General features: G+C 31.5%; 6 protein-coding genes across 8 annotated transcripts; 2 read left to right on the top strand and 4 right to left on the bottom strand.

Moving 5' to 3' along the window:
- Window positions 1–4,023: 4,023 nt before the first annotated feature.
- On the bottom strand, window positions 4,024–5,185 carry LOC7470086 (cucumber peeling cupredoxin). Its single transcript, XM_002325175.4, has 2 exons — window positions 4,882–5,185; window positions 4,024–4,769 (listed from the first exon to the last, which is right to left on the bottom strand). Exons 1-2 carry the CDS (start codon window positions 5,063–5,065, stop codon window positions 4,201–4,203), a joined length of 753 nt encoding a protein of 250 aa, XP_002325211.2. The 5' UTR covers window positions 5,066–5,185; the 3' UTR covers window positions 4,024–4,200.
- Window positions 5,186–11,426: 6,241 nt separating this feature from the next.
- LOC7470088 (umecyanin) lies at window positions 11,427–12,683 on the bottom strand. The gene is made up of 2 exons (XM_002325177.4): window positions 12,360–12,683; window positions 11,427–11,938 (listed from the first exon to the last, which is right to left on the bottom strand). The coding sequence occupies exons 1-2, from the start codon at window positions 12,532–12,534 to the stop codon at window positions 11,562–11,564; spliced, it is 552 nt and encodes a 183-aa protein (XP_002325213.4). The 5' UTR covers window positions 12,535–12,683; the 3' UTR covers window positions 11,427–11,561.
- Window positions 12,684–15,442: 2,759 nt separating this feature from the next.
- On the bottom strand, window positions 15,443–19,748 carry LOC7470089 (glucan endo-1,3-beta-glucosidase 14). 3 transcript variants are annotated; one of them, XR_008058069.1, is made up of 4 exons: window positions 19,271–19,742; window positions 17,322–18,355; window positions 16,280–16,425; window positions 15,443–15,865 (listed from the first exon to the last, which is right to left on the bottom strand). XR_008058069.1 is itself a non-coding variant. In XM_024590388.2 (3 exons), the coding sequence occupies exons 1-3, from the start codon at window positions 19,329–19,331 to the stop codon at window positions 15,818–15,820; spliced, it is 1,143 nt and encodes a 380-aa protein (XP_024446156.1). In that variant the 5' UTR covers window positions 19,332–19,744; the 3' UTR covers window positions 15,443–15,817. The 3 variants fall into 3 exon arrangements, 2 of the variants coding, with proteins under 2 accessions (XP_024446156.1, XP_002325214.2); XM_024590388.2 differs by lacking the exon at window positions 16,280–16,425 and having other exon boundaries at window positions 19,271–19,744; XM_002325178.4 differs by lacking the exon at window positions 15,443–15,865 and having other exon boundaries at window positions 16,078–16,425; window positions 19,271–19,748.
- Window positions 19,749–28,798: 9,050 nt separating this feature from the next.
- LOC7470090 (thylakoid lumenal 16.5 kDa protein, chloroplastic) lies at window positions 28,799–30,947 on the top strand. The gene is made up of 4 exons (XM_002324611.4): window positions 28,799–29,251; window positions 29,924–30,063; window positions 30,381–30,453; window positions 30,601–30,947. Exons 1-4 carry the CDS (start codon window positions 28,867–28,869, stop codon window positions 30,708–30,710), a joined length of 708 nt encoding a protein of 235 aa, XP_002324647.1. The 5' UTR covers window positions 28,799–28,866; the 3' UTR covers window positions 30,711–30,947.
- Window positions 30,948–31,373: 426 nt separating this feature from the next.
- LOC7459888 (methyl-CpG-binding domain-containing protein 11) lies at window positions 31,374–36,163 on the bottom strand. The gene is made up of 3 exons (XM_024589881.2): window positions 36,013–36,163; window positions 35,795–35,903; window positions 31,374–32,427 (listed from the first exon to the last, which is right to left on the bottom strand). Exons 2-3 carry the CDS (start codon window positions 35,876–35,878, stop codon window positions 31,660–31,662), a joined length of 852 nt encoding a protein of 283 aa, XP_024445649.1. The 5' UTR covers window positions 35,879–35,903; window positions 36,013–36,163; the 3' UTR covers window positions 31,374–31,659.
- A 22,870-nt stretch (window positions 36,164–59,033) lies between these two features.
- LOC7470091 (axial regulator YABBY 5) lies at window positions 59,034–62,779 on the top strand. The gene is made up of 7 exons (XM_002324612.4): window positions 59,034–59,177; window positions 60,315–60,437; window positions 61,088–61,211; window positions 61,411–61,459; window positions 61,600–61,675; window positions 61,792–61,860; window positions 62,511–62,779. The coding sequence occupies exons 1-7, from the start codon at window positions 59,100–59,102 to the stop codon at window positions 62,556–62,558; spliced, it is 567 nt and encodes a 188-aa protein (XP_002324648.2). The 5' UTR covers window positions 59,034–59,099; the 3' UTR covers window positions 62,559–62,779.
- Window positions 62,780–69,041: the final 6,262 nt, after the last annotated feature.

A 69,041-nucleotide genomic window follows, 5' to 3' on the forward strand; every position in this document is an offset into this window, starting at 1 on the left:
CATGATAACTTTATAGAAATAAAAGATAAAAAAACAAAGAATATTAATTTTAAAAAACAATAATTAAGAAACAAAATTCATTCAGGTATTTTCTCAAATTAAATGATAGGATAAAATCAATAAATTTAATTTAATTAAAAATTTTAAAATTTTAAAAAAAATTAATAAAGATGAAAAAAAAAACACTCAAGAATACCCTTGTTATTTAAAAAAAAAGAAGATAAATCATATATACAGAAAGAAAGAGAAACCAAATTGCAAGGGAGGAGGCTCTTGTTCTGTGCTGGAATCTCAGTTAATAAGTATGGGCTTCATGCCCATGTTATTGGGCTAAAAACTATTTTGAGAGAATAATTAAGTGAACGGTAGAAATTATGTTTTAAAATATATTTTTGTTTGAAATGTTATAAAATAATAATTTTTAAAAGTTATTTTTTATAGTAATATATTAAAATGATAAAAAAATAATTTAAAAATAAAGGATAGGTGCAATATCACCTCATATTAATGTTAGTGTTGAATTCATATATATGATTAAGAGTTGAATTTAAGAATTATATTATAATATTAAAAGAGTTAAAGGTTAGAGTGAAAAGAGCTTAAGATTTGAGGGACCATTGTGTAAAGAAATGGAAGTAACTTCTCATTTCAAAAAACGAACATGTTGTTTTAACTTCGAACACCCGGTTTGGTATTCCGGGCGTGTTTCTCAATCGGATCTGTGTCCCAAAATGATGTTTTTCCATGATTTTTGAGATCTAATTCATGATTTTTCATATAATTTATATTTATATTTTAAGATGTAACCTCTCCATTTAAGTTAGTTTCTAGATAGATATTTGTTTATCAAGTATTATAAGTTCGAATTTTTTTATCATTATTTTATTTGATAAAATTAAGTATAGAATAAGTATTTGTTAAAAAATAATGTAAATTAAATCTTAAGATTGCATAAATTGTTTTTTTGACTGAAATAATTATTTTAAATTATTAAAGTAACGATTATAAGACTGATGTCTTGTGTAACCACACTCCATAGTCAAACATGAAAGGGGTTGTTAAGAAATTTAATTTTTTTAAAAAAAAATTATTTTCCAACAATAATTATGTGCTAAGTGTTATAAAAGAAATTAGTGATGTAGAACCTGTATGATACTGATATTTAAATTAGAATAAGATTAGAGTATAAATCTAGTCTAATTAATCACATTTGTTTACAACATATATAGACCACAGAGCTCAGAGTTTGAAATTATTGCCTGCATTTCCAGTCTGCTCTTGACAAACTATCGTCACAGATTCTTGGGGATCCACATGATCGGGTGACAAGAGCCACATACCATGATATTGTTAATCGAGTTCATGAGAGAAACCTTATTCTGCCTGCTTTGAATAGCGTGGGCCTTCCTTGCCGCGGATTATGATCTTTTGATCGGGCCCTTTTTTTTATTTTCTTTGCCGAGTGGATCCAGGTATTTAAGTCCCTTTTACCAAATTAAATGCAGATTTTGGACAATAAATTATATCATAAGGCATGGATATTAAACCCGGGCTGAAATTTGACCCGGTCAAGAAACCGGCCAAGGATCACCCGGGTCAATAAAACTCTTTTTACTAATTTGTCAGCAAGGAAATGCTTTGAGTTGGGAAAGAATTGACTACGTCAAACTTAGTTCTAGATCATATGAATTGACCCATGTTAACCTTGAAAAAAATATATTTAAGTTCTTAATAACTCATATATATCAAACATGTCATGTGAATGAATGCTATATATTATGTATATAGTTATTTCATATAAAAAATTAAAAATCATTTCATATAAAGGTGTAAAAAAATATATTTGATATCAAGTATATAAAAATTAGTTTTATTATTTTTGGGTTTATTAATAAAATATTAAAAAAGAGGTCATGACTTATTCGGGTTTTGAGTTAATCTAACCAATCATTTTATTTTTATTAGACTAATTATAAAAATGAGTTTAAACCATTTAAAATCTGATTAAAATCTCAAGTTACTCGATCTTGTATCAATATACTGGGCCGACCGAGTTTTATATCTATGGTAACCAACTAACCACAATAAAATGTTGAAATCACATGATGTTTTTTTTTTTAGTTTAACGTGGGTGTCCGGGCCAGCTTGCTCGTACCTCGACTAATCCCTCGGGCCCTGAAGTTAACGACCATGTAAGCCTCCAGTGGCCATCATATGAGCAATCATAGGACTCAAACCTGAGACCACATAGAAAACAAATTTTTTAATCTCAAGTTTTTATTATTAGATCACTTTCTAGATAGTTATCTCATGATGTTTTTTATTCTACTTTAAGTGAGCCCAATAAATCCATAAATACAATAATCAATTTTTAATTTTTTGTTCTTAAAGCTTCCCACCTGGCCACCTCTTCCCCCCTAGAGCCTTCCCCGCCTTGACCTCCCCTAGCTTAGGTCCTACCTTTCCTTTCATCTCGTCCTACCCCCGCTTCTCTCTCTGTCAATCAACCACTTCCACATCTACCTTCTCTTCTTCTACCCATGTTTGATCTTGGCGACAAGCTTACAGTAGAAGGCTATAGAATTCCCTGGTTGATATGGATCCAAATATTGGTCTTCTTCCTCCTCATCTTTCTCCTTTTCCGTTTCCTTCAGATCTCTCAGACACCACCGCGTCTTCTTCCTCGGCTTCACCATCCGCTCTTGGTGTCTTCATGCCTCTTAATTCCCATTTAGACAAGCAAACACTCAAGCATAAGAACAGGGGAAGAAGAAGAAGAAGGGAAGGTCGGGATTTCTACCCCAAAAACAAAACAGCATCGTTTTGTAAAGAGTGTGTGTATATATATATGTCGGGTCTCACCCAGTTATGCCGGGTCATTCGGGCTTATCTGGGTCAAAGAGACCCAGGTTATACCGGGTCTTTCGGGTTTATCTAGTCAAATGCAACTCCAGTTTTTATCCATGTAAAACCCGGCTAAAATCCCGGGTCAACTGGATCTTGGGTCAATCTGACAGGCTGGCCGGTTATTATTACTATGCCATACGAAGACGAACTACTTATATTTCACAGGTTAATTAATTAATTGCTGAAAACTTATTATAATGACTTCATACACAGACAAGAAACAGGTCAAGCATGATTCTGCATAGTTTTACGAACTAGTTTGAAAAACTCGGTAGCTCTTGTTTCGGGATTTGTCTCAGATAAGTTAAAACAATATTTTCTTAATTTTTTTTAAAAAAACTTGTGATTCAAACTGATCAAATTCTAAATCAAGTCTCCTAACAATATGATTAGTGTATAAACATGCTTGTCAATTTTTTTAAATTCATTTGAAAGCTTTTTCCCTAGGGCAAAGCAAGAGCTTTATATATATGTAGATGATTTGTTTCTTAGCGTCTTGGAGTCTTTCGATATGTTTTATTTACTTGTTCTTTCTTCGGAAATGGACACTTACTATCATTCTTTTTCTGGAAGTTGATTAAATTTCCGTATACGGACAAGTGGAAAAAGTCGATCCATTATGATAAATTTCAAACCCCTTGTCGGTGCGAAGATCTATGCTTATCAGTAAAATCAAAACTGTAAGAAGGGCAGATATGATGAAATGAAGACGTGATCACATGATCATGAAAGAGAAGCAGAGCATGCCAATGCCCTATTTATTAGTCACTGGGCAACTTGATAAATAGGATAAGATTTCCCCTCTGTTAGCTGACCAACAATTTGCGCTCCGCCACCAAATCACCCTCACTTTGTTCAAGCCAATTACCGACAGACACCAAGAATGAAGAAAAGGAGATAAGAACACTAAATGGTCTTGAATAATTCCAAGTCGTTCATTTTAAAAGCAATCTTTTCATGTTGGTTTTTCTTCTCTTTGTTTCCTTTTTTTTTCTCATGTGTAATCCAGCTATGTAGAATTCAAAAGCTGATAGTGAAATGGGTTGACAGATTGACATCATGTTATTCCCCCCTTCTCATATCTTAAATAAATTACAGGAAAAATCGGCTGTAATGTGACCATGATGTATAAGCTCTTGAAATAAAATAAAAAGAAATTGTAAATATTACATAGCAATGACAAATTGAGCTGAAAATGTGAAAACCAGCTTCACTGTATGTCGGAACAATATCTATAGCAATAACCTTACATAGAAATGAATCACACTAATCAAACTCTCAACCTCGTCTAATCTAATAGCACAACGCTACAAAAATGGACAAGAAAGTGGTAAAGCCAGCGAGACCAAGAGATGTAGCAGAGTTTGGTGGAGGAGGAGAAGTTGGTGGTGTGGTAGTTGGGGGTGATGGTGGTGATGAACTAGGAGGTGTGGTAGGTGGTGGTGATGGGCTAGAAGCTGGGGTTGGTGGTGATGGGCTAGAAGCTGGGGTAGGGCTAGAAGCTGGGGTAGGAGTGGAAGGTTGAGGAGCAGGAGAAGACTGAGGAGTTGGAGTGGAAGGTTGAGGAGCTGGTGTAGAAGGTTGAGGAGCTGGAGTAGAGGGTTGAGGAGTAGGAGAAGATGTTTGAGGAGCTGGAGAAGGAGAAGGAGAAGAAGATGCAGCACTAACATTGATCATCAACTTTTGACCACCAGAGCAATGGCCAGTAAAATTGCAAAGGAAATAGTGCTCTCCTGAAGCATTAATGGTGATTCTTACTTGGGGGGTGGCGAACAAAGAAATGGGACTAGTTGTGGTGCAGGCATCGTAATCTGCCTTTGTCACCTTGGCAACATCATGAGTATTGGCCGCAAAATTAAAAACTGCAAAAAATGACCCAAAAAATCAATATTTGAAAGAAATCTAGCCTTATGTCGCTCCGATTTATACCTCAAAAAATAGTTAAAACAAAAATTAAACCATTATGGTATTTACCTAGAATGTCATCAACACTGAAGTTTTGGCTTGCAGCCCACGTTGAGTAGAAAGCAGAACCAGTAGGAGGAATGGCCCAACCTGTGGTATCACCTACCGTATGGGTTGATTGTGCTGCTGAGCCGTGTATCAAAGCAGCTACAGCAATTGCTGCAAGGAACGCCATGTCGAGTCCTCTTGCCATTGATAATGTGTTTGCTGAAGAAGAGATCGCCCCTGTTTTTGCTCTGCTTTTTCTCTGTTTAAGTGGGACTCTGTTTTTCCTTGCAATAAAAGTGATGTGATGAATATGAAAATGTGCCTCCCTGTTCCATACTTATAGAGAGAGCCCAGGTCTTGACTTGAACCTGTGAGTAATCTTGGGCCATTTAATGGAGAACACGTGTGCTATTCTTGGCCCTTGATCAGGCAACTCTGATTCTTCAAAGGTGGGCTTGTTGAAAGTGGGACGTGGCAGAAATTCTTGAGATTTTGCCGCGTGAGAAGCAAGAACTCACCAAACCGAGTGACTTTAGGGGCGTTGACTAGTCAACGATTTTTGTTTGCAACGTGAATTAGGGGAAGCCCATTAATGGAAAAATGGAAAAAATTATATTGAATGGACCATAATGCGGGAAGAATTTGGTGAAATAGAAGTTCCATGAAAGAAAAAGAAAGAGAGGTGGAGGCATGAAAAGCTGGGGATTTGTTAAGGGAAGACTTTTTTTATCCAATTATTTTTTCAGGGGATCCATTTATTTCATCGCAAGACAAAGTTAGGAATGATTCACTCTATTTATTTTTCCGTTTGAAAATATATTTATGTACATTTAAAAAAATACATTTAACTTAGAAAAAATATCAAATTGATGTTTTTTAATATTTTTTTGATAATTTTAATGTGTAAATATTAAAAATATAAAAAGTATTTTAATATATTTCTAAACAAAAAATATCTTACATCATAATACCAAACACATATTAAAAACAATATCATTTAGTTAAATAATTTATTTTTTTGAGAAATTTATTTTCCATGAAATTTATAGCCTGTTACAGTTCTGTGTTGTGAAAAATTGTAAATTGACTTGAACCAATCCCTTATGGTCATGAATTTTGGAATTCTCCCTTCTTGGCATAGTTGAAAATTGTAAATTAAACCTATTTTTATGAGTCTACTTTCCAAAAGTATGATGATGAAAATCTAATATGAACAAGAAAGAGGCATTTTAGTGTTTAATATATTCATGTCAATATTTCAATTTTTAGAGCTCAGAAAGTAGAGGTTAGTGGTAAAAAAAAAATTAAATTTTTTAGAAACACAAATCACGTTTTCCATCACTGTTTTTATATATATATATATATATATATATATATATATATATAATACACGTTCTAAACTTTACTTTTAGAAAAGTAAAAGATTGTTTTCCAAACGGTGGGAGGTTGTGAAGCTTCCATCCTTTTCTCTCTGTTGGGCCTACTTCCTCACTTGGATCCCATCAAACTGGGATCTTCTTTATTATTCTCCGTTGCCCCATTTAGAGCCAGTCCAATTTGATTTCTTTTTTTAATTTCCACTTGCCTGCTACCCAATTGCAATGTTACACGTGGAATAATGCCTGTGGTCTCATTCATTATAAAAGAAGTTTCACTTTAAAATTAAAGTTAGTTTTGAATATTATAAGCGTGAGGAAGACGAGGACAATTTGACCAGGTTCAATAAATATCAAACATATAATTGACTGAAATGGATGATTCTATAGATATTTATCTTATTGAATATTATTTCATTCAATCCATGATCCAATTCAAATATATATTTGAACTTAATATAATATATTGATATTTCAGTATTAATATTTTCTTCATTTAATTTTTATATATTTTATTTTATATTGAATAATAAATACTATTCAATAGAGAATATCTAAATAGATAACTAAAACTTGATGAACATGGTATAGATATTTATATTTTTTACGTTAGTGGTGTTAACGGGTTTAAACCCCGTTTGGTATTACGTTCCAAACGATGGTTGACTAAGATTTTAAATTTTTTTTTATTTAATTTTTTTATGTTTTTGAATTATTTTGATGTGCTGATATCATTGATTTTTAAAAAATAAAAAAAATTATTTTAATGTATTTTCGAGTGAAATATACTTTAAAAAATAATCATTATTACACTTTCAAATACTCTTTTAGTGATGAAGATAAGATTTTTCAAGTAGGTATCGAACTGAGGTTAGTAAACTTTTGATGTCAAGAATCCTGAATTTTAAATGCCTATTCTATCTAAATGTTTTCTTTCAAGAAATTATGAAAACATCACAATAATTTGTTTTTTATCAGGCGGATGCATTAATTAAATATTTTCTCTTTATAGTTTTAATCGGAAGCATTGGAAGCCATATTACTTGATCCAGCAACTGTGATTATAAAACAACAATGATATTGATGAAAAGAATCGATGAGTTGATTATATTTTGTATATTGATCTTCTTCTTTTTTGTCAAGACTTTCTAGCTTGAACTCTTGCTCTAGTTTTTTCTCTTTTTCTTTGTTGGAGTTTACTATATGTTGTAGCATTTTCTTGTATGAAATGAAATGTGCTTAACCCAATTATATGTTGTAGCATTATCTTGTATTCCTAACCTTCCTATAAGTCGATGCCATCCAAAGATCTTGCTAGCAATGGGAAATATGATTGTAAACACGGTTCACATTGATCTCAACAAGGAGAATTTGCAGGAGTTGCTGTGGACATATGGATTCAGCACGACCAGTCAAGGGAAGCCGCTCATGGTGGTGGATGGTGTTTTATCAGACGGTGGTTTATGAGAGTCCTCGACAAGTTTGCTACACTTGTGGAAGGGTTGGCATAGCAGTCTTTTTTGTCCATCAAAAACTGTTACTGGCCAAGGAAATACCGATGGTGAGAAGGAGGCAGGCACATATCAGGATCAAGTTCAGAAGATGGAATCATCACACAGCCATAGTTCTACAGATGACAGTGGTGGGTACTGTTCGTGGTTACATGTTAAGCTTAATCCACACCGTAAGCAAAGAAGAGATGCTGGTGTTACTCCTAAAAGTTTAAAACTAGCAGCTGGAGATGAGGGTGGTTCCTGTTTTTAAGTGTTAGCAGACATGGAATCTCTGGATGCATCTCTTTCTACTTCTAAATTTATCCGAAATCAACAAGGCTGTGTTCTAGTCAAGCCCATTTCTCACAGGTCCACAACAAGGCCATTTCCACTAGCACAAAGCTCAATTCGATAGGAAAAACCTGCTCTCAGATGTCCAATCCTGTTTATATGAATAACCCCTGCTTTACAAGTTTCGAAGACTCCAATAGCTAAATAAATCTCCTCTAATGTTTGCCTTATTATTAAGATACCGGACTCTGCTGAAGCACCAAGTGATAAAACGGGCAAACTCATCTTTGTCGTTGTTGCTAATGATACAGAAACTAAGCTTCCAATAGCTCCAAACGACGAGGGTAGAGGCTTCATTAGTGATAAAGAGGATGGGGATAAAGAGATGATTCCATGAGCCAAAAACGCAGGAGTTTTTGGATTCTGGCATGACGGTCAGACCTAGTCAGACTTGATTTGGGTTTATTCATGAAATGATTTGATTTTTAAATTAATTCAAATCTATTATTTTTTTAAAAAATTTTGTTATTTTAGTTATCTAGAATTGACTCAGTTAGGTTAGCTATGTTTGATTAGGCCAATATCAAATTCAATTCAATTTATTCTCAACCCATATTAAACTCTAAATCACAATCATGGATTTTTTTCAAAATATTAGGCCGGATTTAACAACATTATTCTAAACTACAAAAAACATGTAACATTACAAGAGAACTAATATAGTAAGACGAGTTCCTTATCATCATAATGCTAACTTTTAATGTTAATATCAAATTATGATGTAAGATCTAAAATTTTGGCTCAAACTCAAATCCAAGTCAGCTCAAGCCCAACCTAAATTAACATAGATATATAAAGAAAAGTTTCAAGATAATTTTTTTTCTCTCTTCTAATTCTTGTGGTTGTCGTGACCCTTCACTTATCAAATCAAGAATTTTAGTTTTTGATATTGAGTTTTTTGGTTCGAGAAAGATGAAAGTAACAAGTAAGTGGTTCCCTCTCATATTACTTTTGATTATGGTTTATTTATGAAATGATTAAAGAAGAAATTAAGGTTTATAAAGATTTGAAGTTTATGTTGTTAAAAATTGATTCATAACTATTATGGGTTTAAGATTAAATGATTGATTTTGAGTGTGTTATTTGAAATAAGAATTTGTGAATTGATTTGTTATGGGTTAAGAAATTTGTTTTATGCTGAAAAATCTAGACAAAATGGTCTAAAGGTTGAAGATGATGAAATTTTATTTTGATCATTAATTTATGAAAATTACAGTTTTTTTCCTAAAATTTGAAAAATTATAATTTAACCACTGAAATATATTTTGGAATTCTGGAAAGTATTATTATGAGATTAAGAATGACGAATCTAAATTTGATAATTGATCTGGAATATTTTCAGTTTGGTCCCTCAATTTTAAGAATTTACATTTTAGTCTCTGAACTTTAAAAAAATTACAGTTCGACCCCTGGTTCGTTTCTAGAAATAATTAAGGATGGTTTATGGGTGGAATTTCATTATGTTTATGTATTTACAGTTCAGTCCTCCAATTTTGATAAAATTATGTTTTGGTCCCTGTTTTTAGAAAAATATTGTTTTAGTCCCTAAACTTTGGAGACTAAACATGGTTTTCTTTTATGCATTGGAATCTTTTATTTGTGCTGTTTTGGGTTTTTTTAGTACATTCCTTATATTTATTATAGGTTTTTTTTAATTATCCTTAATAGAATTTTCAGGTCTTTCATCTGATATTCTTTTTACTTCTATATTTTTTAAGTGAGTGAAATAATCTTTAATATGCATGTGATATTAATGAATTCAAATCATTGATTATATGAGGAGTACAACTAGTTAATTTCTTGAATATTTATATTTGTTATTTTATTTTTCGAGTACTCATCTATTCCTAAATTTATACTCATATTTTGTTGATCCAAATTATATTTGATATGACATACATTACTTTGATAATTATGTTAATATCTATTATGTCTTGATATAGGATTTATCGGTAACTTCATACTAGTGGATGGTAGTTAGTCAATATGCATATATTATTCTGTATGCCTAGTTGATGAGAGAAGCACCAACCTGTGGCGATTGATCCTTCCACAACGATCAGCTTCAGATGTCATCTGATCTCTTACATGCATTCCACTACTTTATGATAACATGATTAATATGTGTATGTATATCAAGATAAATTAACTTGCAAACTATTAATAACATGCATTCCACTACTTTATGATAACATGGTTAGTATGTATATGTATATCAAGATAAATTGACTTACAAACTATTAATATATAAAATGTATATTTAAATATTATTTTCTTACTGAATTAGTTGAATTCACCTTTTATTTTTTAATATTATTTCATGTCCTTTCATTTTTCCTTGAGAAAAATCCAAATTCCCAATAATATGTATGAATGGAGAGAGGATTATAATCCAAAATCTTGGATTTTTTTCAAGGATTGAATTGGTAAGAAATGAACGAAACGTGAAAGCTCAACAATGTTATAATTGTGGAGATTAAGAATTAATCAACAATTAGCAACTTTCCTCCGGCCAACGTATCACCTACCACGTGCCTAACTAGCATCTTGTCTTAATCCCATCATATTTTAATTAAAGCCAACAAAGTCCACACGGGATTAATTCATAACATGATAATGATTAAATAACCGAAATTAAATACTTCATTTTATTAAAGAAAAGAGAATATCAAGGCTAGAAGTAATTACGACTGCATTTAGTAAAGAAGACTTTGCTTCAAAACCTGAAAATCTCCGCAGAATCCTTCTTGCTAGGAGAGTTCTCATTTTCACGCGTTTTCACAAGAGAACTTGATTTATAACACAAAATTAAATATATTAAACCTTCCATTGCTTAGCATAATCTATTATCAGAAATGGGATACATGCGATAAATACACACACACACCAATATCATCTTCACATGTTTATGTTCTTGTTGTAATCACACATCGAACCAAGCCTTGTGGGAAACAACAAGATATGTATTTGAAATGTTCAATCCAATGAGAATGGAAGGGAGTTGCTCAAGCTTTGCTTCAATGGAGAAAATGAAGGAAAATCTTCAAAATAATTCAGAGGTAAGTCTAGGAAGCTTCGTGCCTCTTTCATTTTTTAGGTTAGGATTAGCACCAATGTACAGTATAAAAAAGTTGTTGCAGGAAGTCAATGCAATGCAACTTGTTGCCATACAAGGTTAGGTGAGCCTTGCAGGTTAGTTATTGTAATAATATAATGGGGCGGCATCATGTTCATAATACCAGTGGCATGGCAAAATACTTAAATAATATTTGAGATATTAAAACAAACACAAAGACACGCATACAAATTAAGTCTTTGTCAACAAAACTAAAAAACAAAATTCCTGTTGATCCATAAAATCAAACAATTTTATTCAAATAGAAAATAATAAAAGCCAACCAATATATCATCAAATGAATGATCAAGTACATAGAAGCTGTATGACACAACACTAGAAAATTGCTACTACAATATGGGCTAGCTAGAAGTAATACATGAAACTTATGGCAATGGACATGAACACCAAAGCAAAGGTAGCAACGAGACTTGAGGAAGCTGAGGGCGGCGGAGGTGGTGATGGCGTTGATGATGATGGCGGTGGCGGCGAAGAAGATGGAGTTGTAGGCGGTGTCCCTGGTGGTGAGGGGGTGCTGCTGGCAGCTACGGTAATGGCTAGTTTTTGACCTCTAGTGCAGTGGTTAGACAATGTGCAAAAATAGTACTGATTACCAGTAGCATTGAGAGTGATTGTTGCTGGTCCAACTGTCAAAACGTTGCTTTGACTTGCTATGTTGCAATTATCATAGTCACTCTTGGACACTGTGGCCACATCGTGCACAGTTGTACTGAATGTGAACGCTGCCAAGGCAATAATTTTCTCACATAAATTGAAGCAATCCAACTAGAGAAAATTAAAGTATGAATGTTCCAAGTAATTCAGTGTTTCAGAATAAAAAAGTAAAAGAGATAAATATAAAAAGAAGTGTATATGATTAGAAATATAAATAAATTTATTTTTAAAATGAAAAATATAACAAAATAATGTTTCTTCACTGTCTCCATTTCTTTTATCTTAAAACAATAACCATCTCGATCAATTTTAGTATCGAGATTAAGAACTTGAAAATTTATATTATGTTATACTATAGTTCACATACTAATCATCTTAGAATTCTTGGATTTAATCTTAAAAGATCAAGACAGGAACTGACAACAAGGATCACAGGTAAAGAAACTGATCAGTGTTGCAATATTAGCGTTCTGCATGTGCCCAACTTACTCAAAACGTCACCAACAGTGAAGCTTTTGTCTGAAGCCCAGGTAGAGTAGAAAGAGGAGTCAGAAGGGGCTTTCCAACCGGTGCTGTCTCCAACCTCATAAACTGCTGCCTTTGAGCTATGCAACAGTAGCGATGCAGCTCCTAAAACCACAAAAGCAACGAGAGTACTTCCCATATTGGCTGGTATAGCTAGTAATGTGTGTTCTCAAAAGTTAGGCCACCCCTTCTGCACTGCTTGTTTGAGTGTGAGCTTCTCTAGCTAATCTCCTCCTGTATATATAGAGGGAGCTGGGATGTTGTCTTTAGAGAAAATTGGTCCTTTGGGCAATGGACTGTTGCCATTTGGAAGGAGAAGTTTGCAAATTAATTGACTAGTAATTTTTCCCTTCTTTCTTTTTTATTATGGGGGTAGTTGTTGAATGGCATCAGCATCAAGAAGTAAAAAGGTGAAAATGACTCGATAACACCATGAATAAAACTCATCAAGAATCGGTATTTGTAGTCATGATGTGGGACTCGTGCAGAGAAGGTTACACGGTGATTAATTTAGTGTAGTGCAATGCTAATTAATTGTGAATTTTGATTAAGGTATTAAAAAAAGAATGCATTCAAGATTGTCACTAATTCTCATTATAAAATGCTGTCACTAAATCATTCAAAATGTTATCTGAAAATTTAACAACGCTTATGAACACCACTAAACACCTAATAATGATGCTAAAAGTCAATTTTTTTGTATTCAATATGTTTTTTTAAAAAAAAAATCAAAGAAAACGAAGGAGTAATTTGAACCATATTCGATTTTATTATGAGCAATATGCATGCATGTTACTTTAAAAAGAAGATCTCAGCTATGAATATTGTCCCTAGCTCTTCAAAATGTCTGACTCCATTTGGAATGAATCAACTTTAAACTAAATTATTCATGTTTGAATTATATATCATATGATCCAGTTCGATTTAAGATCTGAGTCATGAGTTGAGTGGATTAACCGAGTTAACTCAGGTAAATTTAAAATGATATTGTTTTAAAACTTTTATTTAAAAAGAAACATAGTTCAAGTAACATGATAATATATAGAAAAAAATTAATTTTTTAAAAGTCAAATTGGATTTCACACGAATTTTAACTATATCAATTAGATCACCAGTTAACTTGATGGGTCTTCTGAGTTTAATTAAGTCAATTTTCAACTTGATTCGATATAAAATCCGACTCGGGCCAGGTTCACATGCACATGTCAACAAGTTATCTTCTCGTGGGGACGGTGATGGGGATGGGTTTTATAACAATGTTATATATCACTTACAATGCATAGACAAATGTGAACTATGGTGCTGTCTTCTCTTTTTTAATGGTTTCTGGTTTTACATTTAGCTGACCGATGGCTCATGGGATGCCAAGTCGCTAACTACAATATTGAGTGTGGCATCATTCATGTGTTAGGCTGATGAAATGAATGGAAATAAAGAAATTCTAGTCGGTTTATAATATCTTCTTCTTTAAGCCAATGACGGAAAAAAGATGAAGGTGACTATAGCCTGCAGACATACATCCAATTGCTCAAGGATATGTATTACAAGTTGGAAAAAAAAATATGTTTATTCTTTTTTGGATTTATATGATCACAATAGGTCTTTGTGAATTCTATTTCAGTCCTTCAAGCCAAATTCTTCTTCTTGTTCTTCTTCAAAAATCGAACAATACTTGCGAGAGAGAAGTTTCCCCTGGCTAAACAATGCGTATAAACATGGATGATTTCATTTTCACATTTAATATTTTCTGTGGCCTTAAAGACTAGTTCAATGGTGAACATGTCCATTCTCCTCAAGAATAGTTTCGATTCAGGGTTTAGATATGACCGATTGATGTAGGTGTTTAAGGTTCTTCCAAATATCTTGAATTTTAGTATAATTTGAAGTAAATTTCTGTATTTTAAAAATAAATATCTTTTTTTTTATTATCTATGTTTTTTTATCCTAAAATAATAACCAAACAGCACCGAAAAGTGTCACACAGAGGAAAAAATAGTGGTGTTATTATTTATGTATTTGCGTAAATGAAAGGAAGTTTCACAGAAGATTACTTCATGGATGACATGATAGAAAAAATGACAAGGACAACGTTCAAGCGCGACTGCGTTTCTCTAATTTTTTTTCACGCAGAAAACACTAATAAAGTAAGCAGAAGTTCAACAGACATCATCACTTGATTACATTTTCTAATATTGGGTGCATATTTTCTTAGTAATTGAAGTCTATCATAGGGTAGTTAATGACTTGGTGACTCTGATATTGCAAAAGCCTTCACCAGATTCACTTTGATTTGGTCAGAAAATGCTTTTGGTTAGGTTCAGGTTTATTAATAAAATTAAGAAGGAAACACTCATCATCCTCTTACATGTTCTTATTTATTTCTAGAAATTCTTGAACCATTCTAAGCTACCAGCTAGCTAGCTTGGTCTGTTCTCAATATATTTTATTCATTATTAGGTAGCATGTAATGAGGCTTCTTGATCTTGGGACTCCAAGTGATTGACACTAGGCAGAAATTAAATATACTGCAAGTTACTGCAGGCCTGCTGTTAATGCCTGAAAATTAGTTTAAATGAAATTAAAAATCGTTTGCTTTTCAAAGAACAGTAGACAGATATCTTGTTTTGTGGATTTGTGTAGCCTGTTGTCGAAGCCACACCTTTGTAGACCATAAAATTTAACCTGGTCTAGCTGGGGCGAATCTGGCCTTCACTCTGCTTCAACAGCAATCGATATTTACATCCTTAGAAGGCCTTTTTAGCTGGAGAAGGATACCATGCAACAAGGACTTTACAATTCTTTTAGCCCAGTATTTGAATGGAGGAGACCAGTTAGCTTAGCCTTGAAATCTTTCAAGTGTTTTCACTCGGACACTGATGTAAGCCAATTTGTTTGGAAGATTTAATCGCTCAAATAAACTGTAGGGAGTGAACTTACTATATGTGTAGTATACGCTAGGTGAATTTCGTGTTTTTTTCCACATCATGCTAGGTCACAAAGCTCAGACTGCAGAAATCTGAGTCCAAGCATCGAGGAATATAACAGTGTGCTAGTAAATGAATATGTGATTCTCAAACCAAGACCCATTTACATGCATCCGAGTGCTCAGGAAAGAATTTCAGCACGTCATTGCGATCTATTTAGAGTCCTGCCTCCAAGGCTGTAACATTTAGCAACAAAAAAATCTTTAACCCAACAAATGCACTCTGGACCAAGCTAGATAGTCTCCTATCACTAAACTTACCAACCAACCTGGACTTTGATTCTTATTATTCCTACGAAACCAAACTTCTTCTCAGGTGGATAGATGGGGCGATTCAGGAGTTGTTGACGAAACCGCCATGGGAGTTAGTTGATGAAACCGCCATGGGAATGGAGACCGCTCAATATGGATTCATGCTTGCTCTTCATATGCAAAAGAACTATCCAGCATGGCACACAGCATTAAGGTTTGCTATTGCTTCCCATTTCTGATTGCATAACATGGAAGGTTTTTAACTTTAAATGCAGTAAAAATACACAGAAAATCGACCTGTCTCCATGCAGAACTTTTAATCCTTCCAATTAAGCAGCAGATTCTTAAAAGAAATTTGGCTTGACACAGATGCTTCTAAGGAAACTAATCCTAGTCATGATCACAAAATCTTTTTGCCTAAATACAACAGCATATGCACAAGAAAGCTATAACAGAAAAAATACTAAAGGATCTATTTGAGAGAACTAATATACATTTGCTGAAATAGATAAAAAAAAATCAGCAATTCTGGGGAAATATATTATGCAAATTACAAAATCAATGTTCGTATCTCTTGTACTCTGAGTGACATGAATGGTATCGAAACCAGTTTGTATTTTTGTACTGTGTTATCTGAATGGTATCGAACCTAGAAATTTTGACTTCCAATGCTGGTTTCGCTCTAATATAATAATGACTGTTCCGACATTATTGTTTCAGAAATAGAATCAAAGCGGCAGCAGAGATTGTCAATATCAATATGTAGGACTTGGTCAAACCTTGAGATTGGACAGCCTGCATGAGCACAAATGAAAGGGGTAGAACGAATAAGAACAGGAAAGAACCCTAATTAGAATTTCGTCATTTAGATAATAGTAGGAGTCAGATCATAGAAAAACACATGCAGTCACACATAAACTACTTCACACATAAACTACTTCATTGTTCTTCCACCTTCCTCAGTCCCCCCCTCCCCATCTTATGATGATGGGCTGTTGATAACTACTGCATACACAATTCCCTCTACTGTTTTGAAAGAGACATGCAAATTCCCTGGTGATAAATTAATATATAACCCCTGAAATTCAGCTTCCAAAAGACAGCACTTTGATGGTTGCTCAAAGAAGAAAATCCTATAGCATCATATAATTTATTATGTCAAGGAATGATTCGAGATAACAAAGATTATAATCATATATGATATTACAGGTACTCAAATAAACTCAACCCACTGAATGTTTGTAGTTTAGTTGCTGCATAATTCTTGAAGAGAGAAGGATCAGAGACTCAGCAGAATGCGGAACACAATTTAGCATTTCCTTGCTAGTAATGAAGTAATGGTAAAAACGAGATCCAAAACGAGCAATTCCAATGATAGATACTATATATTATTAGTTTAGACTCAAATATACCATGCAATGATGTGATTGGGACATTAGGCTCCTACAGTTGGACAAAATGCGGATATATGCCCATAATCCATCTTATCCACAATGCAAGTCCTCGTGGAACAGCGGAGGCCTCCTTTCTTAATTTCCTTTTTCTTCCACTTTAGAAGTGAAATGTAGATGGCAAGCAAGAGAGATTTTTCTCAAAATAACCTAATTATTTTTATCAAGAAAATAAACAGTTCGAATCCCAATATGTTGTCTTTTGAATGACCTTGTGTGTTGGTATAAAGAGTCTCGTACCTTCAGAGATAAAAGTGACGATTCTGCAGATGAAAGTCCATGAAACCCAATATCATATGAAATGCTTCCGTCAGGCTTGAAAAGTCCAAAGTTCCTCTCAGAAGTTGGCCCAGACTTCAAATTCTCATTAAATATAGCAAAAATATAGGCCTTCACCACCATTTTTGGCCTAAGTGGAGTACCTTTCTTCTTTGCAAGCCTCTTACGCAGGTTATAATTAAATGTTCTTGCATTATTAACTGTTGCTGCAGCTTCATTAGTATCTCCAAGTGAGGCCCAACCTGTCTCTGTGACTATGACTTCCATCTTTTTGAATCCAGCGTCTTCCAGAGCAGCATAGGTTGCATCAATCTGAGCATCAAGCATGTTATCATAGTGTAAATCTGTTTTCATATCATATATCCCCTTGGTTTTCTGGAAAAGAGCATAATTAATATCAATATTCTCTGGATCACTCATGTAAGCTAGGAAAGGGTAAGCATTCAAGCAGAACGGAGAACCAATTTGTGAGAAGAACTCTAAGAGTGGCTTCATGAATTGAGCAACATTCTCTCTGAATATACACGAAGAGGGAGGGTAAGAATTATCAAAAACAGCTTGTGAATGTGCTGTAGAAATCTGAACTACATCAGCCAAACCAAGCTTATCCACGGCGTTGTAAATATTTTTAACAGCACCCAAAAGAGCTTCCCAGAGTTCATAATCACCTCCTCCTAAAATTTCATTACCCACAGCAATCCCACAAACACTGGTCTTGGGAAGGAATGCTTGCACATTTTCTTTAACCCAAGCCATGGCATGGCTAGCGTTAGCACTCATTTCTTTCACAAACCCATTGGGAAGCCCAACAACAAGTTGAAGCCCAGTGCCACTAAACGCCTTGAGGACACTGTGATCGGCATCATAAATCCGAACATTCTTAATCTTTGCTGCCCTGAGAAGTGTAGCAACTTCATCTGGTGAGGGGATGTTATCTGCAATTCTTCCGTAGTTTATTCCATAGGTTCCGGTGAATGTTTCTGCTGTCAGAAGCTCTGGAAGAAAAAAAACAAGAATAAGCAATCGTAAAGATAGTGTCTTTAATCACTTCTAATTTGTTTCAAGACCAAAAAACAACATAGAAGAAAAGCAGAAACAATAGATAAGGCCAATGAAATCCTTCAAAATGTATTGAATTATGCAATGAGAATTCAATGATCAAGCAATCATATCCAAAATAAATTTGACTTCTTATTCTAGTTTGATTTTCTTATTCTCTGCTGCGTGTTAACCCTTAGATGCAAGACCAATGAATCCTGATATAAATCATTGAAAAGACAGGCTGAAGACTGCTATGGTACAATTCACAGCAGCTCATAGGCTAAATATAGAAAGAAAGAAGACTCAATAATTCAGCAGCACTCACATAAAACCGAAGTTCCATTACAGTAAAATCATCCTCAGACAAGGAGCTCTATCAAAGAAACCCTATAACTTCTTTCGGCTCCTTACTTAGAAACCAAACAAACAAGTGTGATCCACCAAAGGATTATGAAACCACAATTTCTATAAACAGCAAAACAATAAAAATTCCATATAAAAAATTAGGAAAGTAACAAAGAAAAATAAAATATCAAGAACAACGAAACAAACTCTCTTAAAAATTTATTAACATGGAGCAACCATGGTGGGAAAAACAAACACCATACGGTGCTCCAATGGACTACAGTCAATACACTTTCAAGTCACAAAAATTAAAAGCAACCCAGGAAAATTTACCTTAAAACAAACAATCCCAATTGCAACAACAAGAAGAATATCATTATTAACATCAAAATACTTAATGATCCAAATTCCATTCAATTAAAAAAAAAAGATCAGAGATCAACCCAAGAAAGATAGCAACAAAAAGAACCCATTATACTAATCCAATCGACTAAAGAATAAAGCAGAAGAGAAGAAAAAAGTACCAATCTTTTGAGCAAAGAAGACCAAGAACATAAACAGCAACTGATGATGATGACTTTTCATTGTAAAGATCACAGCCAACCCACCAGAATCAACGAAATAACTAAGCAAAGATCTCTATTTGGATTAACTCCTTTAATGTAACTGAAACTCTTCTTCTTCTTCTATGCAGCTGGTAGTCGCATGCCATGAGACAGAAAAAGATTGCTTCTTTTAACTTTTTTAGCTTCTACACATGGTCAAGTTTCAAACTTTTTCTCCTCGCCATCGATTAGCTTCTTTTTGAATCTATTAACTAAGTTTTTAAAGGGGTTTTTGTATCTAAATCTTCTCTATATATACACTTCAAACCCGAGTCTGAAAATTGCAGGAAAAATTGAAGGCAGAGGAGGGTTGAAGGTTTTTTGTTTTGGCGGTCCTTTTCACATGGACTTTTCTTATAGAAGTGAGTGAGGGGTTTTTGTTCGAGTTTTCATGGCTTCATTGAAATTTGTCCTCAACCTATTAATTAATTAATTAATTTTGTGAAAAAGGAAAAAGGACAAATTCATTCAAGTCCCGAGTCAAATATTCTGTCGATTCGGTACTCAAAGTTTTTAACCAGACAATTTAGTCCTCTTAGCATTTGATGTTTGTCATCTCTATACCTTCATCTTTAATTGCGTATTACCAAAAAAAAATCAAGATTCCATATGATGATCCACTCTTGATAATGGACTCGTATTTCTTATTGATGTACTTTCAAAAATCATATGAAAAATATTTATTAAACTAAATTTTAGTTCAAGAGAGAACATGAAGTAATCTTCAAGGGAAATTTTTTTACATACCAGCATTAAATTCTTAATACTCTTTGCTTTCGTTATAATTAATATAATTTTAGCTTATATTCCAATTAGTTATTTTTTGAATTTTTTTTCCAACAACCTAATTAGCAAGTATGGTATTTATACAACTAAAGATTTAATGCATGGATAATGACTTGTATTTCTAATTATAATTTATAAATTAGTTATTTTTATTTTTTTAAGCATTTAATCATGATCTTATATCCCAGAAGAATGGATTATTCCTCGAATTATGAAACCGTTTCTTATGGTATTAGTTTTTGTTTTTTATCTAATCATAGAGAAAAATTATTTGGATGGCTAAATAGCTTTTGTTTTTGTACTAGGCCCCATAAATAATTGCATTTTCTAATTTTGATTTTGTAGAAATTAAAATAACATGTTTTTCATTCATAAAAATCTACTTTTCATTTATTTTATATGTAAAAATCAATCTCATAAGAATTTTAACCGGGCATGTATTTCTTAAAACATATATTTTTAAAAAAAGACAATTACAAATATTTTTTTTAAACCTTTTTTTTTTTCACGATCGCAAAAACTTACCACAAATCAAACACGCACTATAACTTGATCATATACCTATTTCAATAGAATTCAGTAAATTTGCAACAATTGTGTCCCTTGTTAAGCAAGATTCGGTGCCTTGATGATGGGTTAATGCAATTAGGCATTTTGGAGCATTCAAATTATCTGAATTCAACATATACAGTTGAGGAATCGAATTACTGAGTTTTTAAATAGACTAAATTAAAAATTAGTTGATACTTAAGGGACCAATGTGTCACTTGACCAAAATAATTTTCCTTTCCTGCCTTGCGAGTGAACAGCAATGCTGTTTGCACTTATTGGTGTCTGTTCGCATCCCTGGTTGGAACTTGGAACTTGGAAGTATTGCATTTATTCTTACAAACCACGCGCTTACCATGCACGCTCCTCGAAGGGAGATATAAAATGGACAAACAAAACAAATTGTGGATTAGGTGAGTTAGGTGAATTACATCAAAAATAAATTTTCGATTATTGGTTTAGTTTACCAAAAAAATTTTGGTAGATTTGGATGTTATATACTATAATTAAGTGATTTTTTATTTTTTTTAATGATCATGATATGTTTTGGATCAATTTTCATTTATTAAAATCTAGTTTTTTTTTTTATCAGTTGTGTTTTAAATAAATTATTGATGTTTTATTCTTAGAATTTTTTGAAATTCAAACTTATATTAATAATAATAATAATAATATAAAACATACACTTGTCATCGAAAAATTATTTAAATATTATTTTAGCAAGAAAAATTAACACTAGTTTATTATTTTTTATAACGAGTTAAATAGATATAGTTTAAATTATTTAAAATTTACTTTAGCAAGAAAAATTAACACTGCTATGCTTTCTCATCATGTTATCTTAAGTTACAAGTACTTGTGAAAATCATTGCCCAACTAACTCTATGGTGCTATATGTTTTATGTCATTAGGGTTTTAGCTTGGCTATCATTTGGGTTAATATGATTGTTCTCTCTAAAAAACGCTAATGACATCATTAAAATACCATTAACTTGTCAATTAATTTATTTAGATGTTAATTATTAAGAAAAACCTCAAACTAGCCCCTCACCTATACACTCATTTCAATTGAGCCCCAGATCAAAAGAGTTTATCAATTCAGTCTTGAATATTTTTTAAAAAAATCAATTAAGATTTTCTAGTAATAATTGATTATATTTTCGACCAGATGTCCATATTTTATGCTACAATACAATGTTGTTCTAAAAAAGATAACAAAAAGATTAACATAAATTGACAAAAGGGATCCAATTGGGAAATCTTTGAAATATTTAGTGCTTCATTGATAATTGTTTTTTAAAGTTGTCACTTGAGAACTCCATAATACATCAAGGGCTATTCTAATTCAAGGTTTTCCTAATTATTAGAATTATCACATAATTGGTGTATGATATTTAAATAATATTTGATAGTAATGATTATTTTTTATTTAAAAATATATTAAAATAATATTTTTTTTATTTTTTTAAATTTATTTTTAATATTAATAAATTAAAATAATATAAAAAATATTTTTTGAAAAACACTATGCAACAGTAAGGAAAAAAGACCTTAGGGAGAGGATAGTCATCGTGCTATGTGTTTTGGAAATAAAAGCACACTATTTCTAAAGCGCGTGGTTAAGTGGTTCTGCTTTTTGAAAACGTAAATTGACTTACTTTTGACCGAGCCTCTCCAATCTTGCCAAGTGTCATTTCTAAAAAAAAAGAAAAAGAAAAAACAACAGCAAAGGATGGCGATGGCAAGAAGAAGAAGAAGAAATTACTTGACACTTGACCAGTTAAAAAGGAAAAAAGGATTCATGGAGTTTACGTGGCAATTACATTTGGTGCTTGTCGGGATGATAATTGTATCCACTTTATAAAAGTATATCTTTTTTTAATATTTGAATAGATGAGTATGGAAGGTCGATAGAAGGATTTTTTTAAGAAAAAAAATTAAGGGAGGGATAATATATTATCTGTCCCCTTAATAAAAATAAAAAGAAGCAAGAGTAGGCACGCTGCCTTGATCCTTTGTTGTAGTTATCACTTTTTTTTGTATTTTTAGAAAAAAATTTACTATATTTACCTGTTTTTTAATTTTAACATAATTTTTAAATATTATAATTGTAATATCCCATATCTGCGGGTAAGTATTTGGTAACTGGTCTTATTAGTAGTGCTGGTTACTAACTTGTCAAACACGTTTTGGGACTATGCGTGGTTACTAAGAACAAATCTGTGAGGACGGTAAGACCCAAAACGAACAATATCTGGCAGGTTGGGCCGGGCTGTTACAATAATAATTTTTATTTGAATTTTAATAATTTTTTTCAATTGTTTTCTATATGATATGAAAATAATAATACTGATAATAAATTATTCATAAAAATTTGATTCAAATCGTTTTTTTATTTTTAAAACTTTTTAAAAGATTTTAAACATGATTTTATCATATTTATAATTTTTTAGATTTTTAAACACGTAAAATATGAACATGCTAGTTTGATATTTTTTTAACTTGCTTTAATAATTATAAAATATATTTTTTAACTGAAACAATGATTTTAATTAAAAATATTTGTTTGCTAAGATAAACATGAAATATATTAATAAAAATATTTATGCTGGTGAAAAAAATAATTTAAAACTATTGTATTTTAATGTTTGATAATAATAATAATATCAAGAGATGTAGATATTTTTAAAGTTTAAAGAAATTTAAACACATACATATAAAGTAGTAAATATCTATTGATTTGATAGAACTCCATATCCTAATATATATTCGTTTTCGTAAAGGTCCTCTAATTTCCATATCAGTCCTCGTCCAAGGAAGACTTCCATTGCAAGTACTACACATGATTTTTGTTTCCATAATCGATTTTGATTAAATAAATAAACAAATCATTAAAAGTCAACTATTTTATATTTATCAAACAAAGTTAATTGAAGTGATTTTCAAAAGAATTATATAAATGATTATTATTATTATTATTATATGAATTTTGCTGGAGAAAACATATATAGTAGTGAAGGGAATGTTCTTCTGTCTTTCCAGCTACTGGTTTTTCCCTTTTAGTTTTTATTTTTTCCTGAACGGGTCATGCATAGAATTCTATGGTGTTTAAATTATAATTACCAAATTTTATAGTATAAGAGAGAGATAAATATAAGGATAGAAAAACATGAGATAGAGAATTAAAAAAATAATTTTTAATTAAAGAGAAAAAATATTATTGTCATTTTTAATGATTTATATATGATTTTCTATTCTCTGCTTGTGTTTATTAATTATCTCCTATATTATAAATATTAATAGTTATAGTTTCAGTGTAATAAATTTTTTTCATCATCACACCCGTTTGGTGTAATGGTTAATTAAGTTGAAGAAACAAAGCAACGTTGTTTAGGGATCGTATCCTTTAATAATAATAATAATAACTTGAAAAACCACATAACGATGTTATTTTTATGCTTTGAATTTTTTTAATCAATTATTCGTTATTATTTATTATTTTTTTTAATTTTATATTTTTAATTTTTTTTATTAATTACTCAGGTTATTTTTAAACCATCTAATTTGACTAAATCATGTTAATATAATTTTTATATAGTTTAATTTTAAATTAGAGCCAGGCAGAAAATGAATTTGAAAGGTTTTTTCTATTAATTTTATTTTTTTTATAAAATATATTTTTAGATTTCATGCTTTAAACTGATCAAGTCAATTGATTTATATTGAAGTAATTTTTATATAGTTTAATTTCAACTTAAGGGTTAGATTAAATTTTTTTTAAGATTATCAGCTTGTAAGGCCGAATTTAATGATAATGTAAAATAATTTTCTATAATTTATTTATTATTAAATTAAATTAGGGTGTGCCTGTAAACAAAGTAATGGTCAAACAACTTGCAGTGTTCCATCTTAGACATAAATGAGTCATTATTGCAGCCCTCTATAAAAGTTTGACGCGTAAACCATGTATTTAACAGCAAGAAGGCATGAAAGACAAACAAGCTTTAGTGTGTTGATTAAGTTGGTGGGCACTTACGAATGGAGGATTTGCAGAACAATCAGCTTTCGCACAAATTCAAAGCTGACAAATGTGACAGATAATTAATGAACGGCTGATGTCGACCCAATTTGACAAGAATATTTTATTGGAGCGTTTCCACTCTAAAAATACCCTAATGCCACGTCGATATTCTACTTTAATTAGAAAGGGACCGTGAATGGAGAGATTTGAGAACAAATTGGATTCAATGACATGATTTATTACTAGGATCATCTTGGATTTACGTTTAGAAAATTATACCCTGAAAGGGATAGGGACTCTTTTTTTTATTATTTTATTTTAAATCCTGGTATTTAAAAGTTCGATAAACCCTGATTAATTCAGTCGAGCTGATAGTTTGTTAAGAAACAAAACTTTTTTTTAAAAAAATGTGATTCATGCATAAGATTTAAACTTAAAATTTTATTTAAAAAATATAAATACTGTATTACTTGAACCAACCTTGGAGTATTCCATAGTCACATCAAGTCTCTCATGCTTGCATATGTAATACTTGAGAGGGAGACAAATTTTTTTCATGATGGTGTTGGAGCTACCTAACATGTGGACGTAATTTGCCGATCGATTGATGCATAAACGTGGGACGGCATACTGATGTGATGTATGCATCCATTCATTGTTATATTTTTTTTTCTGCGTTTCAAAAATATTTTAAAAAAAATTTAAATTTTTTTATTTTTTATTAACTTCAAATTAATATGTTTGTATTGATGTCAAAAATAATTTTTAAAAAATAAAAAAAAATCATTGGCATGCATTTTGGCATGAAAAGTTATTTAAAAAGCAACTTCAACCACACTATAAACAAGCTCACAACTTGAAGATTAACTCAGTTGTGAATCATGGGTTGAGTGAGTCGAGTGTGATGAAATTAAAACCAGAAGCAGCTTAATTTGCTTATATTAATGCTAAGTGGATTGTCTTAACCCTAGCTAGCACCACCAAATTTCACTAGCATCATTCCTCTACAGATGAATATTGCTTGGAGCACAAGAGTCGTGTAGGTTTCAACTAATTTTCTATCTTCATATATAGACGAAGAAAAAGATTACACAACCTTTCGAGCTCCACACTCTCGTGCTTCATCATTGGTTACAAAAATCTATTTTATCATGAGGTTAGGCAACAGGATAATTCAGAAAAAGAAACCTGGAAAAAAAGGAGGCTGATCAAGTCCATAATTAAGAAGGTATACACACCGATAATCTGCAAAACCAAAAAAGATGTTAAGATCATAACGATTCAAGGTAAGGAATACAATCGCAGAGAGTGAAAGTGGACATTAAAAGTGAGAAAAGCTCATCTATATATTAAAGTGTCTGCCATGGAAGTGATTGTATGCTAACAGCGATCGCATCTTTTTCACTTGAAAATATATTTAAAATCATATGGCTAGCCACGTTCCCAACACGCTATAAGATTTAGAGGTCGGGTAACTATGTGTGGTATGTCTGAGTATAGTTGTTAAACTCGGTCTGTTCTAGCTGATCGACTTAGAATCTAGAGCATGATGCAAGCTAGGTTTTTAGTTAAATTCAACATGATTTGTTCCGGCAGATAAACTTGGAACATGAAATACAATTCAATTTAGATATTATTAACTTGATAAAACTCAATTAACCAACCTATTATAATTTGTAATTCACCTAGTTAAAGTCGGCAGGTGATCATCATCAATAAAATCTACAAAAAAAGAAAGAATTGATTTGAAAATCCAATGACGCGTCCCCCAATCGATTCCGACGCTGGAGCTGACAGCAACTTTGCATACGTATACGATATTAAAGTGCCATCTTTAGTTTAAGAGGTGGCTTAGGGAAACGGAGCTTGGTTAGGTTAACAAAGCTGTCGTCCATGGAGAAGAAAGAACCCTCTGGGCTTTTTCCCTCACCAGCTGCTATGCTACACGTAGGGGAATCTACTTTTTCATTATCTTTTGACGAGTCCCTTGTAATTAATGGATTCTCTTTTTGGAAGAGGGTGGCATCTACCAACCACCACAGTAAGCATCAATAACTTCGACTCAATAATACATTGATAGTATTATTTGTATTGTTTTAAAAGTGATTTAAAAAAAATTTGAAAATTTTTAATTCTTTTTTACTTTAAATTAATTTTTTTAGAATGATTTTAGATGTTTTGAAGTGATTATGTAAAAAATAAGTTTTAAAAAATTAAAAAATATTATTTTAATATATTTATAAACAAAAAATACTTTAAAAAATAATCACTACTATGATACTAAACGGTTTCTTACTTTAAAAGTGATTCTAAACAAAAGTTAATTTTTTTTTATTTTAAATTAATTTTTTGGGTGATTTTAAATTGTTTTAAAGTGTTAATATAAAAAATAAATTATAAAAAATAATAACTATCTCATAATATTAAACGAACAGCTTTATGTATATTTGTTTTTGCTGCGTTTGCTTTTAGCAGGGAGATCTGCCATTTAAAACAAAAAAACTCTGCGCAGTGTTTGGTAAGGTTTTTAGATCATATTATAATTTAAAAGATGTTTTTTTTTATTATTTAAACTTTTTTTTCATTTTAAATTGTGATAAAAATTTGAGTTTGAGAAAAATTATAATTTTTAACTTTTTTAAAAAATTATTATTTAATCTTAATTTGGATAATCAATTGTTAACTTGGATTAATGAAAGGTGAGTTTATTCTTAATTCTCAAATTGCTTGGAGTATATATTTTAATGTGAAAAATTAAAAATTGAATAACTTGATAACATATATCACTGGAGTACCTTCTAATATTTAATATGATTCTTATTATAATAAAAGTAAATTAATTGCTATATCATCTATCTTTGACTTGTTATTAGGTAATAAAATTTGCAATATATTTAGCAAGAATAAGTTTTATAAGGTTGATGCTTTAAATATTTTCAGAGGCTTAACCCTATTAAAAAACTAAGTGGATTTTTTTTTTCCATATCATCATCCAAAATTTCAATCTTAAAAAAAGCTCTATGAAAATTAATATTTCTGAATGTATTGATCTAAGCATTAATGATTTATTTAAAACTGATCAAATATATGTTTATATTCTATCTAATAATAACTTTATGATTAATACAAAAAAATAATAATTTAGGTAGTACAAACTTACATCATTGCAAACAATATTCTTTTGTAGTTAATGTGATATCCTTAAACTAAATTAAAAGATTACGAGTATGTTTGGTATTGTGGTACCAGTTGTTTTTTAAAGTATTTTTTATTCATAAATGAATTTAAATAATATTTTTTATTTATTTTTGACATCAACACATTAAAATAATAATAATAAAAAAAAATATTTAAGCAAAAAGACAATTAAAAGTTTTTGGGAACATGCGGCCAGTCACATTCCCAAACAAACTCTACATCCATTTAAAAATATTTAGCAAGGGCACTCATTCTCAAAATAAATAATATTATAATACTAGAAATCATTCTTGTCAAAATCGAGAGTTGACTCATAAAATCATGCAATTTTATGAGTCAATTATATCTAACATGCAAAATCGAACTAAAAACTCGAAAAACAATAAAATCAGACTTTATTCGTGCAAAATCAGTAAAATCAAACCGAGTTTACGAGTTTATAAAAAGTATAAGATAAGTGATTTTTTTAGTTTTATATGAATAACTGATCGACTGGTTCTGGCTTTTCCATAAACTGGTTGACTGGTTACCCTATAATTTTTAACTTTTTATGTGTTTTAAGTTGCTTGAATTATTTATTTTATTTTTATTTTAATTGTGTTATATCATTATTCACTACTTGACTGAAATTATTGATATATATTTAACTTTAAAAAATTATATATTGTAAAAGACAAAAATTATATAACAATGATTTTGGTTCCTCTTTCATGGGGGAAATAAACAAAAAAATAAAAAAGGAAATTTTCTATGTCAAGTTGAAAGTTTTGAAGCAAAAAAAAATAAATAAAAAAAAATTGCCAGACAAGAATTCCCTTAAGCATTTGAAAAATGACTGGGTCAGATTACGGAATCCAGCAAACCTTATCATCAAGAATAAAAACTTCCAAACTATCAACACCTCTAATTTTTCCCACCAAAAAATACAAGAAACAAAAAAAATAATAATAAATCAAGAAAAATGGCGACAACATTTCTCTCGACTGCAAAACCCTTCCTCTCCTCTTCAACACCATCTTCTTTATCATCCCTAACAAATAGACCTCTCCTGTTTTCTTGTCCACAACAAAAATGTAATCCCAGGAGACCATTGCCTTCATGCAAAGCTCTCAGTGATGAGTCACTTCCTGTACCAGCTGCCTCTCCAATTATTATAACAAAAAGAAGCCTGTCCATTTGCTTCTTAACCAGCTTTGTATTCTCATTGGCAAGTAGAGGTAGTTCTAGTTCCAATGCAGCTATACTAGAAGCTGATGATGACGAAGAATTATTGGAGAAAGTTAAGAGGGACAGAAAGAAAAGGTTAGAAAGACAAGGAGTTATTAGCTCAGCTAACAAGGAAAAAGGTTATATCCTTTTGGATTCTTTCATAGCCATGCATCAAGAATGTGTATAATTTTGATTGGACCCGTGTTTTGTTTTTTCTTGATTCTGTTTATTATTGATGAATTTTTGGTGCCTTCATTCTAATTTGATTGTCATCTTCTCCTCTCTATATATAAATATATATGGAGCAATGATTGAAAATGAAGCTCGACTATAATGTACTGTTTCAGCTACTGTTCTTTGTGGCTGTGTGAGAGACTTGCCTTCTTGCAAGTCTCGACTGCATGGATCTTTCAAATTGGGGTGTTATGCATCTCATTTCTCATGAAGAACGTGGTTAAGATTATCTTATTGCAGTCACCACAATTGAACCCTTTTTTTTATTGTTTGTTTTGAGCATATACTTGTTGATATCATAATCTGGAGGAAGCATTTATGCACTTGAGTTATTTTCTCTCTCTCTCTCTCTGCAGTAAGCACATTAACTCAGTCTAGTGATTCACCGCGGACCATGCATTTATGCACTTGAGTTATTTTTTCTATCTCTCTGCAGTAAGCACATTAACTCAGTTTAGTAATTCACCGAGGACCATTTTTTAAGATCTTACTCAGCGCATTGTCAATTTCTGATTGAATGATGTTTTCTGTGACATATATGGTATTAATTTATGGAATAAAATGATCTGTTGCAGGATATTTGCAAGATCTTGTGTACAAGCTAAGTAAAGTAGGGCAAGCCATAGACAACAATGATCTATCTACTGCTAGTTCGGTTCTTGGGGGTAGCACTGATACTGATTGGGTTAAGAAGGCTAACATTGCCTTCACCAAGGTAAAGGCAATTATTTATGTTCTTGATGTTGTTTGTATATTAGTTGCCTGCATTGTTCTTCTTCTTGAAGAAATCCCTTGCTGCCATTGATGCCTTTGCCTTCACCAAGGTAATCATTGGAGGGGTAGAGTCCAACCATTGGATTCTATAAAAAATGCTGTTCTGTAGATCTAAAGATTAATGTTTCAGCATTCCTGAGATTCCCCTTTTGTATTAAAGTCTTGATTTCGTAATGATGAAATTTTTGTGAATCCATATGTGTATAGCATGATTCTTTTCTGATAGATTCTGATTACTTCGGTACCGTTTCTCTGCAGCTGAGCTCTAGCCCTGAAGAAAAGATAGAGGTGGACACCTTTAATTCCTCTCTATCTTCTTTAATTTCATCAGGTTTGTTATTTTCCCACTGTCTTCACTCGGGATCTATGACTTTGATTTCTGCCACACATTTCAACATGGTCATTACAATCTGGGTCTCTGGCAGTAGTCCAGCAGACATCAATGGTTGTATAACTTGATTTTGTTTTCACTTTGCAGTTACTAGCAATGACATTGAATCCTCCAAAACTGCTTTTGTATCATCAGCCACTGCTTTTGAGAAATGGACAACCTTGACAGGGCTGTTTGGACAGCTCAAAGGGCTTTGAAAGGAATCTGGGTTACGATCCTCTTTGTTCATTTCCTTTTTGTTGCGAGGAACATTTGAAGCTCACTGGTTTCTCACCCTGGCTCATATCATTCAATTCTTCTCTTCTCTTCTCTTTTCTTCTTAGTCCGAGTAGTTCCTACAATTCAAGATCAACATGCTATTTTGCTTGCACGCGAGTTGTAATTCCATGCCCAATGTTTCTGAGCTTCGGTTACGAGAAAATATTTTTCACCAAGCATTGCAAATATTCACCTATTGGTGACACGAGGCTACTTTCATGCGAAGCAATTTCAAGTCAAAGTGAACTAAATTAAGGAACATGTATTAGAACGCGAACCAAAACAAAGTATGTGAATCCTAATGTTGTACAGCTTCGACATGTACTAGAGAGGCCGAAGCAGGTTCATCAGTCATGATTCACCTGTCTTCATCCCAATCCTTGCTCCTCCATTCTTCTGCTACTATCCAAGAAACAGGGAATCAGTAACTTGAACCTTACCAGCACCACCCCTCATATATAGTCATATTATTACTCTAAATTGATCTACTATAATTTTTTCCACGGCCTGAGTCTTGAGCAGGCAAAGGTCGATTTAGAAGGGAAAAAACAGTAAACTCCAAACCAAATCATGAAACAAACTATGAAGAATACTACCACGTAGAATCTCGAACGGCAACTTATTACATAACTGCATGATAATATTACACAACCAGTATTTGATGCCATGACGATACAATGACTACTACTGCAGGCTACTAGTTTAGCAAAGAGCTGCTACATTATACGCCTAACCTGTGCCTGTATTAAAGCATGTCTGAATCAACAATCAGATAGCTATTCATTACAACATTAAAGCTACAGTGATTTAAAGAACTTCACAGACTAAAAGGTCAGAAAGATGTGATAGAGACGAAACAGGGAATTAAATAACTCTAAATGTAGTAACTCAAGGTTTAACCTCGCCAGCGTTGCTGCCATTCTCAATTGCCTTTGCATCTACCTTTTCTTTGATCCCATCGACACCTGTATGATCAGGTTTCTCACTAGTGCAATTCTCTGCTTCTTTACCCTTTATCTCTCCTTCAGACTCAGGAGCAGTTCTGTTGAGTTTCTCTTTGTCATCTACAGCTTCATCCTTTTTCTCATCATCAATGGCTGCACCTGTTTTCTCTTGTTCGCCTGATCCCTGCTTTGTAGTTGCCTCACCCTGTTGTTGCCCATCCTTTTCTTGCACCTTTTCCTCATCTATTTTAGCAGAAGTTTTAACTTCTTCTCCAGCTTCTTCAACAGGAGCTGCCTCTGTTTGAGTCTCTGCACATGGTCCTTTATTTTCATCTTGATTTTCTTTCATGATGTCCTTTCCCTCTTCTACCTCCATGTCATTCATCTCAGTTTTTTCAGCTTCCTCTTTAGCCTCCTCAGTTCCTTCAAAAGTAGTTTCTGTTTCTTTGCTCTCCTTTGAAGCTGCTGATTTCCTGCTTCTTTTCTTTGGAGGCTCACTTTCTTTCACAGGAGTCACCTTTGCCTTCTCGCTAATCCTTGCTGATCTCCTTGGAGTCTCACCAGTGCCCCAGTCAAACTCAGATACTGCTGGACCACCAGCGTGTGCTCTGAGGTACTGTTCCAACTGTCTTTTGCTTGCAATTTCTTCCCCTGTTGGAGCAGTGAAAATGATCTCACCTTTCTTAGGGGTCCCGCCTTTCTTGGGTACAAACTAAACAACAACATGGACTGGCAGGTTAGTTGACTACTCACCAGCACAGACAACCAACAATGCACTAGAAATACATGCTACGTTAAGATAATGACAAGTTCAATGTTAAGCATGTGCCAAAACATTCAAGTAACAGCAGCTATAATAAAAGTGCAACATTATGAAAGTCAAGATGATAGATGCATTTCCCACTATGAATATGGTCTAGATAAGTCAAATGGCATTGCATGATTTCTGCAACTTGAATAAATTCAGATTCAATGCAATTGCTGTGCTGTTTCTGTTGTCATACGGAGAACCACACACATAGTCCCAATGTTTTACTGTAATGCTATACATTGATTCTAGGAAATAATCCTCATTAATAACCTTATGCTAAAGGAAACTTAACATTCAGGTGAGTTCTTTAAATAATATTGTCCACAGTATATTTCAAGTCAATGTAATCTTAACCTCTAGTGAAAGGATTTCTTGGTCATTACCGTGAACAAGAGGAGGGGATTGCTCGGTGGTGGTATTATGAGGACTTCAAAGGGCAGTTATGAGGTCAAAGTACAATTAAGTTACCCATTGCACAACCCCAGGAATGCATCTCCACTTTATTTCTATGCTGCCAATCAAAGTTAGGAGAAAAAAGCAGTAATATTTTACAAGCAAACCACCTAAAAAAATTCAGCTACCATGGTTTCCCCGTGAATTCAGCAATGTATATTGGTTGCTGACATTACTTGCATACCATATGTTACAAGGGAGGAAAAGAATGGAGGATGGGCATCCAGATGCCGAAGCATTTGTCCCTTTGTTTCTTAGCCAAGAAATGAAAGGCTAATAATTAGATAAAGAAAACCTATCATGATGGACCTTTCCCTCCTCATTTGCACCCATCTCCAAAGATCAATCATATGGTGGATCAGCATAAGCATTTAAGTTCTCCACTTTTCTTGCCATTTATTTAAACCAAATAATCAAATATGTTCTCTTCTTTAGTTTCCATCCCAGTTCTTCTGCCTGCAAAATTGCTCTCCCACTAAACAGTCTTATTAATTTCAAATAGTGACAGTGAATAAAATTCAATAGACTTACGCACCAAAGGGAGTACCACCCTTTCAAAAGTACAGAATATATCATGAACTAAAAATCTAGGTTCATGGACTTTATATTATATCTGCACACAAAATATATAATCTATTATTTAAGATCCTCCTGCTATTAAAAGGTTTTCCAGGATGCCAAAAAATGCATAATCCTGACCAAAAAATCCTTTACAGTATTGAGAATAGACTCTCCCCTCAAATGCTCTTTTATTACTCCACAAAAACACACCCTCAAGCATTTAACTGCTTGTAAATTGATCCTGCCACGACTCAATAAACCTCAAAGCCACACACCAACCATCATTAACTTCTAGTCCCTGCACAATGTAAAAGCAAATCATTAATAGCTTCAGCTGCTTTTCTGCAAAAAAACATTGGTTCACCAGAATTTTTCCTCTCTTCCGGGTATCATTCATGGTTAAAATTCTTCTTCAAATTGCTTCCCACAGAAAATAACATTTTGGATGGAGCTCTAGTCTTCCATATAGCCTTCAAAGGCTGTCAAGTCTTCCATGAAATTCAAAACACTTAATTTTTCCACAAATCTCACTAGGAGGATTCTGACTCTGAATTTGCAACCTTTACAGAAATTCCAAGGTGTATCCTTCCAACAATATAAGCAAACCTTATTACATCTCTAAAAGGTTATACCAACACAGGGCCCAAAATAACAAGGTTGTCAACTTCCTTATAATTATTTGATTTACTACAAGATCAAGCCTTATTATATCCTTCCAACCATATTAACAAACCATAAAAGTACACCTACACAGCTTCCAGAATAATAATGTGGTCAACTTCCCTGTAATTATTTGATTTGATACTAGCTCTTTTTCCTTAGCTTTTATTATAGCCATGACTTTCTAGTTCCTGCAACATGAAAGAGCAGAAACTCATTTGAACATTCCATCCAAAAGCATTATCCTTGCTTAGATTGACATGTGATCCGAGAGAGTATTGCAGGAAATACCAGCTAAACTCAATGACTGTGTGTCCAGCATAATACAAACAAGCTCTCTTTAAAGTTCAAGTGACTCCACCATAACAGCAAAAAACAATCCAATATGCCACTAACTGTAAGATTTAACCCAATGCTCTTCAAAGAGCCTGGAAGTACATTAATTCCTCACTTAAAGCTCTTTTGTTTTGCTCCTTCCAATGAAGAAAAAATCTAAGGCATGCAACCTCATGTATCATTTTCATCTTTTTTCTCTGGGAAATGTAGAATATCGCACAGCAAAGCTCATGTTTTAACATGTTATTTCAGCAGTTCAAAAGAATACAGCATTCCCCGATAAAAAAGGCAATTCACAGACTAGAGTTCCATCACTTGAACTTTTAGAATAGCAGATTGATAGTGCAACAAGCTCACTACATCTCAATGCAAAACCCATTTATCTATCCATAAATATTCCTCAAAATATTCCATAAAACGAGGTCACGGACAAGAGACCAAAATCTTCAATTCCACCTACAGTATTGCATTTTATGGCCACACCAAAGAGTTCTAAGAGGGAGAATTTGGTAGAAATCCAACCCTGAAACATTTTATATTACATTTTAAGCTCCACTGAAGAAGTGGGTTTGGAAGACAAATTTATAGACAATCCTACAGAGCAATCTTTTCACAAGAAGAGGTTGCTCTCAAAACTCAAACCAGCCAATTTAAGAACTTTATCCGTTCAAGTAATGGTCCTTAGTATCATAGAACTGCAATCCTATAAATTATTATAGTAAGTAAATAACGTGAATCCATCCATATCTTTGAACCATAAATGCAGCATTCAAAACTGACACAAAAAGGGCTTTATTCATTTAGCACTAAAAACTTTATTAGCTGGTTTGTCTCTAACAGTCTTATCAATAAAATAGAGAAAACAATGGGAATCTTCCTAAATGCATCCAATATTATTATAGCAAAAGAACAAAGATAACATGTCCATAAAATAATTAAAAAATACAATTAAAATTAAACAAACATGCCAACAATAAAAATTAATAAAACTACAAACCCACATAATTCCAACACAAAAAAAACCCAAAAAATCCCACAATTTGTAATAAATTATAACCCATCACAAAAATCCCTAGTTACCAAATTCTACACCAAAACCCCAAAATTTAACAAAATCTAAAGAAACCCAGTTCGCAATTAAATCAAGATTAGCCAAATTAAAGACCAAAACACACAAATAACCCAAAAAGAATCAAACTTTAAACAAACAAAAAAAAACCAAAAAGAGAAAACAGAGAGAGAGAATTCAAAAAGGAACCTTCTTTTTCCAGCCAGAAGGAGCAGGAAGCTCTAAAGAGAAACCCTCTTCCTCAACTGTTACAGTCTCCTTATCTTTCTCCATGGAGCTCGAGATTTCACCTTCACAACTGCAAACACAAAAAAATAATAATAAATGAAACGACAAGTATTTCTATAGATAACTAAACATAGAGAGTAAGCTAGAGAGAAAAACAGAACAAGAGAGATATGTTATACGTTATCCTGTTCTGTAGTTGGTGAACAAAAATACAGACAAAAAGCAAACAATATATAAAATTTTTAGCTGCTAAGAACACTTCCACGTTTTGATACTAGTTTATGAGAGATTTTGTTTTCTTTTTTATTTTTCTTTGTAAAGGGGTTGACGATGAGGTTTAGTTTTGGGCAAACTACAATCTAGTTTTTCAATTATTGAGTATGTTTCAATTCGGTCCTTTTTCTATCAATTGCTCTGGCATTACCCTTATACTATCAAAATTGTTTCCACTTTGTTCATCATAAGCTGTTATTTCGCCAATAATTTTGATGGGAGGAGAGTGTGTTACTTGTAAAGATATTTATAGTTCATCTATTTTCTATATGAAATATAAATATCATGTGATTTTTTTTTAATTCAAAATCAATAACTAATCAATATATAACCTTTATATGTTAAGTATTTTAAATGACGAGTTTAACAATATCCAAGTAATTTTTTAATTTAAAGATATATCATACATTTATTTTAATCTAAAAACTATAGTTTTATGGGATAGATTTAATTTTTTACAAAAATTCAAGACTATAATAATATTACTTATGTATAGATATGTATTAAATAGCACAATAAAAAAAATATTTAGCGATTTTACATCAATATTTTTAAGAAGATTTTATTTTAGTATATGTGAGCTTGCTCTTATAGTATCATCCTCTGAAAATATTTGTTAGAGTGTGAATAATTAATTTTATCTGTATATTAAAAAAAAAAACCTTAAACATGACACATAATAGTAGTAGTAACGTGAAATAAATGGGTAAAAATCATATGTAATTCGAGGTACGATGTTAATGGTTTACAGGTTAAGGGTGACAATGGAGCAATTATTATAATGAGGACGAGATTGAGACATACTCTATATTTCGAGGACATATCTGTAGCTTTCTTTCTCTTTACCTTTTTCCATTTTTGGTTTGACTTCTTGTGTTGGGTATTTTAAGGTGACGGTGCGAGGTGAGCTTGACACCTGTCCTGATCTGTTATAGAGAACAGTGTGAATCATGCGGGTTAGCGGGCTTATCCTGTCGGTGATGTTAGTGTTTTCGTTTTATTTATTTTTCCTTTTTCCTTTTTGTTTTTAAATAATGGAAATTAACCCGATGGGCTTTTCAAAAATTTGTCCTCTTATGATTGATTTCGAAGTTCAAGAAACCTAAAAAAAAAGAAGATATTGAAACCCAATAAAATGGGAAAAGATTAATTAATTAAAAACCAATTTTTATGGATTTAATTTCCTTTCCTTTCCTTTTCTTTCCTTTCCTTTTCCTTTGTCAGGAAAGAGATACGGAGTATTTTTTTTTTTTCAAGTTATATGACTTCAATTTATCACCATTTGTAAAAATGAATTTAATTTTTTTAATTGGTTAAATGAATAAAATTACCTTGTTTTGTTAAGTTATCCAATCACCCAGGACCTAATATTTGTTTTTTTTATTTGATAAATAAGATATTCTGAAACCAATTTATTCATAAATTGAAAACGAAAACGAAATCTTATCTTAAAAATACATTTTCATAAACAAATAATTTAAAACTATGGTAAGAATCACTAAAGCATATGAATTATAATTGTTCAACAACGATTAATATGGAAAAGATTTAGATCATTGGAGTCATTGAATCAATTATTTTTTATTATTGAAACAAGAAGTTTTTTTTTTAATGTTAATATGATAGCATTTGGGTTGGGTTTAGTTGGATTAATTAAATTACTAAAAATCCAATTGAGTCAACTGGTATTCATCAAATCAATATCTTATTTAGTATAATTAATAACTCAATCTAAATCAGATTTAAATCTTAATTTTTATAGATTAACTTCACATGTGCAATCGAGTTAATAACTATAATATAATAACTATAATATTAACTAACTTCATCTATGTATTGTTTTTTTTTTAACATGGGTGTTCGGGTCAGCTTGCTTGTACCTCAACTAATTTTACGGGCCATGAAGTTAACGACCATGTAAGCTTCCAGTAACCCTAAGATTTGTAAGACTCAAACTGGTGATCTCTAACAAATAAACCTGAAACCTAACCAGTTAAGTTACACTCTTACTTTATACATTTATTATTATTTTCCAAGAAGTGGGGGAAAGGGCCATAAGATCGTAGAAGAATCTTATGAAACCAAAAGGAGTTAATTTGGATGTGCAATCGAATGAGTTGGGAGATGCTTCTTCTGGATGAATAATGCAACTTGACACCAACTACTTGCATATAAACCATATAGTAAAATTCTGTCTGCACTGCTTTTGAGTAAAATCCAGTATGCTGACACTGGATTTTAAAATTTGGATTGCAAGTTTCAGACTTCTGATCTCAACGCATGAGTTTGGACCCACTTTCATGACATCTTGTCCAACATTTTCAATCAAAATACTGGAAGAATTACATTTAGACGTGGTTTTGAAGTTGGTTTTAAAAGAGTTTTGTAAAAATTTAATTTTTTTATTTAAAAAAATATATTTATATAATTTTTTTTAAAAAAAAACCAACCGCTACTATAATTATAAATATCTCCTTAACTATTACTAAAAACTTCAGACCAAGACTTCAATGTGTTCAACGTTGCGTTTATTTCTATTTTTAAATGTTTTTTTAAAAATATTTTTAACTTAAAAAAATATTAAATTGATTTTTTTAGTGCTTTTTAATTATTGTGATGCGCTAGTGTTAAAAAATTAAAAAAAATCAGAAAAAATTTATTTTAATATATTTTCAAACAAAAATTTATTTTAAAAAGTACTTTTACCACAATGAATTTTTTGAGATTTTTCTAAATATTTTTTATTTATTTTTGTGATTGATTGTAGTTGAAGACATTTTTATTCTCATCATAATTTTAAAACTTATTCAGTTATAAAAAGTTGGTTTTGAGATATAAATTTATAGTTTTTAAAATTTATTTGTTTTATTTTAGCTGCAAAAGCTACAGTAATACTAAACACAAACTTCATTTTAAATTATGAAAATTAAGAAAAAAATTATTGTTTAATTATTAAGTTATATACGATGATAATTATAGCTACAATTAGATTAATCATCGGTAAAGGCAAGGGTGAACTTAACCTCAACTTAATGTTAAGGGGAGGTTTCTTTTTCTTTCATTTCACTGTACCAAAATAAAAATTATTTAGATACATATAATATACAAAAAGGACAGATACTTGTAGAATAATTAAGCATGGAACAAGTCAATGAAAGAAGCCTGAAACCAAAAGATTTAATTTGATAGGTATATGATCTTTTGACCAACTTATTTCTCAATTAAAACTAGTTGCTTTCTTGTAATAATTTTAAAAATACAACCTCACATTGTATTTAGAGCAATAAATTTATCTAATCTAAAAATTAACATCATTATTTTTAAAAATACTAAAAGAGAAGATGATTTTACTGTACCCCTAGTAAAACACATATTTATGATTTGTTTTGATTTACTTTTCATGAGATTATCCATATCTGAAAACTCGGGGCATGAGTTTACCAGATTAATCTAAGTTGACTCGAGTCATGTTTTCGTGTTGTTTTTTTAATTAGATTTTTTTTCAGTTTCATCTTTACACATGAGTTGATTGAGAATTGAGTTTTATAATTTATTTTAATTTGGTTTCTATTAGGTTATCTCAGCATGACCCAGATCACAGGTTTGTTAGGTTAACCCGAGTCGACTCTAGTTATTTTTTTTATTGATTTTTTTTTAATTTCATCATTGACAATGGTTTGATCAGGAATTAGGAATCATAATTTGTTTCGGTTTGTTTTTTATGAGATTATCCTCTTATCATGACTCATGTCTTGATAGATTAACCGGGGTTGACTCGAGTTGATTTTTGTCCTTTTTTAATTATTTTTTTAAATTTCATCTTTCAGCACTTGATTGATTGTGAATTTAACTTCATAATTTACTTAAATTTGTTTTTTATTGGGTTGTCTTGGTCTCATAATCAGGATCGCGAGTTTATCAGGTTAATACATGTCATTCTTTTTTTCTCTCTTCAATTTCATCATTTAACATTAGGTATATTGAAAACTAGGTTTTATAATTTGTTTTTTATTTACTTTCTATAAGTTATTATAGTCTTATGACCCCGCATGTAGATTGAAAGGTTAATCTGAATTGATTTGAATTGATCCAATATGTTACCGTCTTAATATTTATATAAAAAATATAATCTTGAATATTTATTTTAAATTATACCATGTTTTTTACCGGTTATTTGAGTTGCTTTTGAACCCAACAAGTCAATCAGGTTATATCAAATTAATTTTTACATGCTTTAAAAAATATTTCTACTAGAAAAGAAGTTACCAATTTCTAGAATTTTTTTATGTTAGTTTTTTTATCCAGCGTACATAGTGTAAACTAATAATCTAGTTTGGTCGGAATAAACAAATAAACAACGAACTTTCTTAATCATCATGCTCGTAAAAAAATTACTAATTTCTAACTTGTGAGTATCCGAATAATTTTAAATTAGCAGGTAGGATTAAGTTTTATCCTGCTCTTGCTATCTTAAAAGTTAGGACTATTTGTTTTTCAGTTTTATACATTTAATTCCATGTATATATTTTTTTTAATAAAAAGAGTTTATCAAACAGTATTAATCATAGTTATTAAAACTAGCTTGAAGCAAAATCTAAAACCCGATTAACCAGGGATTTGGTCTTAGCAATGTTTTAATTTTTTTTATGTTTTTATTTATTTATTGTTGTTTTTAGTTTTCACTTGCATCACGGGTGACTCGGCATGTCAATATGCAACGTCGAGTTGAGTTTAATAATAACTTTAATATTAATGGGTTGTGCGCCCGTGCCAGCACTAACCCAATAGATTCCATTAAAACTCTCATGAAGTTAATCATGCTTCAGCAATAGTAGTGCTCACTAGGATTCTGATAGTATATTATGAGTTGTTAATTACTCTTTAGAAGTCCTTGAGTTTTGAATACAATTATAATCTAATTCTTCATGTTTAATTAAGGATCTAAAACTTAGATCCTTCATTTTTATTGATTATTTGTCTTTCTGAAAGTTGATTAATTTTTAACACATATTTGAAAAGGAATTGGACCAATCAATAATATCTGTCTGATTCAAACAAGAATATTAAATATGCGACCTTATAACATTTAATACGCTACATGTATCTGAAATGACATGCATTATCTTAAAAAAAGATTGAATCTTTAAGAAACAATCAAAAAATAAGAAATCCCAAAAAAAAAAAAACTAGAATAAAATATGGGTGGTGGGTTAAGAGAAGGGATTTTATGGCAGATTTGGATGTTCTTGAGATACATTATTGAAAATCAACTCATCTGGATAACAATTCAGTTATCTAATGTCATGTGGTTTAGGTTATAAAATAAAATTGCATGGCGAGACAGAGGTTTTTTGTTTTGTAGTGGTGTAGATTTGAGGGTGATGGTGGCCTCACTTGAAGCCACTCGTCAATGGTGGATCACCAAGAATGGTTGCAGAATCAGGGCCTGTTCTGTGCGACTCTCATAGCTGTTACTATTCTCATGGCCATGAAAAATTACGACGAGGAATTTGCAGAAGGGGCAAAAAGCTGGCTGCCTAACCATGGAAATTTCAACGAGGCTAGATTCTGATGAAGTTTGCGCAGGCCTGCACAATGTTGACAGTGCATTTAGTACACTCGTGCTTGTACCTAGCTAGGCTCATAAATACGATGGTTTACGCCCAAGTTTGAACACCATTACATCTAAAAATTAAATGAAAAAAAAAAAAAAAAACCGAGAGCGATGGTAAAAACACTGTTTTCTGTTTTCATATACACATTGTACAATAATATTTTTATCATATTAAAGCATCAGGTTAGTGGTTAAAGGTAGAATTTTCTTTGCAACATGAGCATTTTGATATTTTTAAATTAACCGAATGCAAGACGAGTATTTTATATTTAAATTGCAAGGTAAATTGATATAAATACCTTTAAGAGCCATAAATTACTGGATGCCATTGAAAGGTAAATTTATATTTTTTATTAAAAAAATACACAATAAAATAATCTATTTGTCTTTATAAACAAAAATACTTTGCCTGCCAATGAGTGGTCTTTTAGTCTTTTCATTTTATAAGCACAATAAAAATACCTCATTATCCTTGAAGTTTAAATTTTTATACCTTAAGCTTGGGGGTATTTTTGTCATTGTGCTACTGGTTTTTTTGTTGTTATTGGGTAAAGTTAAAGGTAATTTTGTCTTTTAATAAATTAAAAGTATTTTTTTTAAAAAATTTGCTGATGCGTGATGATTAGGCATCAACCGCTCTGCCATCCTTTAACGAAGTGTGCGACTAATTCCGGTAACCAAAATTATCATTCCTGGTCAGTTTTAGATTCGTCTTTACATTGCCTCCATGTAGAGGTGGCACGTGACCGAACAAATCTCCAGTTTGGCTCTGACGATCATTTTTTTTTCTTTTATCTCTCTTAATGTTTTTGCCTACCTTGCAATTTTCAAATTAGCCCCTCAATTTTTTTTTTCAATTGAGTACCTGATCTTTGGGTTAATATTTTTTTGATTTAAAATAGTTTATGAAGTTGGAGATTTATTTCAATTTCATCCTTATTTGATTTTTATCATTTGTCAAATTTGATCCTCATTTTTTTAATTGCTATTAATGTCATCTAAATAATTTTTATAATTGATAATTTTTTTTTGTGATTTTACCCTCCATTATTTTTTTGCTATCATATTTTATCCTCATTCTTTTGATTGTTTTTTTTTTCTTTGTCAAATTTTTTAGGTTGGTATTTTTGAATGTCGTCATGTATCCTTTTGTAGTGAGGTTTGAACTATCTCAGCGAACTCTTTTGGTCGTGGGTGTTGTTCATGGTGGAATGACAATGAGTCTCCAACGATCTTTTCTTTTTTCTTCTTACATGTATGATATCGATGAATCATTTTTTTTCAGTTAATTATTGTCATATGCTTTTTTATTGTATATATGCTATCGTTGCCTTCGATTTAAATCAGATTATTAAATTAACTGATCTTATTGGATTCAGTTAAGTTAATGATCCGAGTATCAAATTATTTTTATTTTAAAAAAATATTTTTGTCATCTAAACATCTTTTTTTTACGTTGAAAAAACATTAAATAGACCCACAACATAACGCGGGTTACCAAGACTAATTGGTTTTGGATTAATCTTATATATAAGCTACTCAAAACTTTTTTCTAACCAATGTGAGATTCCTTACTCCTTTGTGGAACTTAACATGATTCATGTCCATGTCTGTAATAAATTTCTTGTTCATTTGGGTTAGGCCAGTTGGTGGAGGTCTGAGGTAATTTAGGATCCAGGAGCCTAGGTCATGTGGTGGACTCTTCCTGACACGCCAAAATTTTCTGTTCTTTCCTTTTCTCTAGTTGTTCCATGGAGCTACCATCAATGCAGTTGCATTTGGATCCTTAGAGGAAGTGTTCTTATGCCTCAAGTTGCTCTATATATCTATAGATGTTAAGAGCTGGCTTTTAGCTGTTTGATTATGATCTCGTGGCAGAAGACAGTGAAAGCACAGTAGCAGGAACACGAATTTGAATCTTTGAGTAATTAAAATTACATCAGGACTTGGAAAAATTTTGTCAAGTTTTTGGTTACGAGGGTTACTGATCAGGGCTGTTTGCATGCTTTCATCACTGTAGGCACTTGAGGTGGGTAATATATTGGTAGTTTTCAATAAAATTGGTTTATCTAATTTAAAAAAATATATTCTAATAGTTAAGTAGGTTTATTCTTTCTTCGAATTTTTTTTTTGAACTTGAAAGTAATAGTTAGTAACTAAACTAATATTGAGAATACTTTTTTAAGATTAGAAAATTACCCTTATCGTTGTGTATTTTAATTGTTTTTACAATTATTTTTTATATTTTAAAAAATTACAGTTTATATTCTAAACTTTATTACACGCGTAACAATTTATATCTTAAACCATTCTTAGTTTAGTCTAATTTTACACACATAACAAATATAAACAATAACTTTTCAAAACATGGAGAGTGAATATAAAAATAACTAAATTATCAACACGCACCAAAATAATCTAAATACATAAATTTTTTTTTAAAATTTAGCAAAACGGTAATTGTACCGCTGCACTAAACGGTGACCAATAAGGTTCTAACTTGGAAGATTATTTGAAATTAGTCTTTGGATGAGTAACCTTGAATTCTTGTAATACTTACGAAGAGAAAGGAACACATAGGAACCATTTACAGGTTTAATCTTTATTTACTGGGAAAAGAAAATGGGGTTCAATTCTAGGCTCGAAAGTGATATATTAGTGTACATATGTTAACTGGAATATACTTGAATACCAGGTGGGATGTTTTACCCACTGATAAGAAAGTAACATCCCACTCATTGCAATAAATGAGTGAAATCGAAAGCACAGATTCAACTTCAAATCCCAAGATGGGTAATTATGATTTGGGAGCGAGCAACCGACTGTTTCTTGATGTTTATGGAGACCAGAAGCAAAAAAACAAAAAACAGAGCAAGCATCCTATGAAACTCATTGAAACAAAAAACAGAGCTTGTGGTCCAGGAATTTCACATGGCCCAGAGAGAAACTTGCTGGTCATGGCAATCACTCCTTTGAGAGTAACATTGCCAGTTTTCGCTGGCTTCTTGGATTTATAATTTTCAGGAAGTTGGCTAGGCCCCTTTTTTTTTAATACATGAAAATAAATGGTGTGGAAAACCATAGACCAGAACACAAGAGTGTTATGAATTTGCATAGTGCAATACGATTTTTTTTAAATCCTTGAAGTATTCTCTATTCCAAATCATATAAAGTATTTTCTTATATGAACAAGTCCATGTAAGTTTAAGGTTGTATGAAAAGTCTTGAATTTTAATGTCAGACACGACTTTATCTTCTTTCTCTTATCCAACTTTAATATTTTTTTTCTATAACTACACACACACTTATAACCTTACAAGGCATTCATCTCTTACCCAAACTAACTTAAGCATCTAATGGTATCCAAACCTATAATAGGACTCATTTTTACAAGCATTGTAGCTACTTAAGCCAACATTGTCAATTTTCAACCTTTGTTTTAACCTTGAATTATTGTTTATAATAGAAATTTTCAACAACCTCAATTGTTGGTGGCAGAGAATCTCAAATTATTGCCACAAATGCATGACCATTGCTATTTATATAGGCTCGAACCTAAATGAATATATCCACATAAAGATAAGATGATCAATATGTTTGCCACATGTAATTTTAGACTACTTGAGGATAATGGTCTAAAATAACAAACCATTGCAAAAAATATTATAGTTATTGGTTTTGTGAACTATGTATTATGATGATGATATCTGAACCAATCTCTAAGGAGAAAGTGGTCAAGGAAGGTGCGCTGATATAATACATACATGTTTTGTCTAAAGTTTAGTTGATTTATATAATTTCAGTGAGCTTTTTATATGAGGATGTTGTCATGTTAGAATCTATGGACAACTCGAGTCCAATTTTGAGAATTTATTTTGGACTTGTTATGAGCACTAGACAACATGATACGTTTGGGCTTAAATGAAAAATTATATGGATGTTAGTTTTATACGGGCATTGGATACTTATAAGAGTTTTGCAGCCATTATGCCTTTGGATTCATATTTTTCTAGACCTAATTTCAATTATTGAGACATGTGCGTTGTCTAAAGTATTTAAACCTCGAGCCCATAAATTAGCAAGTAACTTCTTATGAAAATTGTCATAAGAAATTGCATTAGCTAGAATAATTAAAATTTCTTGTAAACACTATTGTAACCCAATTCTGGACCCCCTATTTTTTTTATATTTTAAAAATGATAAAAATCTAAAAATATGTCTTTTAAATCGTTTTAGTTAATTTTGTTATTTTCTTCATTTTTTTATTTTATTTTTGTGCAAAAGAAATCTTGAAAAACATAAAAACAAAATACAAAAATACAAAAAAATATAAAAATAACTGGGATTTGAAAATGAGCCAATTATTTAGCATCATATGCAAAAAGAAAAAATGAATTTAAGATTTTTTTTTTGGCTTAATTGAGGTTTGAGTTGAAGAGAAAATTAAGAAAAAGGCTTAACTTGATTTAATTTGGTTAAGATTGAAAGAAATTTGAAGTTCAAGAATAATTTTGAAACAAATAGCTAAGTTAGAAATCAATGAAAGGCCTGATTGAAGAAGAAAGTCAAAATCAGAAGTTAGAATGATCAAAATTGCATAATTTTGAAAACCAATGATGGATTTGTAATAAGTGATTAAATCTGGAGGTCTAAATTTATCAATTAAGGATGCAATTGAAAATAAAAAGGGGATTTAAGATAAATTTGGTTGAAATCACAAGAAATTAAGAAACAAAGACTAAATTAAAGAGACAAAATTGGAAAGATTTGATATAGGGATTAAATTGAGAGAGAATTGAAGATTTAGAGCCCTAATTGAATTAAATTGAAAAAAATTCAAAAGTCAAGGACAATAGTGAAAAGAGGAAAATATTCCAAGGACCACTTAACTATTTATATAATTTCATTTCAATCCTAGTTATTTCTTTACAATCATTTCAGTCCAATTAAATATCAATTTAGTCAAATTATTTCCAATTAATCCAGTTTAGCCTAATTTAATCCACTGATTTTGTCCAAATTAATTCAATTTAGTCCAGAATCCATTTAAATCAAGGAATCAATTTTATGGGATTGCATCTTAATGCCTTGAATCAGCTCCTCAATCCCAAAATTCCACCAAGTCTTCAATCAAATCTCTAAGAATCATTCAAATTCCAGCCTTTTCTCTCTATAAAGGGAACGCACAACAAAGAACACATGGGGGTATTCACCATCCTACTGAGAGACAAAGAGCATTGACCAACAAAAGGCTCTTTCAACCCACAACCAAAAAAATCCATAAACACTTTCTATCCCTTTTCCAATAGATCAAAAGCCTCCCACAAAGAACAATAAAGAAATATGGAAAATTTTCCTAGATTTCTATCAATCCTTTTCATCTCTCAGATAAGAAAAACATAAAAAAAGAAGAAAAAAACAGCCTTTGATTCTAGAAAGTCTCCACCAAAAACAAACCAACCATCATCCAGACCAATAGCCTTCACCACTCTTTACCATCGCCATGTTTAACCTGCAAAAAAACCAAAGAGCCTTTCAACTGAGACCACCACCATCTCGGACTCCAATCAAGACAAACCTTCACTCCCTTATGGGTTGATCCAAGAATCATCACCACTCTCAACCTCACATATAGTAGCACCATAGCAGCTCTGCCTCAACCAACGAGTTCTACCTCCACACCCCATAACATCACTAACCCACAAAAAAAAACTCATGAAGCCTTGAATCCAACAGTCTCCCTAGGTTAGCTGAACCAAAACGTAGATATTTTTCCTCTTTTCTGGCCAAAGTCCTATTAAAACAACCACCTACAAGATCAAAACCTCATCACAAACCCATATTCCCTCTTTTAAACTAGTATCCGTGAACCATCTCATCAAACCATCTCTCACAGCCACAACAATCAAGAAACCTAAACAAAAATCAAAGCCACTTCCTTCCTTTTCTTTAACACCTTAAGACCACAACATCGCCCAACTAGCACAAAACCAACACTACAACAATTGACCACGCTAACAATGTCTAGCCACTATACACATTCAACATCTCCTTTAGTTGGCCACCTAAGATCCTTTACTTGTAGAAATAAACTCGAGAGTAGTACTAGAAGAAGAAGAAGAGAAGATAATGTCTTATATCACCAAACTTGATTTTCTCTTTTGTAGGTTTATTTTAATTAACGTATGGGGAAGACACATGCATGCCATGTCTAGGAAAGTCAATTGACATATTTTTGGATTTTTCTAATTTTAAAAATATAAAAAATAAGGGATAAAAAATTGGGTTACAACACTGCCACTTCCTTCTATGTTGTCACCCCTCCAGACCACAACATCGCCCAACCAGCACAAAACCAATCACTACAATAGTTGACCAAGCCAACAACATCTAACCACCACACATAGCCGAAGTCTCCTCCAGTTGGCCACCTAAGATCCTTTACTTATGGTAATAAATCAGAGAGTAGTAGAAGAAGAAAAGATGATGTCTTAGATCACCAAACTTGATTCTTTTTTTTTTTGCAGGTTCATTTTAATTGACGCATGGGGAAGACACGCGCATGCCTTTTCCAAGACAATCATTTGAGTTGCGCGTGACTTGCACGTGCGCCACGTGCTCCTATGTTATTTCCCAGTAAATTTTGGTGTTTCTTTTCACCTCGAAGGTCAATTCCAAACCCCGAATAATACTTTCGTTATTTGTGTGTTTAAATTTCATGTATATTGTTTTTTTTGTTTACATTGTAAAAATTAAATTTTTTTTTTGTAGTGATATTCTCATATAATGAAAAAAATAAGTAAAACAAAAAAATAGTGATATTAAAAAACCAAAAAAAATAAAATGGGCCAAAGCCCAAATCCCATTAAGACTCATGAATCTAATAGTTGGGTCCAAAGCCCAACTCACATCATCAATATGGGTTCAAAACTCAATCTTTATCATCTATATAGGTCCAATGCTCGTTCTTAATAATTTTGATGTAATTTCTCTTTTTAGGGATAAATGTTATTTTTTGACACATCTCCTTTTAAAAGGGACCGTTGTCCAGATTTTAAAAGGGACCGTTGTCCAGATTTTAAAATCAAATACGGCTTATGCCCACTTTTAGATATTTCAATGAAAATTCCTTTTAACGACTTGGTGTCAACATCCTCAACGAGTCTTCTATTTTTAGGGACCGACATCAAATTTTTCATGAAGTAATTAAAAAATAGAAATAAAAAAATATCTGAATAATTAATGGAAATAAAAAAATAAATTTAAAAGAAAACGCATACTAAAGGTAGGCTTTTATAAGAAAGGATGCTATAAGGATATCATTGTTTTTTCTTAAGTATAACTAACCCCCTGTTTAAATCTATGAAGCTATTGTACATTTTAAAATCTCTAATTTTATTTAATTATTACGTGGCGATACATATTTTTGACCCGCTGCCTCAACATCCACAAGGTGTGGCAAACACAATTATATATATTTTTGTTGTTTGTTTTTATGACAAATTAGTCATGTGATTTCATTACGAATGAAAGAAAAAACTAGCCAATAATTTTCCAACAAATGATCGAATCTCATGATTATTTTTATTTAAATGTCCCGATTCTATTCCTTTTTCACATGTATATATGAATTATAGTTTGAGTTGCGATGCGGACGTGCAAACAACTAGACAAAGAAACACAATTCTCTTTATTTCCTCTCTTTTTTTGTTTTTATTTTTTTAAACACTTTCGACCCCCAGACTATTGGCACGTAAAACCAAAGCAATCTCTCATGCTTTCAAGGAACTATCTAAATCAAAGCACCCACTTGAGATTTGACCTTAAAAAAACACCCCACGTGGTAAGGGCCTCTCCCCCCCGTATTATGTGCTATTGTAAAACAGTCGTTGGCAAATAGGCATGGGTAGCTCAGCTTTTTATCAGCCAACGTGGCAGCATGATAGCTTGTTTGATTTTGTATTTTAAAAGTTTTTTTAATTTTTTTTTTAAATTATATATATTTTTATATTTTTTTGAACGTGATATATTAAAAATAAATTTTAAAAAGTAAAGAATATTATTTTAATATATTTTTAAACAAAAAAAACTTTTAAAAACAGTTTTTATATAGCAGCACTATGCTATAAATTTGCCACACCTACGCAACTAGACGTTTACTTTGATCAAAGAAAGCTACTCCCTTCTGGGCCTCATAAAAAGAAGGAAAAACTAGATGTACTTACCATATTTATTCAATTTTCTGAGAAAAAGAGCAGCCAAAACATCACCAAATTTGAGAGACATGGCCAGTGCTAACTGGCCAAAAGAGTGTAATAACATTAGAACACATGGATTACTACTCAACATGTTAGCTCAAAGAATAACTCTTGGGGGGAGTCTATTTTAATGGAGGAGGGGGGTCTCACGGCAACTGATACCGACGGCCAAAACCTAGCTTAGCCAGTGAGGCAGAGGGAGACCATCTCATAAATGCCATTCTGATGGTTGGTTCTTTACATATAAATTAATTTACATGTATTTGATGTTATAAAAGTAAGGAATCTACACACCTTTCAAGATCCCTAGTTTTGCCAGGTGCAGTCGCCGGTAGAAAGTTATGGCGGCCTTTTTGTTTTTCCTTTTACCAGCCAACCCTATATTTTTCACTTTATCTTTCGGTTGTTTAGCGTTTTGTCAGTGTTTTGTGATAAAAACATGGAGATTATAAAAATAGAAACTTATTTAATTAAAGAAAAAAAATATATCTATGTTATAGTTTTAAAACTAATTTTTATAATTTTGAAACAAAAAAAATATAAAAAGTTATGTCTTCTTTATCTCTACGGTTTCTTTTTATTTATTTATCATAAAACAGTAACTAAATACTAAAAGGGTTTTTTTTTTTAATTTTACTTTGCTAGAAGGTTATGACTCTATTAGTTTTTCTTTACAATTCTTTTTTTTTAATTTCTTTTCTTACCATCTGTATCCATTCTTTCTAACTCGACTATGTAATTATTCTTCAGAATTAATGACATGATTCCAAAGCTTGATTGGATTCTAAGTTAAAGCTTAATATGGGGACGAAACGAAAACGGTATTAAAACGATATATTATAATAAAAGCATATCTTCTGAGGCTTTTATATATATATATTCGAAAATTAAGAAAAAAATATAACTCCTACCTAGAACATTGATAAACTACAAGTTTAACTATTAATATTTTTTTCAAGAAACAGTGAGGCTACACACTAGGAATATTAGAATGGCTGGTTCTTAGATTTTTGTGTACAGAAAGAGCCTAGGCATGCTATTATGTGTACGACAGAAAGCACCCTAGCTAATATTTTAGAAGAGGGTCACTCCTCCCAGTCCCAGCAGGAAGTGACTCCTAAGATTTCCATGGACTTATTGGCTTTTGGACCCATGGCCAACCATGCCATATGGTTGTCATGTCTTCTATCTATTCTTAATTTGGGAAACTCAATATTTTTTACTGTCATTTGAGCTTGGCTCCTTGGAAACTACAAGTAAAAAGAAAAAAGAAATCGATAAGACCCAGCTCGGTTCATATGAACCAGTGATCAAACTTGTGATAAGGAGGAGGATTTAAAGAGTATACTCTCTCATTTCCTTTTTCTTTTCTGATTCATAATTAATTAAGTGATACCTGTCTCTATTTTTTATCCTAGTTATAAGACCCGGCTCAGTTCATAACTAGATCAACTCGATAACTTGCCAATACAGGAACAAATTCTACCTGTGATCCAAAAATTAAAACGCTATTGAGCAATGAGTATGCCTTTACAGATAAACACCGATATTTTATATCATTCACTCCTCTTTAAGCAACACGAACTCTCATGACGATTGATTACAACAGACATGGAAAGGGACAGAAGCTAAAGAGCCATTGCTTGGTACATTATATATATATATATCATGTTGGCAAAGTGGACAAAGAAGAGATCCTAATAATGCTCTTCTTTGCCCATCTTCTCTGGGGTCCCTTCTATTCGAGGGCCTTTATCGAGCTTGTCATTTGCCATATTTCTGCAGCTGGTTTAAAACTTCAGCCACGTTAGCTAACTGTAATTATAAAGTAAGAATTTTATATGTTTATCTTGTCTATTTCCTAAATGTTAATTCTAAATTATTATTTTTTCCAGCTACTATGATATTAATGATATTGAACGGAATAGCGTATGTATCAAATACATCCCCAAAAAGCGTAGCGTGATGGCAAAAAGCTTGAGATCTGCACAGCAGGTCTCGAGTTCGAGTCAGGGCATGCACCTCTTGTAAGAGCCTGGGACAACCGGGGTTTTACTCGCTCATCTGGGCCCATAAAATGCGCTTTCCGGAGGGTGGGGTTTCCTCAAATCAAAAAAAAAAAAAAGTATATATCAAATACACACAAATATATCAATTAATTAGTTATCAACTACGTACATTGGTTCTAAAGAGAAACTGAAGGTTGGTAAGGAGATTGAAAGCTAATTTAATAACTTTTCGAACCTGAAATTTTATTTTGGTATAAACGATACTTGTACGGTGAAGTTGTAAGAAATTTGGATTGAATTAGACCTTTATGTTCATTGCAAAATAAGTTCTCTATAAAATAAAGATCCTTTAATATTTAAGTTAATAAATTATAGAAGAAAATGATAGCATAACAAAGAGAGCAATAACTTAGGTGATTGAATACTGTGATGGTTGTATGTTCTGTATGATGCTTTGGATGAATATGTTTACTTTGTCAAAGAACCAATTTAACCTAAAAGCTTAAACTGTTAGGTGAGGTTTCGATATATGATTTTATATTATTCTCTAACACACACCCTCAAGTGAAAGTCTTTTGGGCTTGAAACTGCACAGGTTCACACTATTTTATACTTAATTTTTATCAAATAAATGGAATGGTGAGATTCAAACTTGTGACCGCTTGGTTATCAAGGATCTGATACCATGTCAATGAACCAGTTCAACCTAAAAGTTTAAGTTGTTAGGTGAGGTCTTGAGATATGATTTTATATTATTCTCTAACATACTTGTTGATCCAAGATATTTATACAACTCGGTTACTCTAACTTACCTGAAAAATAATTACTCTTCTTTGCAAGTAATCTGATAATCTGAAAGGTTGATGCTTGAGGTTGATTGTCGTTAAAGGTTGGCATTTTCTAAGAAGACAAGTATGAAAGATATAGCCATTAGCGAGAAAAAAGGTGCCATAAGAAAAAACAAGTTAAGGGACATAGTTGTTGGTTAGAAAGCTAGCACCGCACTAAAAATCCAGGCATAAACATAAGAGAATGCGGCACCATACTGACTTTCTTGAAAATATTGACTCTACTTTACAGTGTGTGTTAGGTGTTGGAATTCTTGAGAATTTGCACGGGATTGGATTCGGTCATAAGATGGTTGGGATAAGGCCTATCATAGAGGCTACCTTATCGTTTGGGCTCCCAAACGATAAAGGTTTTTTTTTTTTTTGTACATCATCATCGGGTACCATACAAAATTTAATACACACACACACACACGTAATTGACTTAAAATGACATTTTTTTGTTGATATTTTTATTGAACAATAAGAAATATCTTTAGACTAATTTGTGTGTCAACCGAAACTAAATCTTTTATTTTGAGTTTAATCCCCTCTAAATCAAAGGAAAAAAGAAAGTAAAGGAAAAATAATGACCACTCTTCTAATAGTAAAAGGACTGTAATCGAAGAATCAAGCTCTCCATTATTCTTCTTAATGTTTTCTTAAAGAGAGAAATTCAACACGTCACACAACAAAACATTGTCTTAGAAAAAATATTGTCTTAGACCTTTGATTCAGACCAATTTTGATCCATCTATTTACACATAACCCAAATTTATGCTTGATTAGTAAATAATCTAGGGCTTATTTATATCAATAACAAGTTTTTGATGGATTTTAATTCTAGAGTTTTGGTTGTGAATCAAAACTCATTTTGATAAAATCGTGATGTTTAAGTGATAATCGAAGTGAATGGATGCTAGATTATTGATCCTTGCATGATTTCCAACATGTACGTACCTTTGTTTCGACCGTATCTGGTTCGATTTGGATTTCACGTTGCCGGGTTGGGTTTCAATGTTCTTTATTTTTTCTGGTGTTTGATCCATTTTGTTTAAGGATTTTGTAGTTATTATTTTTTTTGGTGTTTAATCTATCTTTTTCTTTGGTTTTGTTTTTGGGTTATTTTCTGGTAAAAAACCAAGATCTTTATTCAGTTTATGGTCAAATAAAAAATTTTAGGTCAATTCAATCGAGTTAAAATTGGATCAAGGGTTTAAGACCATGTTTGCTTTGCCATGTTTTTGTTAAAGGTTTTTTTTAGTTTAAGGGTGTGTTTGACAAACATCTCTTAAACCTATTTTAGTAGTTTTATTACAAGGAGAAATAAGTTTTTTTCACCAAACAAAGCCTAAAAAAGTAATAAAAATAAATTTTTTTTCCTTGTATATGGCCAAATTATAAAGTTTCCATGCATATTTTATTTTTTATATAAAATAATTACATTTTTATCATGCTTTGAAAAAAAAATACAAGAATTAGTCAAATAATATTATAACTAGTTTATGATTATCTGTTAGAACTTGACCTACATTTCAAAAACACCAAAAAAATTTATTTTATTTCTTTTAATATACGAGATTGTGAACTTATACATAAGATGCATTCTCAATAAAATAAAAAAATAGATCATTTTATTTTTTATGTTTTTGTATTAGAATGATAAGGTTTTAACCTAATAAGATAAGAATATCTTTATTGAGGAGGACTTTTCTTAAACTCTAAATAGACCAACGGTTAGAAAACACAACATTACCCTAGTTTACATCAGGTAAATAAATAATACAGCTTACCTCAGGTAATGCGTACTAGGAGAACTAATATCTTTCCTTTATGAATTCAATCCCCTTACCTAGACTCTGAGATCAGTTAGGGTTTTTAATGACCAAAATATTAGGTGGTGACTCTCATTCCCCCTCTATTAACTAATAAAGAACAAGAATTTCTTATCTTTTCCACCCATATCATTCTGTTAATCCTGATTTGGAATGATAATTGTCGCGATGCCACACACGTGTCATAGATAATACTTTTATTGCCAACATAATCACTGACATATTTTCTTACCTATTGGTGAGTCCATCGAGAAATTATAATTTTTTTTTAGTTTTGTAGTGGTTAAATTACAAAACAATAAAATTTACAATAAAATCAAACAGTACTCTCGATTTTATTGAACTTTAAAATTTTATTAGTTTCAATATTTATTACAATATTAATTTTATAAAAATAAATTCATCGTTACAATTTTATTTTTTTAAATTTTGGTAATAAGTAGTTCTTGTATTTGTTACTTCCATCTATATATCAAGGCAAATCAAACAAATAATGTGTAATTCAATCATTTCATGGTAAAAGAATATTCACTCAAGATCACCACAAATCAGTGATCGTTTCATGGCATGAAGATTGCCAAGGCAAACCAAACAAATTACTTCGATTGAGTCCCTCACCTATTTAGACTACCTCGATTGGGTCTTCCTACCTTATTATTCATAAAATTTTAATAGAAAATATCAAATTCTCTGTGAAACAGAGTAATTAAAATATACACGTCAACTAGTGATAATAATTGATTTTATTTAATGTTTTAATTAGTATCGGTTCGGCCAACAACAATTTTAATTTAGCATTATAACCTCCCAACACTCATTTTCAGTAAGTTCTTAACTATTTGGTGACAGGTTCTTCAACAAAATGGTCTCACGAGCTACTAAAATCAACGAGAACCAATCATCCGAGCTAGTTTTAAATAGGATGGTTAGAAGCTACTCCAAGACAAAATATAGTACACTTATGCCTTTACCTGCCTCCAATATATATTTATAAACACAATTTACAAATATAATGTATATGTATATGAGAATGTGATAATAATTATTTTTTAAAATAATTTTTGTTTGGAAATATATTAAAATAATATTTTTTATTTTTTAAAATTTATTTTTGACATTAAAATAATTTGACATCATAAAAAAAAATTAAAATAAAAAATTCAAAAAAAACTAATTTACTCATGATGTCAATCCAAATATTCACCTCACAGTTGGATTGAAAAATCAATGATTGAGATCTTTAACAAGTCAATGTGTTGTCTAATTTTCATGTTCTCTAGTAAATATTGTACTAAAATACTATATCATTCATAAAATAAAATAAAATGAAGGAGGTTTCCAAGGGCTAATGTTAATTAACCATCAACAGTTTAATCATTTTGGATATCATTTTATTCTTTGTGCTTCAATGTTTACCATTTCTTTATTAGTACAAAATTAATAAAATGGTTTTTTTATGAAATACAAGATCATTTTATTAAGTAGATGTTGTAGCCAAAAACAAAAAACAAAACATTGCTTAACAGAGAAGAGAAAACAAAATTTAAATTAGTCAGAATACATACCTACAACATAATATAAATCATATGAAAAAAAGGTAATTAACATTTTTAAAGGAGTACAATGGTATTTTTACTTGGCTCATTTGTCATTTTAAAATTGTTTAGGGGCATCTTGGTTTTTTCATGATTTTTTTACAATAAAATTACTTTATTTCCCTTAAAAGTAAAAAAATATATTTAACTATTGTATAAGCGCTTTTTTGGTATTTTATATTTTTTGTTACAGGGTAATGACTCTCGTATCATTGGAATCAAAATTCCAAAAGCTTGATTATACGGGTTTATTTGTCATTTCATAAATATTTTTTTGTAATAGTTTTTTTTTCATAGGGGCAATGTGGTATTTTCATAAATAAAACAAAAAAAAATAAAAAGTTACAGACATGTGTGTTGCACGAGTCAACCACCTCGCTGCTTTTGAGTGGTGCGCATGACTGACTCTGGTGGTCAAAACCATTTTTCCACTGCATTATTTGATTCTTATAGACCTCCTCTTCCTCCATGTGTGGCGCGTGTGGTCAATGGATCTCCAGTGTAGCATCGATGATCTTTTTTCTTCCCCTTCTTTTTTCTTTTATCCTAGAAATTTGTGTAACTAGCCCTTTAAATTTGTAGATCAGTCCTTCAAGTTATTTTTCTTTTGATTTTGTTCCTCATTTTTGTTTTCAATCTCATCGTCCTTTAATTTTTTTTGTCTATCAGATTTGGTTCCTATTTTTTTATTTATTTAAGATAGTTTTTGAATTTGTTTTATTTTTCAATTTCACCCTTCATTTTTTTCTTCTTTCATATTTGATGCTCATTTTTTTTTTGCTTTTTTGTTTTTGCTTTGGTATGTTTTTTAATTTGAGAATTTTTTTTTCAATTCATCCTTAAACGTTAAATTGGTTGAGAATTGAACTTCTTAATTAAATTCAGGTCTATAATTTCAATAGTTGTGAATTTAGAATATTAACCCTGATTTAAAACATTCATTGGGATCAATTATTGTGGATTGAAATAGTAAATTATTGTTTTGTCATAAAAAAAAGCTTTCACACTCACCATTCTTTAATTATTGTGGGTTAGCTATTTTTTAATTCATTGCTTTTTTACCTTTTTTATGCAAAGTTAAATTACTATATTATCTTTAAAAGCAAACAACACTTAACTCGAGTCTAAGGTTTTTTTCTTTTAATTTCACTCTTGAAGCTTGACTTCAGGGGCTTCATTGTAATATTAGAGGTAATTTGGTCATTTAAAAAATTTAAAAAATTATTTTTTTTATTTCATCCTTCGATGTTGGATTGGTTGGGAAAGACTTCATAATTGATTTTTTTCTGCTTTATATAGAATTATCTTGGTCACAAATAAAAAATTATTTTAGAATTGATGCTCAAAATTACAAGCATAAATATTTTTTATTGTATAATTAAGTAAAGATTATTTTAAAAAAACCAAATTTATTAAAATCAATTGAGTCCATTAATCGAGTAAGGTCATCCAATATGTCATTGTCTAAATACTTCAAGTTTTTTTCATTTTGGTGTTTTTTTATAAGTTAAGTCATGTTTTTACTTCTCATCTTGCTTTTGAACCTATAAAATTAATAGATTCACATCGGGTTAGTTTTGACGTGGTTTAATTGAAAATATTAATGACATTGATAAAAAATCTTTAACACTCTTTTTTTTTTTTTTTTTGAATTTCTAACAAAATTTGATGGCGGAGCACAAGACAATTATCTCGAAATTAAAGACCTCATACTGAGCACAAATCAAATTTAGTTGACCTGTCCTGTTGTGCATTATCAAGAGCCTAAAATTAAAATTAAATAACTTATGGTGGACAAATTAAGTTAAAAATGTGCCCTTTTATTCTCTTGCTTCATGTCAAACTGTCAAAGAATCATTCAATTTAAAACATCTTAGTTTCAAGATGAACCCTATCACCTCTCTTATCCAGTTTAAAATACACTATTCTTGCTGAATAACAAATTCATGAGAATTTTAATTTTCAGGTTGGTCCTATTCATGAGGTTTAAACCTTACTAGTCGAGGAGATAACATATATCCCTCATTAAGTACCTACACAAACTTTGCATCTCCCAAGAAGATGAAAAACAGATGAACCCTTTAGATCCCCGGCCTTCTTTCTCTACAGCAAGAGTACAGGACATTAAAGTAAAATATCCCAGCAGATAGATGACAGTTAATGTCTGCTGCGATCCATTGAAATATACACAAGATAACAAACACTTGTTTTTTAGTTAAAAAAAAATATTGAAGTCTAAATTTCGCCCCCCTCGTCCGCCGTGGTATAGCAGAATTGAAGAGGGTAAGGTCGCATTCACTTGATCATGATAGCTATCGAAGGGGTATGGTAATGCTGCCAAAAACCATTCCCTTCCCGACCCAAAAACCCTAACTCTCTTATATTTTAACTTTCCCATTATTTTACTTGTTCTTTTTTCCCTGTCAAGCGAGGTCCTAGCATTTTCACCTAAATTTAGCACCACTAAAAACCTTACCCTTTTAATTTTCCTTCAATTTCATAGTTACATCTCTATGCCTCTCTCTCTCTCTCTCTCTCTCTTCTCCATGACTTTCTATATATATGGGCCATAGAGTTTTACTGTTGTGATACAATAGCCAGTATCAAAGCAAAGAAGTTGTGAGAGAGAATCATAAAAGCCTTTTGCTTTCTGCTTTGTGTTTCTTTGCAATTTGCAGGAGCTATAGCTTACCTTGTTCTCTTTTATCTTCTTCTTGTTTGTTCTCCTCCTCCTCCTTCTTACCTTGTTCTCTTTTATCTTCTTCTTGTTTGTTCTCCTCCTCCTCCTCCTTGACCTAAGGACCAGCTTGTACTCTCTTGACTATCAACTAATTAATTTCCTTAAAAAACTCATCATGTCAAGCTGCGTCGATGTGGTGCCTCATGAGCAGCTCTGCTACATCCCTTGCAACTTTTGCAATATAGTTCTTGCGGTACTATATATCTGCATGATTTCTTCTTTAATCGGATCTGCTTTCTCTTTTCATCAGTTCTGATTTAGGCCACTTATCTATCTATATATATTTTTTTGCTTTGTTTTGTTTTGTTTGGTTCTGTTTATTTTCTTGTGTGTGTGTGTGTGTGTCTACACAAGAAAGAAACATTTTAGGTCATGATAAAAGCTGGTCTGGGTGATCAGGCTCGTTCTCGTGCTAATTCTTTCTGTGAATTTTTCTTTCTGGTGTTTCTTGATTTGAATTTGATATAGTCAAGTCTCCATCGGTGGACATTTCTTTTTCTTCTTCTTTTGCAGTCAAAGAAGAGTCAGACCTGAAGGTCCTATAGTGCTGCAACAGACCAGAGAGAGAGAGAGAGAGAGAGAGGAGATTATTGGCTATATTTTGTGCTAATCTTGTTGAATAAAAAGGCTTATCTAACGTCAAAATAAGCCATTTGCTGATAAACCTGATGAAGACAACTCCTTCACCACTTGATCCCCCCCCCCCCCCCCCCCCCCCCACCTCCCCCCTCTTCTGTGGCCAGCCAGTGACCTTTCCTTGACTAAAATTACTGCACCACAAAAGTGCTGCACAATTCCAACCTTATTTTGTTATAGGGAAGCAAGAAAATGGAGATCTCATGGCCACCCTATCTTCTTTAAAACACCACCCAACAGGAGGGAAATGAAGAAATTAACCCCACTAAGCTCTACTTCTGATTCTAGTGCTTGCTTTCCGTACATCTTTCTCTTCTGTTTTTTTCAAGAAAAATTTGCAAACCCTCAATTCTATGCAAAAGAACCCTATTGTAATTATATCAAGAACTTTTCTGCTTCGGTTTTTCCTTTGTTATCCTTGCACTCTTCATATTTCAAAGCTTGGATCGAGAAAGAATTGAAGGAATCCCTTTATTTCAGACAGTTTATTATTGTTTTCATTGTACCCTTAATTCTTGCTAATCTTTAAGCTTTGATGTATAATTGCCAATAATCAATGTCTACTAACACAGAAAGCATGAAATTTGTTATATATAGTGAGTACTAACTATACCATTCCATGGAGATTCCTTCCAAGAAAAAAGAACCAACATTCTAAGGAGATCAGTTGAGTAATAATGGTGTTGTGTTGCAGGTCAGTGTTCCATGCAGCAACTTGTTTGACATTGTCACCGTCCGATGTGGGCACTGCACCAATCTATGGTCTGTGAACATGGCAGCTGCCTTTCAGTCACTGTCATGGCAAGATCATGTTCAGGTGATATTACAATAACTATATTTTGTAGCTTATTTTTAGGGGGTTGCTACATATCCTCTAAAATCTAGGGTTTCTGAGCCTTTTTCCTCCTTTTTAGGGAATCAAAAGAGTCATCAGGATCTGAATTTTAACATAGATCGATGGAGTCTTTCAAAGCATTTCTGATTTCTCTTTAGGACCAACTATTTTTAATATTTCTGTAGATATACCCTAGCCGCCGCCATAACCCAACCTATTTTTCTTGCTTTTTGTGGCTACAATAGCTGAATTTGGCGGCCACAACAGCTGCATTAGGCTCTAGACTCTAGAGATCACTAGGTTTTTTCTTTTTCTTAATATCACTAGGTTATATGCCAACTATGATTTGATTACACATTCGTTGTTAGGGTTCGTGTCTCATTGCCATCTTTTTCTTACAGCCCTTTTTCCAAGGTCTGTCAATTTGGGTTTTTTGTGCTTCATTTTTCATGTGCAGAAAAAATAAATAGACAATTCTAACAGATCAAGTCACTTCAATTCCATCTCTGATGCAAACATCACTTCAACTCTTTCTTTTAATTAATTGATTAATTTCTTAATTACTCTTAGTAATTAAACACACTAAATGATAATATATTTTTTGTTCTTCATATTTTTCTTCTGGTGGGCAGGCATCAAACCACATATCACATGATTACAGAATTGACATGGGTTCCTCCTCAAAATTCAACAACAAGATCTCAACGAGAACCCCAGCTACCAACATTGTCACTCAAGAAAGGGTTGTTAATCGCCGTAAGATCGATCTCCATTGATCTTGGATTATCAATTAATTAATTCATGTTCACGTTCATATTCTCTTGTTACCATTTTTTATTTGCTATGATGCCAATCTTTACTTTCTAAATATAGCCACACATGATATTTTATTTTAAATTTGTTTTTATTAGTCATGTTGTACAAAAATTCATGTGCTGTTATTTTCCATTTTCAGCTCCCGAGAAGAGGCAGCGAGTACCTTCTGCATATAATCAGTTCATAAAGTACTGTATTGTTCAGTCACTCTTGAATTTTCCTTATCTTTCCCGTGGTGACACACTTTTTTGAATGTTCTTATTTTATGTACAATATTTATTAAAAATAAAATTTGATCTATTCTTAAGAAAAAATATTTCTTTTGCAGAGAGGAGATTCAGAGGATCAAGGCCAATAATCCTGAGATCAGTCACAGAGAAGCTTTCAGTACTGCTGCCAAGAATGTAAGTGGACAAGAACATCATTGCAAAGCTGATCATATAACTTTTGCTCAGCTTCAAAAATATATTATATATTTTCTTTTGTGGGTATTAATTATTTGTGTATCTTGTTTGACTAGTGGGCACATTTCCCTCATATTCAATTTGGATTGATGTTGGAGACCAACAACCAAGCTAAGCTGGATGATGTAAGTACTTGACAACTTACCCTAGATTAAATGTAAATCAAATTGTTTATTTTATCTCTCATTTCTTTTTATTCTTAGAAAATAAAATTAATTGCTTAGTATTTTGAAAAAATCCTTCAAGAATCCATATTGTTTATATATATATTAATTGATTTTTTTAATTAACAATGCTTTTTGAAAACATGGAATCAGCTCCTTAATTTTGAATTTTGGAAGTTGTATTCTTAATGAAGCTCCATTTATCACAAAATGATGTGGGATTGGCGCATGAAATTAAACTTCTATAATCGACTAGGACTCGTGAAATTTTCTACATAAAATTACTCCAACCGATATATAGGTATGCTAATATTTGATTTTGCGCTGTCGAGCTTGATGATTTTTGTTAATTAATTTGGTTTATTAGCAACTCTACCTTGAGTCGAGCTTTCTAATTACCACTTAATTATACACTTTAACCCTTTATCATAGAATCATTGTAACACCAGGAAGAACCCAAATTGCCGATGACAGCAAATATCATATATATCTCTTAAAAATATATATGAGCACGTAATTATATCTCAAGTTGTCGGGAATTTGATGGATTGCTGTTCTTGTTTATTTTTCACTATTGATTACTTAATTTTGTTCTCGTTCACTTTGTACAGGGAAGTGATAAGCATCTAATGTCAAGGTCAGCACTACTGAACAACTGATCAATATGGTTTTGATATTTCAAGACCACCTTCAAGAAATTCCATGCTCTTTGAAGTACATCCTTGACTTCAATGTGTTGTAATCAAGGAGGATATGAGTCTATGTTTTCTACAATATTGTATTTGTCCCCGACTGTTTAGCAGATGTGATTGCTTACTTGACTTGATGTAAGTTATTTACATTCGTCATCTATATGAATATTCCTCCGCCTTTGTGATGAGTGATGATGCGGTTTGCATTGTTTTGGATATATTTCTTTAAATTATTAACCTTATATAATTATTCATGTTTTAAGAGGATATAAATTTACTTTAAAATTATTTTAGAGATAGATTTATTTTTATGTTCTTATCTCCGTTGTTTGCTGCAACCAAACACAAGAACGGTTCTAGAGATTTTTTTAGTGGAAATGTCATCATGAATACTATAATTAAAAAATTGAAAATGAAACAAATTGAAGAAAGATCAGAAAGAAGGCCAAATGTCTATTTGTGAAAAGGAAATTTATTATAAAGAGCAGAAACAGACTAATATTGAATCTCAGTATGCTAAATATGGCTCCACGATATTCTAAACATTAAAAAGAAGAAGAAGAAAGGTGCAACAAGAGAATATTTTTATATTGATTAGATTTTATTTACTAAATCAAACTCTTCATCCTGCATAATTTGAATTATTAAAATCGGATTTGGATAAACTTAAGTTAAAAGTAACATAATCCGTCATGGTTATGAAATCTAATTAAATTATTAATTTTGAAATCAATTATTCATAATTTCATGAGAAAAGTAACTGATAAATTTAAAAAAAATTCAACCACACCCACGAACTTATTCAAACACATATATCACTTCCATGCGAGGACGTTTTCCCCCTCGAATCCTAATATCCATTTCATTATTCAAGAATTTGAGCACGAAATCTTATAGTGAAAATATAAGATCTTAATTGTTGGATCATCCTCTTAGAGAGAGAGCGTTTTTTTCAATTGGTTGCAGCGTTAAATACTAGAGCAATAGTTTATAGCGACAAACTTTGTGTTCCCGTCACTGTGCTCATGTTTGAAGACTTTTGGCAACAGAAGTTCTTAACTTCGTCACCAAATGTCACTTTGAAATTCCTGGCTAAATATTTTTTTTTTTATTTCGTCCTAGAATATGGTAGATTCATGTATGGATAGGTATAAGTTTAATTTGGGATGATCATATATAGTACGTAGGAGATTATCCCTAGCTAATAGATTACAATGTATTTCTTTCTTACAAACAAGGATTTTGGCAGAAATCTCCACTGATCATAATCTGTCGTTACATGCTTTGCAGTAAGGTGAGCTCCTACTTAGCCATTCATCAATGTATATAAACTATTTCTTACTTGGATGAAAAGGATAGAACATGCTGTCACACTTAAGTGTCATTAGGTTATCAGCAATAACAGGTAATTATGACTGACATTGTCAACTTAATTGAAAAATTATAACTCAAAATTTAGCTAAAAAGATAATGACTTCACCATAAGTTCAAATGGTATGCAGAGATGGATGAACACCAACAGTTTCGTATCACAGTTATAAGTAGTTCCCTTTACTTGGGAGATGCTAAAAAAGAAGAAGAAGAAAGGTTATCATGGCTTTATATAACAATCCAGCTCTATTAATTTCTATACATAATAGAATTTGAGAATGAAATGTATGAAAAAAGCTGTTTTCTTTCTCTTTCAAAAGAAGAAATCTAAGAAAAGAGTTTGTGTGTCTACCACTCATCATAATCCATGACCTCTTTGAAAAGGAGGAAATTTCTGGACCACCATTTTGGCTCCTGCAATGGCATTCCATATATCTCCATGCCCACAGAATCCTCCATAAAAGCACTAAAGGTAGAGCAAACACTTTTGCAGTTGTTTCAACCTTTTATTTCATTGAGCTCTTGACTAAAGTGCCTATATGGTCAAAGTTTTCTGTTTCTATCACAGGATTCTCTCGTGGAAATTTGAAAAAAAGAAAAGAAAAGAGAGGTCCGTGTGTGTATATATATATCTTCAAACAAAAAAGAGAATGGATTTTGGAATTTAAATTTTATATTGTATAATATTGGAGAAAAGGAGATAAATTTATATATTACTTTCTCATTTATTAATTAATTGCTTTATGGTTGAAGATATATTTAATTACCCAATGATTTTTGTGGGGTATCATGAGTTATAAGAAAATGGAATAAAAATGTTAAGTACTTATTGGTATTTTCAATTGATTGGTAGTAACATTGGAGGGGTAATTAGTGTTGATGTAGATAATTTTACAGTGGAGTAGTTAAGTATGAATAGTTATTTCCTGTGTTTACTTTGAAGAGAGAGGTAAATAAATGATTAAAAAAAAATCAAATTTGAGACCCAAAAAATAATAAGAATATTTCTATATAAATTGAAAATTAATTTTTGGATTTTATTCTCTCTATTTTCTCTTCATATATATGTCTCTCTTGAGAGTAAATATGAATAATTGTGTATCCAAAAAAAAATTATAAACTTGAAATCATAATATAAATATTGTTTATGAGCTAATGGTCCACTCTAAAACAATGTTGTGTCATTTTTTTTTAATGAAATTACCTCATTTTTAAAAAAAAATCTTGAAGTCAACCCCAATTGAGTCTCTTCATGGTTTGATCAGGTTAACCGAATTAATTAAATTTAATTAGATAAAATCAAATTTGATAAGGTAAATCTCTAAATTAATTTGATATTAAACCAGATCTTTTATGAGAATTTGTTGATGGACAACAAAATCTATCTTATTGTCAATGATGAAAAGTAAAAAGATTACATAAACATCTCTTGTTAGTATGAATTGACAGATTGAACCTAAGTCAAACAAAAATATAAATTAGTAAAATATTAAAGGGTATAGATAAATCATTATATATAGTTATACCTTATTATAATAGTCCTTTGTATTTTATTTTTTTTATATTCAATTTAACCTTTCAACAACCTGATTTTTTTTTAATTTTTTAATTAATATTAAATTGTTTTGGAAATCATGCTTTGTAATTTTTTATTTTTTTTCTACTGTGTTATATATCGGGTTTATAAATTTAGGTTTTTTTCTCGATTTCAACCTTCAATATTAGATCCGTTAGAAGTTGAACTTCGTAAAAAAAATTTATATTTGGTTTTCATGAATTTATCTCGATCTCATAATTCATATCATGAGTTTAATAAGTTAACTTAGGTTGACTTGGATTATTTCTTTTTTGGTTGCTTTTTCTAATTAATTTTTTTTTCTTATTTTATTTTTTAATTTCACCCTCCAAAAATTCAATCGTCTAATTCCTTTTATTTCTGATTTTATTTTTCAATATTAAATTGTTTAGAAATTGAGCTTCATGATTTTTTTATTTTTTTTGTGGAGTTATCCTGATCTCATGGATTTATTTTTTTCTCTCGATTTCACTTTTAATATTAGATCTATTTGAAATGGAGCTTTATAATATTTTATTTTTTTATAAAGTTATCTTATTCTCATAACCTAGATCGTAGGTTTTATATATTAACCTAGGTTGACTTGGGTTTGTTTTTTATCTTTTTTTAATTGATTTTTTTATTTCATCATTTAACATTGGATTCATTAGAAATTAGAATTCATAATTTTTTTTATTTGCTTTTCATGGGATCATTCTGATCTCATAACCTAGATTGTGGGTTTGTAAAATTAACCCAAGTTGACTTGAGTAGTTTTTTCTATCTTTTAATATTAGATTGATTAAAAATTGCCCTTCATAATTTATTTTAATTTATTTTCTATAGAGTAATCACGGTTTCATGATTTGAGTTGTAGATTTATCAGGTTAGCCCGGATCAATTTAATATGTTTCATTCTTAATATTTTAAAAAATATATTTCAAAGAGTAAAATGTAATCATACTAATATTTTTTAAAAAAATATCATTAGATATACTTTATATATTTTGAGTATAAAATTAAAAAAATATATTAAAAAAACACGTTATCAATTTTCTTTTTATTTCTCTCTTTATCCCTTCCCTTCATTGAAAACCACAATTTGCAGTTTACCTTTTTCTCTTTGTAGGTGAATCAAAGAGAAGAAAGAAGAGCGTAGGAGGCCAAATCAGGAAGAACAAATCTGTAGAAAGAAGGGCTCTTCAGCTTGGGCTTATATACGTTCCACCTCATCTCTTTTTGCAGGTGATAAGGACAGGAGAGAGAAGAGGGGGAGGCGAGATCAGGAAAGAAAAAGAAAAAAAAAAAAGTAAAGATAGGGCTTTTCATCTGCCAAAAAAAAGAGTTTCACCTACCTCTCTTTCCACCCGATGATGGAGAGGCGGTTGATCAACCTTGATTTCATTCATAGGCTGAACTCAATATTTCTAATTTGTTTTATGTATATCCCAGCATCATCTGATTTAAGAAGTCTCAGATTGTGGTGGAGGGGGACTGTTTTTTTAATTGGAGTTTTGGAATTGGAGACAAAAAAATATGTAGCAAGATCAAAGAAGAAAAAAAAGGTTAGATTAATACTATTTTTGAATTTATTTTGGAAGTGGATCTTAGCAATCTGATTCAGAATCTTATCCGTTTGTTTTCCGGGAATCTTTCGCCCCTTCCAGTCCCTAAGTGTGATGGCAAAGGAAACCAAATATAACTTGCTCTGGAATTTGACAGAACTTATGCAAGCTAGCACATTTTGCTCCATTAAACTCTGTTTTTCTTGCCTTAATTTTCACTGCCAAGAATAGTTCCCCCATTGCCATTATATTTTAGTTCTCTGATTACACCTTTTCGTTATCATCTTCCTACAAGATTGCTCTGCTGTGTTTTAGTTCGTTGGCTTTTTATGCCTTCCAATTCTTCACTTGGAGAGGCACCCTTTATCTTCTTCCCCTGCTATAATTTAATGTCTTAAAATGCTCAAACGCGCTATCTTTATCTCCATGAATCCATGTCCCTGCTTTTTTCCTTGAACTCGTAAACTTCTCAAGTGGACTGGGGAACGAAAGCATCTCATTTAAAGTTAATAAATTAAATAGTTGAGAGATGGGGACGCAGCATAGCGCGAGCAAGTCAGCACCAGTGGTGAAACTAAGCAGGGATAAATAAAAAGAAAGATGGGAGAAGGAAGAGAGGTGATAAGAAGAAAGGATATAGGTAAGGAGTAATGATTGATTCTCATCGGGATCAGCAAGTGGATTGTAGTAGATTACAAGCTGGCACATATAGTGTTGTTGTTGTTTTGCGGCACCTAATTTATTTTACAGAAAAGAGAGACAAAATACAAAATAGTACAGAAATATGAGTGCATGGTGGCTTTAAGCTACTACACAGCACACAGCTGCTGCTGCTGCTGCTGCTGCTCTGAAATCTGCAACCCCATTTCTGACATTAGAATCTGAAACGTCAAATTCATGTCTGCCAACCGCATTAATATCATTTCAATGTCATCCACGCACGCATAGACACCCACAGGCCACAGTGACACATCCCCCTTCCCTCCCGCACCCACCCACCTCTCACTCTGTTTCTTCCTTCGGGTTTCATTTGGACTTTTTGCTCTCCTTGTATCTTGCTGTCTTCTAGTGGTCATGTATTCAGTTTCGTTTCCACTGTTCCTGTTCCTATTCCCATATACCTTAATAATTGCGGCATCTTATGCATTCATCATTGCTTCTTCTTCCTTTTCTTTTTCTTTTTTACTATAGTTGGAGGCCTTTGCAACCAAAGTTATAAGAACCACTCTGGTGTTGAGCCGGATTAAAGCTGGAGTTAAGGTTAGTAGAATAAGGTAGTGTTTGTCAAGGATGTTAAAAATTCATTTTTAACACGACACGGAAAATATAAAATAAACTCGGATTCTAAAAATAAATCATAAAAAGTTATTTTTGTATTTTAAAAATGTTTTTAAAATAACTATAGATTATTTTATTTTTTTCTTCAAATTATTTTTATATGATTTTAGATCATTTTAATATGTTGATATCAAAAATAATTTTTTTAAAAAAAACTATTATTTATATGTACAATTGAGCACGTAAACATCATTTAAATTGATTGATGAAAGAACTTGATTAATTAATTGTTATAGTATAAGAATAATACAAATCATTCTGTGTAAAATTATAATGAATGATGCTTTTTAAAATAATTTTTTATTTAAAATTATATAAAAATATTCTTTAATGTTAAAAACATTTAAAAAAAATCTAGAAACGCAAACAAAAACTATGTCAATTGCCAAATACCCATTAATATCAGTGATTCTGAAAACTTTACTTAGCCACGTCAAGCTATAAATATAGTCTTTACAGCTTTACTTGGCCACATCATGCTACAAGTATAGTCTTTAGACTCTTCACAACTTTAAGATAGTCTTTACAGCTTTACTTGGCCATGTCATGCTATAAGTATAGTCTTTAAGGTACAACCAAGGTCATGCTGATATGAGTTGGAGGGCTGGAGCCTGAAGTATA

This window comes from Populus trichocarpa, chromosome 18 (genome assembly GCF_000002775.5).
Source record: "Populus trichocarpa isolate Nisqually-1 chromosome 18, P.trichocarpa_v4.1, whole genome shotgun sequence".
NCBI classification, from domain to species: domain Eukaryota; kingdom Viridiplantae; phylum Streptophyta; class Magnoliopsida; order Malpighiales; family Salicaceae; genus Populus; species Populus trichocarpa.

Bases quoted from the DNA above. Each gene is read 5' to 3' on its own strand.
- LOC7470086 (XM_002325175.4), bottom strand. From the start codon at position 5,065: ATGGCAAGAGGACTCGACATGGCGTTCCTTGCAGCAATTGCTGTAGCT. The intron at 4,770-4,881 runs GTAAATACCATA...CATTTTTTGCAG, and splicing joins CAGTGTTGATGACATTCTAG to TTTTTAATTTTGCGGCCAAT.
- LOC7470088 (XM_002325177.4), bottom strand. From the start codon at position 12,534: ATGGGAAGTACTCTCGTTGCTTTTGTGGTTTTAGGAGCTGCATCGCTA. The intron at 11,939-12,359 runs GTAAGTTGGGCA...TTGCCTTGGCAG, and splicing joins CACTGTTGGTGACGTTTTGA to CGTTCACATTCAGTACAACT.
- LOC7470089 (XM_002325178.4), bottom strand. From the start codon at position 19,331: ATGAAAAGTCATCATCATCAGTTGCTGTTTATGTTCTTGGTCTTCTTT. The intron at 18,356-19,270 runs GTACTTTTTTCT...TTTTTCTTCCAG, and splicing joins CTTCTTTGCTCAAAAGATTG to AGCTTCTGACAGCAGAAACA. The intron at 16,426-17,321 runs GTACGAGACTCT...GTGCTCATGCAG, and splicing joins CGTCACTTTTATCTCTGAAG to GCTGTCCAATCTCAAGGTTT.
- LOC7470090 (XM_002324611.4), top strand. From the start codon at position 28,867: ATGGCGACAACATTTCTCTCGACTGCAAAACCCTTCCTCTCCTCTTCA. The intron at 30,064-30,380 runs GTAAAGGCAATT...GTTTCTCTGCAG, and splicing joins CTAACATTGCCTTCACCAAG to CTGAGCTCTAGCCCTGAAGA. The intron at 30,454-30,600 runs GTTTGTTATTTT...TTCACTTTGCAG, and splicing joins ATCTTCTTTAATTTCATCAG to TTACTAGCAATGACATTGAA.
- LOC7459888 (XM_024589881.2), bottom strand. From the start codon at position 35,878: ATGGAGAAAGATAAGGAGACTGTAACAGTTGAGGAAGAGGGTTTCTCT. The intron at 32,428-35,794 runs GTTCCTTTTTGA...GTTGTTGTTTAG, and splicing joins CTTCTGGCTGGAAAAAGAAG to TTTGTACCCAAGAAAGGCGG.
- LOC7470091 (XM_002324612.4), top strand. From the start codon at position 59,100: ATGTCAAGCTGCGTCGATGTGGTGCCTCATGAGCAGCTCTGCTACATC. The intron at 61,212-61,410 runs GTAAGATCGATC...TTCCATTTTCAG, and splicing joins AGAAAGGGTTGTTAATCGCC to CTCCCGAGAAGAGGCAGCGA. The intron at 61,861-62,510 runs GTAAGTACTTGA...CACTTTGTACAG, and splicing joins ACCAAGCTAAGCTGGATGAT to GGAAGTGATAAGCATCTAAT.